Raw genomic sequence first — 72,089 nt, forward strand, 5'->3', positions numbered from 1 at the left:
GTTTATATAGGATCCTGCAGTTTGGGCCATAGTTTCCACTGGCACCACCAGCAACGAACTAAACAGTCCCTGCAAAACTCGATTATTGATTTATAGGTTCATAGATTAGTACTAAGCTAACTGCCCTTGCGAGCCATTTTAAGCCTAGCCAATTATCCCTTGTGAGACTCAAACCCTGCACCTTGTGTTTGTAAGGCAAACACCATAACCATTAGGCCACCCTCATTCATTACACGGCTTACTACTCCAGTTCACAGATATATGGTATATATTAGGTTATACAAGTAAATATATTGATCATAACAGTATTTGACATGGAAATAGAATATACTGCAGTGGGACTCAAACTGGGATTGACTGCTCGTGAGGTGAATGCTCTGCCCACTACAATATTGCTGTACTGCTTCATTTGTACATATCCTGATTTTTATCGTCCTTTTGCTATTTCATTACATTAACAGCAGCTAAGCGATGGGCACACCCGGACACCTCCGGTTAGCTTTAATCGATGCTTTAAAAGATATAGATTTTTTTTTTCCTTTACGTTATATGTCTTGTTGCTGTTGTACACGTGGGGGTCTGTTGGTGGGGATATGAGGACACCTGTGAGCGATCTCACTCATTTCTTAACAGCTTCTGCTGTTCGACATTGCAGGGGCGTGTTTATTCTGAGAGCTCTGCTCTCAGACATGCCCCCTGCACTCATACACACTCCGTGTATGCTTAGGAGAGTCAATTATGGTGCCCAGTTTGCAGTCATCTGCGAACTTGGTCAGCCACAGTCCTTCTGTGTTGGTCTGTACCTCCGAGAAATATATACCGAACAAGAGAGGTCCCAGGACTGAGCCTTGTGGGACGCCACTTGTAATTGGTTTGGAGTCTGACATGGCTCCAGCAATTCTAACCATGTAGGTTCTGTCCTTGAGTCAGTTTGCAACCCATCTAGTGACATAGGGGTTTATATTTAAGCTGGTGAGCTTATCTATAATGCCCGAGTGGGGTATTGTATCGAAGGTTTTTGCGAGGTCCAGGTAGGCTGTGTGGACCACCTTCCCTTCGTTAATGGCCTTGGTGACTGTTTCAAAGAAGTCGGCCAGGTTTAAGAGGCAGGATCTGCCCTTAACAAAGCCAAACTGGGTAGGATCCAGTGTCTGTAGGTCCCCAATATCTTTATTTATGAGGTCCATGATGATCCTTTCCATAGCTTTGCAGACCAAGCTAGTCAGGCTTATGGGGCGATAGTTTCCAGGGTCCGTTGAGGCACCACCTTTGTGGAGAGGGACCACTGTTGCTGTACGCCACTCTTTAGGTACATATCCTGCAGTAAGGCTGAGATTGAAAAGTAGTTTTATGTTTGGGTTTAGCTCTTCTTGGAGTTCATGTAGGACGCAGCCTGGGACACCGTCTGGTCCCATTTATGCTGTGTTTTTTGCTTTGGAGAGGGCGGCTCTTACCTGAGCATCTGAGATGTCAGGGGGGCAGCACTCTGCTGGGATAGATATTTGCCCTTTTGGTGTGGGGAGAAGTTTGCGCTGAACCTGTCAGCTAGGATGTTGGCAATGTCTGTGGGTTCGGTGTATTTTCTGTCATTTTGGACTAATTCTGAGCATATCTGGGAATTCCCACCCAGGTTCCTAACATAACTAAAGAAAGCCTTGTGATTATCCTTAGTGTCCTTTGCAAATTTTCTCTCGAAGCTGGCCTTAGATGATTTTATGAGTGCCCTTAGTTTTTTGCTAATACTGATCATAGATGCCTTCCCTTTTTGGGATTTTGCTCTATCATGTAGTAGCTTCCTCCTTCTATTGTATAGTTTGTTTATAGCTGGGGTCCACCGGACAGGACGTCTGCCTTTGGAGGATTGGGTCTTGGTTTTATTTGGGATTGCATGATCCATGCATTCCTGAAGGTGTTCACAGAATGCATTTATAAAGGATTCTGCGGTCTGGGCCGTATTTTCCACAGGCCCGGGGGCTTTGAAGGATTCCACCTCGGTTTTGAGGAGTGTGAAATTTGCTTTAGAGAAGTTTTTCACTGTGGTTTTCTGGGCAGGGGGTGGGGTCAGGATGTGAATATCCAGTGAGATCAGTTTATGGTCTGATCTTACCAGTGAGGGATACACTTCTGGTCTGGCGCATAGAGTCCCCATGTTGGTGATGATCAGGTCCAGTATGTTTTCCCCTCTTGTGGGAGTGGTAACAAGTTATTCCATAGCATTTGAGCTTATGAATTCTAGAGTTTATGAAAACTTGAGCTTCTCCATGCTCAAATTACCATAAGCAAAATCTAATACCACTTCCTTGCAAGCTATAGATTCCCCTCTATGATCCAGGAAACGTATTACCATGTATTTAAACTTATTGGAAATATTCACCATCCAAACCAATACTATATTCATAGGCAAATTTAATTATCCCACTATTTACTGGGAATCACATACAACACCAAACATGCAGGTACAGAGATTCCTGGATTTTGTAAACATAAACTCCTTGAACCAGATTGTCAATACACTAACCAGGGGTGAAACCATACTGGATCTGGTCCTCAAACAAATGGGCGAGTGCTGCACATTATCTAGTGTAATGCCTTCTCTGGCTAGGTCAGACTACAAAATCATCTCCTTTACAGTAAAATGAAACCTGGAGCCCCAGCTAACCTTGGAATACTAAGGAACTATTCTAAGGATAACTTCCTACTATTAAGTAATAGCTTGGCAAAATTTCAAGCCCCCATAAACCTGCCTATGCAGAACTGTTCTCATAAACCTTACACAAGCATGTTAATAGCTGCATAGAGGCAACTGTACCCACCAGGAAGAAGTACAGAACTAACTCAAAAAACAAGTCACCCTAGTGGAATCACAATATCAACAGGCTGTAAAAATCATGGCAAAAATTAGGAGTCGCAGCACCCAGCAGGATAAAAGTGCTCTCATCAAATTAAACAACTCGGAGGAAAGATAAAGTTTACCAAAGGCAAATTTGAGGTAAAATTGGCCTCCCAGGCCAAGGACAACCATAAGGCATTCTTTAGTTATGTCCGCAACCTAAAAAGCAATACACAATTGTGTGCAGAGCTTATTGTTAATGGAGCCACCTGTACTGAGACAGAAGATATAGCAAACCTAATGGTTGACAAATTAAGCTCCAATTTTACCTGTCTCCCCCCTCTCAACCTTCCATCAGGAAATGCCATCAACTATAACTCCCCCTGCTATCCCTAGGGAACAGGTCCTTAATGGTCTCTCTCAGGCCAAGAACTCTGCATCAATGGGCCCAGAAGATATCCCAGGATGCCTTCTGATGAACATGAAACAAGACCTATTTGGCCATCTGGGATTGCTATTTAACTCTAGCCTCCAAACAGGCTTCAGCCTCACGAATGGAGAACAGCAACAGTCATCTCTCTGCACAAAGTAGGCCATCTACAGACCCTGGAAACTACAGATGCATAAGTCTCAGTAGTCTTATGTGCAAAGCCATGGAAAGAATTATCATGGAAATGATCAATAATAACTTTGGAAACCTCCAGACACTGGACCTAATCCAATCTGGTTTCATCAAAGGCAGGTCATGCCTACGCAACCTGGTGGACTTCTTTGAGAAGGTCACCAAAGCAATGGATGAGGACAAAATGGTTCATACTGCCTACAGTGACCTGGCAAATGCATTTGACACAATACTCCACTCAGGCAATGCTGACAAACTTAAGAGGTTATGTACAAACCCTTATTTTACCCGGAGGATAACCAGCTGGCTCACAAACAGGGCCCAGCAAGATAGAATCAGGGAGTCCACCTCTACAAATAGGCAAGTCACAAACCTGGGACTGTTCTTTTTGGAATTTACTTCTCTTAAGTCAAAGCCAATATCAATGGCCTCTGACTGACTAAATTTGCAGATGATTGCAAATTATGATCTGTCATTAAACACCCACTGACACAAATGTTTTCCAGGAAGACAAACAACTGCTGTCAGAGCCATGGATTAAAACTAAATGCCAAGAAATGCATAAGAGTATCCTTTGGGAAGTCATCCACCTTTGGTAACTATCATATTGACAACATATCCCTAAGAGCTGACCCAGTAGTCAGAGACTTCAGGACACACATAGACAGTAATCTTGCCTTTGATCATCATGTGTCTACAGTAGAGAGGAAATCATTCTATGCTGTACAACTTATAAAGAAAGGTATGACATCTAGGTCCAAGGAACTCATTATTACACTGTATTCAGCATGCCCCCTTTGGTATGTACCTAACCAGGCATATCCAACAATTGGACCATCCACAGAGGTTTGTCACTAAAAGAATACAGAGCATAAGTATTATGTTATATGCAGACTGCCTCAAGGTCCTATCCCTGTATTCTGTCTCTTATAGGCTGTTGAAGAGAGAGCTATGCCTGTCATACAAGTCTTTGTCAGACCCCACCCTGATGGACCTCCTGAATATCCATAAAACAAACAACATCATAATTACCCATTCTAAACACTTAAACCTTTCCTATGATATAAATAGGACCTACTTGAGAGACTGGATGTATACCAGAGACTACCGCTTCTCTGGAATAGCCTCCCCATCCATGTGAAGCAGTGTTCCTCCCTAACCCAATTCAAGTATAACTTGGACAATTGGGTGGGGACCAGGAAATTCATCCCTGGTTTTCAACCTATGTTTCTATTGGGCACAGGATGCTGTAAATGGTTCATCTCCCAGCCCCCTACTTGTAAATATTTCACTTCCAAAGTCCCTGCTTACAATTATACAAGGGTACCAGAACCTGTCAGAGGTTTTGGATGCATGGCTAGGCTTAAAAAGGCCTTGATGTTAGCCTGGTAAATACCTATGAACTACTCTCTATCCTCAGCTAGATCTTCTAGCACCAGTAGCACAATCTTAACTGAAGCGTAATAGGTCCTAATCAAGGCTCCATCCCTCTATGACATGCATCCAGCTAGAGAGCTATTTGCACTTTGCTTTCTCTTCTTTGCATCAGCACTCCTTTGTCTCTCTAGTATTATATCAGTTCTTTGAACAGCGTTCCAGTTGCTTTTTCTCAACTGCTAAGGAAACTCACTTATCACCATCTTATTTTCTTAAGTCAGTTTATGCAGTGGCTTGTTTATAAAAAGAAAAACACTGCAGCTATTGTGCTCACATAATCATTAACTGTGTAGTAAATAAATAAATGTTAATGACTGCATAAATAATCAATAGCTGAAATGTTCTCTCTACGACTATAGACTTTCTCTGGTGAGTTTTCATGGAAACATGGAAACCATAGGAATTATTGCTATAAAGTTGACATTCAAAAAGATAGTGATCAATGTACCTCACATTGACACCCAATAACTACAGTGACACCCAAAGCTGGAACCAGCACTAGGCAACTAAGGCAGTTGCCTAGGGCTCATTGGTTGGGAGGGATCCACCGCTGGCTATGAGGAGGCCTGCTTTCCGAAGGACTATCACATTTTTTTAATTAAAAAAAAAAAGAATCATCGTTATCATCTTCTTTCGGCTGTTCCCATTAGGGGTCGCCACAGCGGATCATTCGTTTCCATTTCTTCCTGTCCTCTGCATCATGCTCTTTCACACCAACCGCCTGCATGTCCTCTCTCACCACATCCATAAACCTCATCTTAGGCCTTCCTCTTTTCCTCTTACCTGGCAGCTCCATCCTTAGCATCCTTTTCCCAATATACCCAGCATCCCTCCTCAGCACATGTCCAAACCAACGCAATCTCGCCTCTCTTGCTTTGTCTCCAAACTGTCCAACCTGAGCTGACCCTCTAATATACTGATTCCTAATCCTGTCCATCCTAGTCACACCCAGTGCAAATCTTAACATCTTTAACTCTGCCACATCCAGCTCTGACTCCTGCCTTTTCGACAATGCTACTGTCTCCAACCCATATGACATAGCTGGTCTCACTACCCTCTTGTAGACCTTCCCTTTCACTCTTATTGGTACCTGTCTGTCACAAATCACTCCTGACACTCTTCTCCACCCATTCCACCCTGCCTGTACTCTCTTCTTCACCTCTCTTCCACACTCACCATTACTCTGAACTGTTGATCCCAAGTACTTAAACTCATCCACCTTTACCAGCTCTACTCTCTGCATCCTCACCATTCCTCTACCCTCCCTCTCATTTACACACATATATTCTGTTTTAGCCCTGCTGACCTTCATTCCTCTCCTCTCTAAAGCATATCTCCACCTCTCCAGGGTCTCCTCAACCTAGTCCCTACTCTCACTACATATCACAATGTCATCTGAAAACATCATAGTCCACAAGGCCTCCTGTCTAATCTCATCTGTCAACCTGTCCATCACCACTGCAAATAAGAAAGGGCTCAGAGCTGATCCTTGATGTAATCCCACCTCCAAATTAAACATATCTGTCACTCCCATCACAGTCCTCACCAATGTCACACTACCCCTGTACATATCCTGTACCACTCTTACATACTTCTCTGCCACTCCTGACTTCCTCATACTATACCACAACTCTTCTCTAGGCACCCTGTCATATGCTTTCTCTAAGTCCACAAAGACACAATGCAACTCCTTCTGACCTTCTCTGTATTTCTCCAACAATACTCTCAGGGCAAATATTGCATCTGTAGTGCTCTTTCCTGGCATGAAACCATGCTGCTGATCACTAATCATCACCTCCCTTCTTAACATAGCTTCCACTACTCTTTCCCATAACTTCAAGCTGTGACTGATCAATTTTATCCCTCTGTAGTTACTGCAGCTCTGCACATCACCCTTATTCTTAAAGATAGGTACCAAAACACTTTTTCTCCACTCCTCAGGCATCCTCTGACTTTCCAGAATTTCATTAAACAACCTGGTTAAAAATTCCACTGCCATTTCTCCTAAGTACCTCCATGCTTCCACTGGTATGTCATCTGGGCCAACAGCCTTCCCATTCTTCATCCTCTTCATAGCTGTCCTTACTTCCTCCTTGCTAATCTGCTTCACTTCTTGATTCACTATCCCCACATCATCCAGCCTTCTCTCTCTCTCATTCTCTTCATTCATCAGCCCTTCAAAGTACTTTTTTCATCTACTCAACACACTCTCCTCACTTGTGAGTACGGTTCCCTCACTGTCCTTTATCACCCTTACCTGCTGCACATCTTTCCCAGCTCTATCCCTCTGTCTAGCCAATCAGTACAGGTCCTTTTCTCCCTCTTTAGTGTCCAATCTCTCATACAACTCTCTATATGCCTTATCCTTAGCCTTCCCCACCTCTCTCTTTGCCATGCGCCTCATCTCCTTATACTCATGTCTACTTTCTTCATCTCTTTGACAATCCCACTTCTTCTTCACCAGCCTCTTCCTCTGTATACTCTCCTGTACTTCCTCATTCCACCACCATGTCTCCTTGTCCTCCTTCCTCTGTCCAGATGTCACACCAAGAACCTTCCTAGCAGTCTCCCTTACTAGCTCTGCTGTAGTTACCCAGCTATTCAGTAACTCTTCATTGCCTCCCAGTGCCTGTCTTAACTCTTCCCTGAACTCCACCTCACAATCACCCTTTTTTAACTTCCATCATTTAATCCTTGGCACTGCTTTCACACTCCTCCTCTGCTTCTTGATCACCAACATCATCCTGCAGACCACCATTCTATGCTGCTTAACTACACTTTCCCCAGTCACCACTTTACAGTCTCCAATCTCCTTCAGACTGGCCCTCCTACATAGGATATAATCCTACGTCACCCTATGCTCCTCCCTCATCTTAAAATACGTATTCACCACAGCAATGTCCATCATTTTCGTGAAATCCACAATCATCTGACCTTCTGCATTCCTCTCCTTAACACCATACCTACCCATCACTTCCTCATCCCCTCTGTTCACTTCACTAACATGTGCATTGAAGTCCGCTCCAATCACTAGTCTCTCACCCTTGGATACACTCACCACCACTTCATCCAACTCACTCCAAAATTTTTCTTTCTCATCCATTGCACACCCAACTTGTGGAGCATATGCACTAACAACATTCATCATTACACCATCAATTTCAAGCTTCATAAACATCACTCTATCAGACACTCTCTTCACCTCCAAAACGCTATTGGCATACTGTTCCATTATGATAACCCCTACCCCATTTCTTCTGCCATCCACACCATGATAGAACAATTTGAATCCACCTCCTATACACTTGGCCTTACTTCCCTTCCATCTAGTCTCTTGCACGCACAATATATCAACCTTCCTTCTCTCCATCATATCAGCTAGCTCTCTCCCTATACCAGTCATACTGCCAACATTCAAAGTTCCTACCCTCAGTACTACACTCCTAACCTTCCTCCTCTCTTCCTGCCTTCGGGCATGTCTTCCCCCTCCTCTTCTTCTTCTGGCATGCCTTCCCCCTCCTCTTCTTCTTCGGTCAACAGTAGCCCAATTTCTGCCAGCACCCTGTTGGCTAACAGCACTGGTGGCGGTTGTTGTTAACCCATTGTTAAAAAAATAAATAAATATGTGGCTTTTTATACAGGGTGTTGTTTTTTAAGAATGCCCTGTGTGTCTGTGCATGCATCATTACACAGACCTCCTGCTCTTCCTTTCCACATTCCATGTGTGCAGAATTTAAATAAAACAAGATGTTCCATTCCTGTGCATGCTTCTGCAGAATGTTGACTCACACTCCCTGGATGGATTCTTCTACATCATGGACAGACAAGTAATGGCAAAATGGACTAAGAGCAAGATGTTTTATGGTGGTAGAATGTCTTCAATTATTCCTTTCTGTTCATACAGTCTTGATTTTACATAAATCTTATGATCTTATAATATGGCTATGAATATATTTTATATATATATATATATATATATATATATATATATATATATATATTAATTGTGGTATGTCTCAGTCCGTCTACAGTGGAGTAATTATATCCACACATGAACCTCTTGCTTGTGATGTTCTTTTGCTCATATGGGATCCCAATTTCTGTAATTTTATTAGTTGAAGTTTTTGTCTACTGTGTGTGTGTGTGTGTGTGTGTGTGTGTGTGTGTGTGTGTGTGTGTGTGTGTGTGTGTGTGTGTGTGTGTGTAAGTAAAATGGCCCTGTTAGGGATTGCAGGTGGTTACTTAATTTGCTTAGACTCAAACCCTGTACCTTAGTTATAGGAAACAACAGTCTGAATCCTCTACCTCAACTACCAAACTGTTAAAAAAATTGAGTTTCAAGTTAATTTTCAAGAAAGTAAGTTTTCAGGTGCATGTTTCAAGGAACTGAGTGTCACGTGCTTATTTCAAGGAATTGTGAGCTTCAAAGGGAAGAGAAGTTTAATGCTGCTCATGCTAGGTCCATTTACAATGTGCAACTGTTGTGTTTAGCAAATGGTATCACTATCGTGTTAGAGAATTAAAAAGCATTGTTAGTACTACATGAGGTAACATATTTATTTATTTGTTTGTTTGTTTATTTGTTTATTTATTTGCATTTGTTTACCGGGATAGTGCAGCTGGACCAGAAGTGCCCATTCTCAGTGGTGTCACAGAGAGAAAAGCTCCACATATAAGACATTTCACATACAATACAGAATTGACATTAATAAAGACATTTAGTACATATTATTGGCAGCTTATACAATTGGTGAAAAAAAACAGTACATAAGTAATCATTCTTAAATCAATGATATGAAACAAGCAATACAGAGTATATACATGAAAACATTACATACGAGTAGTTTTCAGCTAGCAAAATTTATATAGGACACTTCATGCTGTGGGTGGAAAGCGGATATAGGAATTATTCAGAGACTAGGTACTTAAACTTTTCACATGTTTAGGAGGTGTAATAGCTGAGTGATAGGCTGTATGAGTCCTTTTGCAGAAATCAGCAAAGTCGGTGGATATTGTTGCAGATATAAGTGGTGGTATGATGCTAAGGTAGGCTGCGAGAGTACCTGAATGTCTCGCCTGGTTCAATGGTAGGTCTATAAGGGTTAGGAAGAGAAGGAAGTAGATAGGAGGGATCAATGGTAGGACAATGAGGATGAGTAGAGGTGAATGTGAAAGGAGGATGCCCAAGTAGTAGAGTGGGGTGAGAATAGCTGTGATGGTTGAAGTTAGGTTATATGAGATGTGGTGTTAGGACATGCGCACAGCCAAGAGGAGGAGAGGTATTGTTTCAGAGATGTCTTGAAGAGGGTTACTGAGCGGGTGGATCTAAGTGTTGGGGGGAGGGAGTTTCAAAGTTTTACGATGGTGAAGGAGTAAAGCATCTGGCCAGCTGAAAGGCTAGGTTTTTCTGCATTTATGAGCAATTAGTTGTTGGATCAGAGTGGTCTGTTAGGATGGTATAAAGTAAGTATAGAAGATAGAGCAAGGCACATGGGTGGATTATAAATGAGTTTGTGAGCTGCAGTTAGTTGGATAAAGGTGAGATAGTTAGGGAGTTCAAGCCATTTTTGGTTGTGTAATGATAAGCAGTGGTGGGATGAGTAGGAGGCATTAGTTACAAACTTAGCAATTTTGTTGCAGCATGAGTCTAGCTTGGACATTAGAGAGGACGGAATATTGGTGAGGAGGGGGGGCAACATATAAAAGAGAGGGTAATAGAAAAGAAGAGGAAAGAGAAAGTTGTGCTGATGTACTGAGAAGATGTTTGTGTCAGTAGAGAGTGCCAAACTTTTGATGTCTTGTTGACACTGGACTGGATATGCAGGTCTAATGTGAGTTTTTCAACTATGATGACACTTAGGAGTTTTGTGCTAGGTACAATGTTGATGGTGGTACCATTTAGGGATTGAATGGTGGAGTTCTCTTTTTGTAGGGGTGTGGACTTTTTGGTGACAAAGATTACTAGTTTGATTTTGTTGGGGTTCAGGGCAAGATGATTATTGGACATCCAAATTTTGGTGGAGGTGAGGGCATTTTGGGTGAGTTGGTGTAGTTCTGAGGAGTTGTTTGCAGTGCAGATGATAGTGGAGTCATCTGCATACTGGATGACTGAGCCTTGAGAGAGTGCAGTGTGGAAGTTATTGATAAATATGCTAAACAGAAGTAGGCCTAAAATGGAGCCTTGAGAAACACCAGTGGTGGTGTTTAGGAAAGGGGGAGTAAGAGTTCTGACATTTAGTTGATTGTTGCCTGTTAGTGAGGTAATTAGTGAATCAGTTTAGAGTTTGAGGTGAGGTACCTATGTTAGAGAGTTTTGTTAGAAGGAGAGAGTGGAATATAGTATTGAAAACTTTAGAAAGATCAAGAAATAGTGAAGATACAATTTTACCAGTGTCACGGGCTCGGTTGACAGTGTCCATGCAGGATATCAGGACAGTGGTGGTACTATGTCCTGGCCTAAATCCATGCTGGGTGGGGGAAAGGATGTAGTTGTGAGTCAGATGGTGAAGAAGTTGAGAATGAATACATTTTTCCATAATTTTAGAGATGGATGATAGTATAGCAATGGGGTGGAAGTTGGTGGTGTCTATGTTTGGGCCCCCTTGTGTAGAGGGAGGATATAAGCTTTTTTTCAGATGATGGGCATATAGGAATCTTGAATAGATCTGTTGAGAAGTATGCTGATAGTGTAAGCAACTGAGTGGGCTAAGATTTGCAGGTATTTGGCAGGTATATTGTCAGGGGCATTTGTGCATGGTTTGAGTTTTAGAAGCAATTTTTTAATAGTCAAGGTAGGTATAGGTGACAGAATAAAGTTAGGAATAGGGGGTGTACTGGTGTTAGCTGTGGAGAGGTCTGAGGTGGACAAGTTGGTCTTGGGAAAAGTAGCGGTTAGATTGGCTATAGTATCTATGAAACAGGAGTTGAAGGTTGCAGCAATTTCAATGGGTGTTTTATTTGGGTCTGAGCAAGGATTATTATTGGAGCCTGGGTTTAATAAAGAGTTGAGAGAGCTCCAGAATTTCTTTAGGTTTTGCTTCTGTTAATTTTGTAATGTAAGGTAGTGTTCTTTTTTTGTTTTGTAGTACTACGCACTTAAACTGGTTTCAGAGCTGTTTTTATTGGGCGAGGTCAGATGGGTTTTTGATTTTTTTGCCAGATTTTCCATGATTTGTCCCTGAATTTCATGAGATCCTTAGTGGATCTTGTTAGCCAACTGGCATAGTTGGTCTTTACTCTCTTCTGTCTAAGGGGAGTGAGATTGTTTAGTATGCTGAGAAAGAATGAGTTGAAGAACTCAACTGCCTCATCAAGGGGAAGTGATTTTACTGCATTCCAGTTGATGTTAAGCAACCTTTGGTTGAAGGTAGATGGACAGAACTGGGATTCATCTCTGATAATCCTGTACTGATGTTTATTAATTGTTGTGGTACATTCACATTGCATAAAGGCCAGTAAGTGGTCACTTATACTATTGGAGAGTGTACCAGCGGACGTGATCTTATTTGGGTTGGACATTAAAATCCAGTCTAGGATTGAGCCATTAGTATTAATTTTATTAGGCCTGGTTATGGTGTTAACTAGTTGAGTGAACTTATATAGACTGATATTGCAGTTAGAGTGGTGTGGGGCTATGTCTAGCCAGTTGATATTTACATCTCCGAATATGAAAGTCTCAAATTTTATGTTAGTAGATGCCCAGGCAAGGATTTCCTCAAACATTGAGATGTTATTACCTGGGGGAATGTAAATGACTATCACACAGAGGTTTTTGCAATTATTCATTTTAAGGAAAGAAACTAGAAGTTCAGCTGTGGAGAACTGTGGGATGGGTTTTGTATATGGGACAATAGTGAAGGACATGGGGTATATTAGAGAGATGTCTCCACCTTTTTTCGGGGTCTGTCGGCCCTAAGACAGGCAAAATCTGGGGGAAGGAATTCTGTGTCCTTAATATTGAGTTTTAGCCGTGTTTCAGTTGTGCAATAATATCAGGTTTGTTGCGGGTTATCCATGCATGGAAGTCAGGTATTTTATTTCTGATGCTTTGTAGGTTAATTGTAGTGAAGTTTATTAATTTATGGGAGTTGGGAGGTAGCAGAGAAGAGGAAATGGGACCCAGATTGGGATGTATGTTCCCGCATAGTGATAGGTTTGTTAGAAGACATGGGAGAGTAGTGTATTCTAGTTTCCATTTTACCCTGATCAGATAATTTAGAGAGAAAATATTATTGCTGTGGTGATGGTGGGGGAGGATTTTTACTTTGGTACATAATAGTATTCTTGTGTTGTAAAGGCTGGCTGAAATGTTTAAGAAGGAAGTGGCATGTTCAGACTGTATGGGGAGAGAGCATAATGGGCAACGGGAAGAAGAGGTAGAAGAATGATGTAGAGAGGTTAGATGTAGTAGGATATTTAAAGAGAGTGATAAGGTAAGTAGAATAATGATAGTAGAGATGGACATTGTAGTATGGGATGTGGGTGACTAAATTGAGAATTAGTGTGCAATAATGAGATGTGGTGGTGGAGAAGAGGTTGTACTGATGGGGTAATGAGATGAGTTAAGATGGTGGGTATGTGTGGGTTTGGTTGGAGGTGTGGCTAGTGGTGCAATGTGAGGAGAAGTGAAGAGGTGTGGCTAGTGGTGTAATGAGAGGGAAACTGGACTGGGATAATTGGGTGATGGGGTAGGGGGAGGAGTTAGAGTAAGTATAAATGTAATTGATGTGGGGGTGGGTGAGAATTGGGGTAGGGTAGGGGACCGGAGTGAGCACGGGTGCAGTGAGGATGAACAGAGTGGGTTGAAACCAACTGTGGAGTTGCTATCTGAAAAGAAACCTATCAGTAAGGTTGGAAATCTGGAGGGGGATCAGATGGTCTATGTATTTAAAGATGGTGCTGCAGCTCAGGGGAGGAATATGTAAACTCTCAAGAGGAAGAGGGAGGGAATAGACAGGATTGACAGGGCTGGGAAGCTTACAATAAGATTATGTTAGGAGACTGAGGGGGGGCTAAGAACCAAGGCTTGGAGAAAGCTGTGAGAAAACATATTTGACAGGGCTAGGAAACTTGCAATAGAATTATGTTAGAAGAACAAAAAAGGGGGGCTATGAACCAGGGCTTGAAGAAAGCTGTGAGAAGAGATAAACAATCAACCAGCTAGCCCAAGTCAGTACCTAAAGGCATCTGTTTATCTATGTGAACTCAAAAGCAGATTTAGTAGAGCATCAGGAAAGTAGAATATAAAATAAATGCAAAGCTTTGAGAAACTGTATATATTTGTTACAATAAATGGGAGAATAAAATATAAGAATAAAAAATAAATGTAATATATAAGATAAATAAAATATAAGAATATAAAATAAATGCAAAGCTTTGGAAAAATGTATATATTTGTTACAATAAATGGGAGGAAAAGTGGGGGGTCTAGTAATGTGCACAGCAGTAGGAGTATCACAGAGAGAAACTTATAATAGACCTACACTTCTCACAGTGCATGCACACACTTGCTTGTTCTACTTCCTGCAGCATATAGATAGACTGCCTATAGAGTGTTGTACTTTAATGGGGAGTGAGGTGCTGCATTCCTGAATATGTCCTCATTTGGATGAAGTGCCTATTAACTACAAACATGTCAGTTTGCCATCCTTTCCCTATTGCAATATTACAAATTTACCTTTTTTAATGTAACATAGGCAATTTATTGTTTAAGGACAGCAGGCACTGACGTTATAGATGAAACTGAAATATAAAGTTGCTTGCTAGCAGCAACCTCTTCATTAGCAAAAGAACTCTTTAATCTGAAATGATTTAGATGACTTTTACTTCTGTAGAGATTGTGCATAATGGTTGATATTGGTGGACTGTAATGACAGACGTTTGATTTCTATGGTTAAAAAGTTCTGAATTGGACAGTTTTGTCATTATTGGTTCATACATTTTGTTTCATTGCTTGATGGGAAAAATGTTCAAAACTACAAATTTAAAACGCTTATATATGCACATGCTATAGAGATTAATGATTAAAAGCAAATAAAGAGATAACAATATATGCATTTGACATTACTGTATATGTAAAGACCTATCTTTTTAATATGCTATTGTGGTTGTAATATGTACCATGAAAAATAAGATAATGTGCAGTATGTGAGTTTGTTGTAATTTTATTCAACATTTGTACCATGTTACTGTATTTCTGTGCTCATTTATAAGCTTGGATCATGATTCATAAGTGGTCAAAGGAACATCCCACAGAGATGGTTAATAAATAAATTAAATGGATATGTACCCAAGGAATGGCATACAGCAACAGTGGTCCTGCTCCACAAAGGTGGCGCCGCAACGGACCCAGGAAACTATCGCCTTATAAGCCTGACTAGTCTGGTCTGCAAAGCTATGGAGTGTATCATCATGGAACTCATAAACAAGGACATTGGTAACCTCCAGACACTGGATCCCACCCAATTCGGCTTTGTTAAGGGCAGATCTTGCCTCTTGAACCTGGTCGACTTCTTGAAACAGTTACCAAGGCCATAGATGAAGGGAAGGTAGTCCATACATCCTACCTGGACCTCGCAAAAGCCTTTGACACAATACCCCACTCAGGCATCATAAATAAGCTCACCAGCTTAAATATCAACCCCTATGTCACAAGATGGGTTACAAACTGGCTCAGGGATAGAACCCACATGGTCAGTATTGCAGGTGCCATGTCAGACTCCAAACCAGTTACAAGCGGCGTCCCACAAGGCTCAGTCCTGGGACCTCTCTTGTTCGGTATATACTTCTCTGAGGTACAGGCTAATACGGGAGGACTATGGCTGACCAAGTTCGCAGATGACTGCAAGCTGGACACCATAATCGACTCTCCAGTTGACACAAGCATCCTCCAAAAGGGTCTCACAGAGATGTGTAACTGGTGCCAGAGCCATGGCCTTAAGCCAAATGCCAAAAAGTGCATAGTCATCCCATTCGGGAAAAACAAAGTGCCCACAAATTACCACATAGGTGGTAATCCATTAAGTACAGAAGACGTAATTAGGAATTTGGGGACCCAAGTAGATAGAAACCTCTCTTTTGACAATCACGTTGCCAGAGTGGTTAGAAAGACCTTCTATATAGCCCACCTTATCACAAAAGGGTTCACATCTAGAACAAGAGAGGTCATTGTGCCCCTCTACTCATCACTCATCAGGCCCATAATTGAATACAATGCCCCATTTGGGATGTACCATACCCGACATCTGCAGCAACTGGAGAGGCCCCAAAAGTACCTCACCAAGAGGATCAAGGGACTCAAACAGATGCCCTATGCAGTTCGGCTAAAGAAACTCCAGCTCTACTCAGTTGCTTACTGCCTACTCAGAGGTGATCTATGCCTGACGTATAAAGCTATGTCCAACCCAGAATTAATGGACATGCTCCACCTCAGGAAATCCAAATCCCTTAGAGCTACATGCTCCAGAGACTTAAACCTCAGCACAGAAATAAATAGGACATTCTGGAGGGACAGATTCATATCCCAGAGGCTGCCCTCACTCTGGAACAGAATCCCAGTCCATGTTAGGCAGAGCTCCTCACTGACCCTCTTCAAGAGAAATCTTGATGAGTGGATGGGAGATTGTAAGTTCACCCCTGGAATCTCTTCTGTGTCCCTGCTAGACAGGGGCACAGTAAACTAACCTTAAAAGGGCTATCTTCTCTGACCTACTCTACAGAGGCACAGTAAACCGATCTAAAAGGGTGGCGAAAGCCAAACACACTCTGGCTAGGCTTGTAAATGCCCCAGGGCAGATAGCCTAGTATAAACCTATGAGCCTATGAACCTATAAATAAACCCCTGGATTCATTAAACTCTGTGCAAGAATGGTGCTATTCCTACATGGAGCGGATCGTGCCAGTGCAGCACAGCAGTGCGCCTTGCATATTCATGAAGGCATGCTGCTGTCTAACCTGCAGAGGCATGATCTGTGAACAAGTGCAGGGGGCGTGTTTGAGCATTGCTCGCACAGGAAACACACCCCCTGCACTCAAACAAAAACAGTGTCTGCGGACACTGTCAGCATACCCCAACTGAACAGATATCTGCAAAATGTCCAGATTTGTGTCCTGGCAAAGAGCTGAGATGCAAAGTAATTAAAGAATGGCAAACACTTGAGTGTAAGAATCCACATCATATTATTCATCAACTTCCTAAGCTTGTAAGAGCAATATTTAAAATCTGTCCTCTTTGCCCCCCCCCCCCCATTATGTTAGGCTTCATCCAGATTGTATGCTGTAAGAGGTGGAGAGGTATGACTGTTAGTTATGTGCACATCCGTAAATTAATAAAAATAAAACAAATATTTTTTTCCCATACCCACTAAAGTTTAAGTGTAGCTGAGCGGGTATGCATGTCACGCAGCTGTGTATATCTTAGCGCAAACATCCGAAGGAGCTAAATAGAAATATACAGCCTAACTTGTCAAAGTGAAATAGTGTAGTGGTTAGAACTTTTGCTTAGCATGCTGTTATTCACGGTTCGATCATTTTTATATGTGAGAACAGCACGAAAAGTATCTTTTTTTTATAAATAGGTAGTGAATAATATATATTTGCTAACCAGGGTAGCGTAGTAGGTCCAAATGTGAGGTGTAGTACAAATGTTAAACCCCCATATAAACACTAGTGTCCCATAAAGTATAGCCACAAAAGAATCTAATGTAATGAAAGCACATAGGGGGATGTTATGGAAGGAAGCATACATATCATAAGATGTCATTAAGAAGGAATACACACCACAATCCTGATAGTCCATAAAATGAATGCTGAACAACACTAAATTGTGCTCAGCTATGCTTAACCAGTGTAAGCATTGCTTAAATTTGAATGCTTAGCAATAATTAGCATAGCTAATTGGATTTGTGCACTGGTAAACAGTGCTTAACATCTACCCTTTTAAGCAATGCTTATCTGTGTTAAGCATGTTTGCCTGCCACTTAGCCTAGCTCAGCATATTCAAAATCGACCAATCATGACAAAGGGTGGGAATCCAGCCCTATTTAAACACCACAGGTGGGAATACAATCATAACCAGTTGTAGCTGATCACTGCAGGCACTATGGCAGGTGTTGGGGAGGGTGTGCACTTTGGAGCACAGCAATGGGGCATTTAAGAGTCCAGGGTCATGGTTGAACTCCTCATTAAACACCATGAAGGTAGACTGCTGCAGGACCAGTACCAGGGCTCCCAATACAAAATGGAGGCCTGGGACCATCTCACAAGTGACCTCAACATTGCTACTGGTATCCCTCGGACTGGTGAGCAGGTCAGGCACCATTATGCTGACCTGAAGTATAGAAAGAGGGCTCTCTTGGACCAGTGGATCCAAGACACTCGGGCACAGAATGTCCCAGCAGTGTGTAAATATCAGTATCTATTATTGTGTAACAAAGTCCAGTATAGGTATGAGATGGATAGGTATGCATAAATGTTTATCTATCTCCTGTACAGCTGCAGATGAGAGGGCTGCGAATGTGGATGCCCATGCCAGCAGGTTGCTAAGGCTGTTTCGCAATGCTGGTGAGTACAAATCTAGCTTGCAGTAGTCAGGGCAAGTAAATAGAAAGGCTGCCAGTAGTTAGAAATGTGTATTGTTTGTACTGAATAAACGAGACATTAGCAGAGTAATACTGACGTACAGGATATATATCAATAAAAGTGTCAGTACTTGTCAATAAAATTCAAAACACAAGAATGTTGTGTTTACTTTGCTATGTGGTAGTATGACTCTAAATGTGTACAGGTTCTGCACAGAAACTATGGCTCCGACAGCATTAATTAATTGAGGCTCATCTGACAAGATTGTGGAGTTGTAAAACATATTAACTGTAAGAAATGTTCCCTGCACCAATATCTGATCCCTGAATAGTTATATTGTGCTAACCATTGTTTTCCATACTGTAATATGTGAAGGTATGAATACACAGTATAAGAACTATCTGACATGCATTAATGTCAGAATTACAAAGCAGACAGTCCAAACAAGACAGTATTATGCAGAAAACAATCAAGAATGAAACAGCAGTTCCCCACTACCTCATTGTGTTGAAACACAACCTTGTTGTACCTTTCTGCACAAACAGGCATGGCTCGAATCCCAGGGCTGGTATTAAGCTGTATGCATAATCTCACCCAAGAATATTTGAATATGTGTAGAAATAGTCAGGCATTGTTAACAGAAATTTCCTCCACAGATCCACCAGGTAAGAAAAGGTATAATTGAGCTGTAAGAAGGCTGTAATTATACACTGTGTAGAACACCCACTGTCCAACCCCAAGGCTGCAAATAACAGCAAGATAAGTACATACACCAGGCAGGGACGTTGGGAGGCATATGCACTGTACTGATTTCAGTACAACTTTTTAGAAGGGGGGTAGCTTTTATAATTAAAAAAATTTAAACAGCATTGGCTCCTTTAAGTTACATTTCATGGCTACATACCAGCCAGTTGAAATTGAGCTCACATCATCACGTCATGTCCGGCTGGCTGGCTGCGAGCGAGAAATGTGCATAGCTTGAATGATGGTGGAGGCATCCACATAATCATTGTTGGCAAGGCAATCGCGAATGGATGGTGATCTTGAAGGTAATCAGGTGAACGGATTATCAGGTAAGGGTGTGTGTGTGTGTCCGGATGAACGGATCATCAGGTAAGGGTGTGTGTGTTCGGGTGAATGGATTATCAGGTAAGGGTGTATGTGTTCGGGTGAATGGATTATCAGGTAAGGGGTGTGTGTGTGTGTGTGTGTGTGTGTGTGTGTGTGTGTGTGTGTGTGTGTGTGTGTGTGTGTGTGTGTGTATGTGTGTGTGTGTGTGTGTGTGTGTGTGTGTGTGTGTGTGTGTGTGTGTGTGTGTGTGTGTGTGTGTGTGTGTGTAATGGAATTATACACATATACTTTTAAAGCTTGTGTTAAATAAGAGGTGTAATATTCATTGCTCCTGCACTATGCTTAATAAAGACAAAATGCAAACTGTCTAAAGAAAATATTTTCTTTTAATAGCTTAAAATGCTTAAATCTGAAAACATGATCCAGTTTCAGATATATAAGAAATGATACTAAAATATTCATTTTAAGATGGCTACTGGAAGAGATGTATCCACTGTGAACAAAATAATAAATATGCAATTCTACAAAAGAATGCTCTTGTACTGAAAAGTATATACAAATAACAGTAGTTGATGTAAACGTTGTTTATAAAGAACTAAAAGAACTATTGCATTTATCAATAGTTAGAGATACTGATCCAAGATTGCAAGGTTAAGGTTAACTGAACACAAGTCCTTTAAATCTGGGAGAAATAAAGTGCGTGCATTTTGAAACTGAAGCTCCAGAAAGAAAACTGTTTATTAATTTTGAAACTGCATTTAAATAACAAAAGGCTTTTGTCTCCCCCCCCAATAAATGTTGGCTTTTTCCAGATTTCTTATGCTGCAAAGGTCAGAGATACAGCTGAGTGTCGAGTACATTTTACAAGGAGCTGAGAGCTGCAGAGGAACTAAAGTTTAGTGCTGCTTATGCTGAGTCTGCTTGTACTGTTAATAGCACAACAGGTAGTGTATTTGCTTTTGATGCAGAAGGCTGTGGGTTCTTCTCCTACAGTAGGGTAGATGTATTGCTGATACTGTCCTGTGTTGTAAAGGGGGGGTGGATGCTGTAGTCCTTTTTGGTGAAGATATCTAGTAGTAACTATGAACCTGTTATCAGTTTGCCATCCATTCCCTATTGCAATATTACTAGCGTATCATTTTTTTAATGCAACATAGGCAATTTATTCCTCAAGGGCAAAATACACTTTATTTGTAGATGAAACCATGAAATATAAAGTTGTTTGCTAGCAGCAGCCTCTTCATTAGTTACAGATTTCTTTAATGTGGAATTATGTAGATGGCTTTTACTAGTTCAGAGATTGTGCATATTTACTGATACTGGTGGACTGTAGAAGTTTGAGTAGACTTTTATGATGGAAATGTTCTGAACTGGGCTGTTTTGTCATTATTGGTGCATGCATTTTAATTAATTGTTTACTGGAAAAATGTTCAAAACGGTAAATTTAAAACGGTCTCTAACAACTATACTGTATTGTACAAGGAATGTAATTTAATAAAGTCAGGAAGGTGTATCAAAGAGCATGTGTATGTTTCATGTGCAAGGGGCCTATGATTTGAAAACAGCCAAAAGTTAATCTTTATCTGCCACTGGCAAAATGTATTTTCTTTGAATGTGGGTTTCAATGCTGTTTCAATGAATGTGAGTTTCAAGGGCAGAGAAGTTTTAATGCTAAGTCTAGTTTCATTATGAGACTGCATTGCTTTGTTTAGCAGATATTTATTAGTGTTCATGATGTAAAATGCAAAATAAAACTTTTCTGGCAAATCATTTCAGAATGAAGTCACTAAATAATGACCGACATTAAGTTTCAGACGTCATAATCTTCAGAAAAAAGCAAGACCTGTTATTCTATCAACTGTCTTAAGTTTATACAAGATAAATGTTTAGTACTGTTTGTATTTTCCCCCAATATATTTGGCCTTGTCCAGATTTCCTGCATTAAGAGGTTGAGAGGTATGTGCAAATAAATCGCTTTACAGAATTAGGAATATCCAAACCTCTCAACTGTCCCCAATTTTGGCTCAAATGTTGCTCTCCCCCTAATAATCCCTCCGCAAAATAGCAATTTTGGAAGAAAACATGGCAGGTTTACAATTATAAATAACTGCAATGATCAGAGTTATACATTACTTTTATTTCAGAAATGCATGTAGATTCTCTAATTTTGTCAACTGCTCAAGTTAACAGTGCTCATATTAAAATGGTGTCCCTTCTTTGACAGGTTCCCAGCTGTATTGTCTGGTAATTTTATATTTTTGCATCACATTTTTGGTCCATTTTTCATAAAATTGCGGTTTTCTGGCAAATTAGTGGCAAATCATTAACGACTGAAGTTAGAAAATAATGGCAGACATTTGAGTTTCAGATTTCATACCTTTCAGAAAATTCGTACTAATGCAAGACCTACTGCTATTCTACTATCTTTCTAAGTTTATAAGAGCAATATTTAAAAAAAATCCTTATTTTTGGGCCTTTGCCTCAGTTTTATTTATGGGTTTGTTGATCTAAGAGGTTGAGAGTTATCTGTGTGTGTGTGTGTGTGTGTGTGTGTGTGTGTGTGTGTGTGTGTGTGTGTGTGTGTGTGTGTGTGTGTGAGAGGTAGGTAGGTAGCATACCTCTCAACTGTCCAAATTTTGCAAAATCTCCAGATTTTTGCCCCATATTTTTTGTCTGTTTCTCATAAATTTTGTGATTTTCTAGAAAATCATTGAAGGCTGAAGTTGCTAAATAATGACAGACATTTGAGTTTCAGGCTTCATGTCCTTTAGAAAAATTCATACTAGCACAAATCCTGTTATTATAGCAACTTTCTCATACTAGCACAAATCCTGCTATTCTAGCAACTTTCTAAGTTCACGAGAGCATTATTTAATATCTGTCCCTGTTTATTTTAGGCTTTGTCCATATTTCTTGCACTAAGAGGTAGCTAGGGGTGTGTGTGTGAATGAAACACCCTAGTTAGCGGTAGCAGGTGGTTAGTAATTTACTCAAGCTCAAAACCTGTACCTTAGTTACAGAAAACAAAAGCATGAATCCTCTACCCCAACTACCATGCTGCATTTTTCAAAGAACTGACATTCAGGTTCATTTTCAATTCAAGGAACCGAGTTTGAGTGAATCTATATTATATTACTGAAGAGGCATTACAGCGAATGCCTCTTCATCGACACTAAAAGAGCGAACCGTGAATTATGAGAATGGCCGTAGCTTGGCTGGGGAGGGGTGGGTAGCAGTTTGAGAGCTGTGAGTACAAATTTGAAAATCCTAGCTACACCCCTGACACCAAGTAGTCTCCTCCAAGAAATGTCCTTCAAGTGTCACGCTGTCACAGCTAGTGGTCACTGCTGCCAACACCCAGGGTTACTGATAGAAATCAAGGTAGAGCATAGCAGTAGCACACACACACACACACACACACACACACACACACACACACACACACACACACACACACACACACACACACACACACACACACACACACACACACATACACACACACACAGTATGAGTGCGCATATGTAACCTTGACTATGTGAATATGGGTAGAAGCAGTCAGGTAATTTTATCAGTAATTTCCTCCACAGCTCTGCCAGGTAAGAAAAGGTATAAATGAGCTGTAAGAAGGCTGTAATTATACACTGTGTACAACACCCACTGTCCAACCCCAAGGCTGCAAATGACAGTAAGATAAGTACATACACCAAGTAGTTTCCTCAAAGAAATATTCCTCAAGTGTCACACTATCACAGCTAGTGGTCACTGCCAACAACACCCAGGGTGACCGATAGAAATCAAGGCGGAGAATGGCAGTAGCACACACACACACACACACACACACACACACACACACACACACACACACACACACACACACACACACACACACACAGTATGAGTGCACATATGTAACCTTGACTATGTGAATATGGATAGAAACAGTCAAGTAGTGTTAACAATAATTTCCTCCGCGGGTCTGCCAGGTAAGAAAAGGTATAAATGAGCTTTAAGAAGGCTGTAATTATACACTGTGTACAAACATACCACTTTCCAACCCAAGGCCATAGGTCAATGTAAAGCGAGGTAATACCTGAAGAGTAATGATTAGAGCAATGATCATTAAAGTTGTGAGCAATTGAAGCCTATACAGTTGTTAATTGACATCTCACTCTCTCCCCCACCCTATCAGCACCAATAATCTAAACACATAAATCAACAGGTATGTTTATCACCAAACCTACTGTTGGAACATGTGTCCTATTGTTCTACAAATATTTAAATGTTTGATTATTAATGTTCCCAGTTCAAATACTATCATTGGTGGCCAGTTGCTATCAATGTAACCTGCATGCCGTTATAATGACCACTATGGTTCCATATATGCACGTGTTCTATTTGCTATGCAACTGTTTCAAATCTGTTGTTTTGGGTTAATGGGAACTCCCACGCATACTGTTATAACTAATCCTGGAATGTGTTGTTCATGACTAACCAACATATATTGTAAAACCTCAACACCATAGCACGTCTGGGAAGGCCGATCCCAGGGGATCCACCTGTCCCGCCTCAACTGGCCATGCCACTGGGCCACAGCATGTCTTGGACCTTACCTGGGAACTCCTTGTCCGCTGGTCCTATACCACCTTCGGATGGTATTGCCTCAGGGGATGGGGCCCGTCCCCCCTTGGAAATGAGAATAGATATTGCACAGTCACCCATAGTCAGGTCTGGAGATTGCTGTGTAGAGAGCTTCAAAAGGAGTTTGGAGATCAGCTATGCCAGCTTGAGGGCATGTGGTGCATCTTGAAGGTCATCCTGCCCCTCCTGCTCAACCCCCAACACAGCCACCTTTGGGACTGTGAAGCTGCAGTGGTGACTGCCCATGGGTGGGGACCTCAGTCCCACTGTATCTATTTCAGGGCTCATGGGCATCAGATTCCCTACCACACTCCCCATTCAAGGTGTTTATCTCCCACATGTGTCATATACTGCCCCTGTTGTCTTGTCTGTCTTGTCTTTCTTCTTACCCAACTTACCTCCCCAAATATACTTACTATCCTTCCCCAAAATCCCACTCTCACCTTATTAAACAAAAAAAATGTTCGCACATGTGTCCACTGGACACATTTAATCTGTTCAAATTGGCTTAACAACACATTACTGTTCTCCTCACCCCTCTCTCAGGGGTTTGAGAGTCCAAATTCACCTCCAAATTCTGTACACATGCACAGCTGTTGTTGTATCAGAAATTGATAGCTATGGACTTTCCCTACACCCATCCTGCACATCCCTAGCTATCTTTCATATTGTTTTTCCCTCAGTGTGCCCCCTTTTTTACTACTTTCCTATCACCCCTTTTTTATTTTCTTTTAAAGAAATTAGCATGGGGGTAAGTGGGAGTAAGTTGCAGTAAGCAGCAGTAAGTGAGTTTGTGCGATGCTAAGCGATGCCTACACAGATTAGGCAGTTTCCCATTTAACCGTGTATTGGCATCACGTACCATCGCACAAACCCATGCAAACCTGCTTACAACTGCTTAAAACTTCCTTAATCACCCTGTCTCCATCAGCCACTGTTCTGCCCAGCAACAAAATAATCAGCGCTGCTAAGTCTTGAATCCAGGACCCTCTATGCCATAGTCAGAGCAATATACTACCACACCATCTAATATAAAAAGTGTGTGCTGCTTTTCAAATATATCATGCAGTACAGGTATAAAATAGTAGGGAGAAAACACTGTGGAATCAGTCATGTTTAGTATATATAAATATACGCATATAGATGTGTATGGTGATAGATAAATATTAAAAAGTATAAATTAGATATATGGAGCTATACATATAAAACAAATATGTATAGAATATATACATATATATTGTTATACAAATATATATATATATATATATATATATATATATATATATATATATATATATATATATATATATATGCTCATAGCATGTAGAGTCAATTCCAGCACCATATCTCTCCACCTCTTAGTGCAAGAATTATGGACAAAAGCTGTCAAAACGGGGGAACAATGGTCCAATATCAGGGATATAATGTACGCACTGCAATTATAAATATAGAACAGGGTTTGTGTCAGCATACATGTTCATAAGGATGTGAGTTCTGAAACTGAAATGCATGTCATCATTTACAGACAGAACTCTCCACATCATCACAGTGATTTACCACAGAAATGAAAATAATGATTCTGTGGAACAGAACATACATATGAGCAATAATCCTGAGCAGTCTGAAACAATGTGGTCAGTCGAGAGGTTTGCTCAGAATCCCTTAGTGCAACAAATCTGGACCAAGCCTGACAAAGGAGGGGGGGTGCAAAGTCATGAAACTGGAAACATATCCCAAATACTGGAGTAGATAAGGTGACAAAGTTGATGCAGTAACACCCTCCTGTCTGTTGTAACGTATATTGACTGGAATAATCCAAGTCCAAAAACAAATTACTCACCACTACTCACTGACATAAATCTTCATATCATCCCACTGATGTGTCAGACATACACAACACATATGGGGGCCAGGCAACAGTACATCTGATAAATATCAGGATATAACATCACAGTAGGGGAAACTAAACTGAGCTGCTAGGCATGTAACCAAGTACTGTCTAAACTACAGACAGACTAACACAACACTAACCCAATTTTGTTATGGGGAAATACACATGTAATTGCAAATATATCAGGCACTACAGGGATGTAACAGCACTGACAAACAGACACCAGTGTAAAAGTGCATACCCAGAACCAACCTCACCACATTCAAAGTGACATACCGGTAAGCACAGGAACAGTAGAGTATATAGGCTCTGTGAACAAAATCATCAGCATGTTTGCCACTCACACACTACCCTATATATATACTGGCCCAATTCACAGTGTAGTCTGATGCCTGACTGTGGTATGGGACATGTCTCAGTCTGTGCCTACAAACATATACAGCTGATAGAGCACCAGTAGCTGGAGCAGCATGCAAAGTCAGATAGAAAAGGACCCTCAACACTTGCATCTAGTCCCCCCTACACAGGCTAAATAACACATTCACAATACACTGCTACACAATCCTGACAGTCTGTCACCAATTGGCAGAAATACACAGTCCTCTCAGCTGTATAGAGTTCCACAGAATGTCCAGGCTTTGTCCTCATATATACGGCCTTCTACACATAACATCTCTGGCAGTCTGATACATCACTGACAGTCTGATACATCACTTGGATGATATCTGGAATGAAGTCACTATATAATGATATACTATACCTATCCACCTCTTACAGCATGACATCTGGACAAAACCTGACATATTTGGCGGCAGAGGCCCAAACACAGGGGCATTATTGACATATTGCTGTCATAAACTGAGAAAGTTGCTGGTGTAACTGGGTTGTTGTAACATATCTGTTCTGAGGGATATGAAGTCAGAAACACACATAGATTTTACCATTTACTGACTGCAATCCTCAGACTATGCTACTGAATTTCCAAGCCCACAAAATGTGTGAGTAACACACCAAATATAATAGTCAAAACTCTGGACAGTTTGTGGATAGCCTGCAGACTTAAATTCATGCAGAGCAACCATATCCACACAAACCATGTCAAACTAGCATTACTTCAACTGTATAACAGCAATACTTATATTCTATCCCTATGTCTTGAACATTCTTCCCTAGTTTGTTGGGCTGTCTCCACAGTGTTTGTTGTAAGAAGCATTTTCAACTACCTTCTGTGATGGTGTCTGTCACACACTTCCATGAAGTACTCCTCACAGGAAAAGAAAAGGGGCAACCTCCACATGAAGTACTCAGTTATAGGAGCGTGCTCCCATGCTATTGGGTATGGGAATTATACCACAGCTGTTCTACATGCAATTAGCAAATGGGGGACCCCAACTGGTGCACAGGTCATCTGCTGCTCATGAGCATTACCTACTGAAGGCAAGCTGCTGCCTATACAAAAAAGATGTTTATCCTACTTCTGTCTCAGAGAATGAGAGAGAGAGAGAGAGAGAGAAAGAGAGAGAGAGACACGCATGCACACACACACGCGCACACACACACACACACACACACACACACACACACACACACACACACACACACACACACAAGAACAAACAGACAGACAGACTCACACTGAAACTGATGGATTATACCAACTGAACTGAAACAAAAAGCACAGCTATGTCAAACAATAAAGCCTGTAATGGAATGTAGTAGGGCATATATAAATGTGGAAAATAGGACGTTCAAACAATATTATGTCTCAACAACACATGCTGTACTGATATATTGCTGAGCAGAACCTATGGCCATAGCATCTGTGTCTGTCTGCACTGACATAGAACACAGCTCAGTGCCCTGAGTCACCCCAGGAAAGGATGGTTCACATATGACCACTACCAGAGTGTGTGTTGCACAATGCTGACTGTGACACTGCTAGGTCAGCTACTGGGATGTTGCAGATATCCATATGTTAATTGTCAATACAAATATGATATACACATTTGTCTCAGACATCTGATGGACCTATACAGGGTATTTGCATACTGAAATACTGTTGCAGCTGTGTGTGTTGAACTGCATGTGACATACCATTCAACTGTCCAATGTTATGCACACTGACCATATGTGTGCCTCATATTTGTAGTTATGTCATCAAGAGTTGTGTTATGTGTGGCAAATAATTGTAAACCTGTGAACACTGACATTACAGCATCACCTTCTCTTTCTTTTGGTTGTAACCATTAGTGGTCACCACAACAGATCATTTGTCTCCATGTCATCTAGTCCTCTACATCTTGCTCTGTCACACCAACCACCTGCATGTCTGCTATCACCACATATATACACCTTATCTCAGGCCTTCCTCTTTTCCTCCTACCTGGCAGCCTCATCCTTTCACAAATATACTCAGCATACCTCCTCATCACTTGTCAAAACCAACATAATCCTGCCACTCTCTGGCTTTGGCCCCAAGCTGTCCAACCTGGCCTGACCCCCTAACATACATATTACTAATCCTGCCCATCCTTGTCACACCCAGTACAAATCTTAACATCATTAACTCTGCTATGTCCAGCTCTGACTCATGCCTCTTTTTTCAGTGCCAATGTCTCCAACCCATATAACATAGCTGGTCTCACTACCCTTTGTAGACCTTCCCAATCACACTTAATGGTACTCGTCTGTCACAAATCACACCTGACACTCTTCTCCACCACGTACATCCTGCCTGTACTGTTGTCTTCACTTCTCCCCCACACTCGCCATTACTCTGAACTGTTGTTCCCAAGTATTTACACCTATCCACATTTGAAAACTGTACTCCCTGCATCCTCACCATTCCTCTATCTTCCCTCCCATTCACACACATATATTCCATCTTAGTCCTCCTGTCCATCATTTCTCCCCTCTCTAGACCATACCTCCACCTCTCCAGGGTCTCCTCAACCTGTTCCTTACTCTTACTACAGATCACAATGTCTTCTGCAAACAGCACAGTCTAGGGGGACTCCTGTCTGATCATGTCTGTCAACCTGCTACTGCAAATAAAAAATGTCTCATAGCTGATCCCTGACATACTCCCACCTCCACCTTAAATGCACCTGTCACTCCCAATGCAGAACTCACTGCTGTCACACTAGCCTCATACATATCCTGTAGCATTCTTACAGATTCCTCCGCCACTCCTAACCACGTCATACAATACCACAACTCATCTCTAGATATCCTGTCATATGCTGTCTCTAAGTCCACAAAGGCACAATGCAGCTACTTCCAACCTTCTCTATATATCCCCATCAACACTCTCAGAGCAAAACTCGCATCTGTACTGCTCTTTCCTGGCATGAAACCATGCTGCTGATCAGTAATCCGCACCTCCCTTCTTAACCTACCTTCCACCACCCTTTACCATTACCTCATGCTGTGACTGATCAATGTTATTCCTCTGTAGTTACTACAGCTCTGCACACCACCCTTATTCCCATAATCAGTACCCAAACACATTTTAACTACTCCTCATGCATCCCTTCACTTTCCAAGATTACAGTAAACAATCCAGTTAAAAAGACCACTGCCATTTGTCCTAAACACCTCCATGCTTCCACAGCTATGTCATCTGGACCAATAGCCTTTCCATTCTTAAACCTCTTCATAGCTATCCTTACTTCCCTTTGATAATCTGTTGCACATCCTGATTCACCATACCTACATCATAGAACCTTCTCTCTCTCTCTCATTCTCTTCATTCAACAGCCATCAAAGTACCATTTCCATCTGCTTGACACACTCTCCTCACTTCTGAGTGCACTTCCTTTATCAGCCTTATTTGCTGCACATCCTTCCTAGCTACATGCATCTGTCTAGCCAATTGGTACAGGTCCAGTCCTCTATCCCTGGTGTCCAACCTTACATACAACCCTTCAGATACCCCATCCTCAGCCTTTGCCACCACTCTCTTTGCCATCCACCCCATCTCCCTGTACACCTCTCTACTTTCTTCATCTGTCTGAAAATCCCACTTCCTTGCTAACCTCTTTCTCTGTATACTCTCCTGTACTTCCCCATGCCACCACCAGGTCTCCTTGTCCTCCTTTCTCTGTGCAGATGTCACACCAAGCCCCATGCTACTCATCTCCCTTACTAGCTCAGATATAGTTACCCAGATATTTGCTAGGTCTGCACTGCCACCCAATGCCTGCCTTAACTCTTCCCTGAACTCAACCTCACAATCACCCTTTCTCAGTATCCACCATTTGGTCCATGGTGCTGCCCTCACACTCCTCCCCCTCTTCTTGATCACCAATGTCATCCCACAGACCAACCTTCCATGCTGCCTAACTAAACTTTCCCGTCACCACTTTTTAGTTACCAATCCCCTTCAAACAGGCCCACTTGCAAAGGAGATAATCCACCTGTCTGCATCTTCCTCCACTCCTGTATGTCACCCTATGCCCCTTGGTCTTGTAAAGCTACATATTCACCACACCCATGTCCAACCTCTGCTGCAAACTCCATCACCATTTCACCTTCTGCATTCCTTTGCTTACACCATACCTACCCATCACTTCTGCATCCTCTCTGTCCCTTCACCAACATGCCCATTGAAATCTGCTCCAATCACCACTCTCTCACCCTTGGGTACACTCATCACCACATCATCCAACCACACCAAAATACATCTGTGTCATCATTCACACACGCAATTAGTGGAGCATATGCACTAACAACTGTCATCATTACACCATCAATTCCCAGGTTCCTAAACATCACTCTACCTGACACTCTTATCACCTGCACACTCTTGGCATAATGTTCCTTCAGGTTAACCCCTACACCAGTTCCCCTCCATACACACCATGATAGAACTCTTTGTACCTGACTCTGATGCACACAGCTGTACACTCCTTCCATCTGGTCTCTGGCACAAGCAATATATCCACTTTTCATCTGTCCAGCATATCAGCTAGCTCTATCCCCATACCAGTCATACTCACATTAACAGTTTCTACCCTCACTACCACACACCTAGCCTTTCTCTTTTCTGCCTGCCATATGAGCATCAGACATCCTCGAGGGTAGGGCTGTACATGCAAAGGCTGCTGCACTATCAAATGACATACATGTGTTACAGCAATATGAAGACAGTGTCACTAATAGTGGGCCACGGCCCACCATGTATATGCAGTGTCCTCCAGATGTCCTGCCCTAACAGGGTGACATGACTGACTGAGCAGCAAGGCTGTAATTACAGTGTGCCATACTGACATAGAACAGAAATGTATAGCAGGTATTACCTGTACATATGCATGTATGGGTAGGTGTACCTGGCTGCCTCATAGCAACTGACATGGGATGCAAAACATCATGTAAATAAGCTGTAAATGTTGTACATGTGTGTAACCTTAGTTTCTGCGCATCCAAAAGAGTTACACTTCCACAGCTACTGGTTGTGTCATTGCCCTGACACAGACATGGGTTGTATAATACGCATGAGTATCACATTGAAATTGTAGAGGCGGCCAACTGTGTTCTGACCCTGTGTCCATGCCTACTACAAACATATGACAACCCACATAGTTGAATGGCCTCAGCAATACCTTACTTGTAAAACCTGTCTCCACCAAAGTAGAGTAAACCCCTTTGCTGGACAGCAACAATGCACAGAGCACATAATATGATGCTATATTGGTTGTACAGGGCAAAGTAGGAGCAGGCACCAACTGAGCAGCATGTCAACCTTTGTCTGAATGAGCATAATAGGTCACAGGTGGATTACTGTAAGGCTAACTATGAGTACAAATTGGATACATCCACTAAGGGCAATCACAAGACCATCTACACATATGTCTGCAGTCTCAGAGGCAATAACCCAACCCACCCTGTAATGGTGGTCAATCACACCACATACACACACACCATAGCTAGAGCCAACCTGCTGCAGACAGGTTTAGGGCAAACATCACCCCCTCCCCGCATCACCATCAGTATAGATGGATATGCACAGCACACGCACCCCTACCCTCATCATCATGGATCAGGTGCAAACTGCCTAATCCAAGTTAATAAAAGCAAGTCCTCTTGGGTCTGATAACATTCCTGTCTGCATCCTACATGAACCCAGGAATATGCTTCCAGCTCCATTACACACTGTATGCAAGCAAAGTCTGAGTGCCATTGACATCCCATCTGCAAGGAACATGGTCACTGTCATCCCTCTACACAAACGTGAATGATGAATGGTGGTTTATGCAATGTACTTTCCCTCATTGGGGGGAACATGACAGAGTAGGACCAGGAGTACAATGCATGTTCATACAGTGCTCCCAGGTACAGGGGTATAATCTGTTCATAAGTGGTGGCTAATGATAGTCCATATTCGGCTTTTCCGCCCTAGGGTCACCACACCCATCTCTCTCTCTCATCTCTCTTCCTCCTATCCTTGCTGCTCTGCACCACCAACTGCCTGCATGTCTTCTTCTCTCACCCACGTCCATATTCCATTAGGCCTTCTTCCTCTCTTACCTGGCAGCTCTTACCTGCAGCTTTTTTCCTTAATAATATACCCATCCCCCCTCCTCAGCACATGTCCAAACCAATGCAATCTCCTCTTGCTTTGTCTCCAAACTGTCCAACATGAGCTGACCCTCTAATATACTGATTCCTAATCCTATCCATCCTAGTCACACCGATTGCAAATCTTAACATCTTTAACTCTGCCACATCCAGCTCTGACTCCTGCCATTGTGCTGGTGCTGTAAAGAACTCTGGGCAATATCTGAGGTCCTGTGATGTCTTTCCCTATTCATGTCTTCCAGGTGCCATGCAGTGGCAACCACCTTACACCAATGCACAGACAGCAGCCATCACAGAAGCTGTAATCTTAAAGTATGCCATCCTTTCTGGCAGTAGCTGGCAAAATCTGCAGGACCGGACTGCCCTGTGGGATGACATCATTCACAGAGTGAACGTCTTGGCCCACCATGGATGCACATACGATCAGGTCAGGCATAGAGTAACTGACCTGATATGTCATGCCTGGCAAAGGGCTGTTGCTGTAGAGAGGGACTGTACCACTACCAGTGGGGGGGCAGCCACACAGGCCCCATTTACAGCAACAGAGGAGCTCCTTGCCAATCTTGGGGTAGCCCTCACACAAACTCAAACACAAGAAACAGCAGTTGTGGAGGTGGGTGGCACCCAGGCAAAAGGTGAGGAGCATCCAGGTAAGGCCAAAGTGCACATCAATGTAATGAGGTAGCATTTGAACTGTCTTCTACAGAGTCTCTAGATGCATATGTCAGTGCAAAATGGATTAGTGCACATCTATGGTGAAGGAGAGCAGATTGTGTTATATCATAGTGTGTACTGTACCTGTGCAGAAATGTAGGGCTGATCTTGCACCAATGCCTAATTTGAATCTGCTGACAATGCCTCTCCCTCACAACTACATAGGTCCCTCTGGTCTGCACATGGGACAGCAGTCTGAACCCAGAAAGTATGGTGTTTTCCTGTTGTGGCTCACCAGTACCCCTGGCATGCTAAAGTTAATGCATGTGACCATGCACACAACTGTTACACTCAGCCATTTGGCAATATCTGCATGTTCACCTGTGGTGGTGTTTACTGCATTGCATCACAGTGGTCATCACAGGGGCCTATTTGCAGGGGATGTCACATATCTGTATTATACCTCACAACCTGTCATTGCAGGACATCTGGACAGAAACTGACACAATGGGGAGACAAAGGCCCAAAACTAGGGTCATATTGTCAAACTTAGTGGTATACAGTGCATATAAATGGTGTACACACATGTTAGAATGCCAGGTATTTGTGATATACAAAAATAAGAGCACACTAGTCAAGTTAAAAATGCTGGCAACCTTTCATGTGACCTATACCTGTACAATACAATTGTAAAGCAAACACATCTGTTAGGGGAACAAAATTGACACATAATAGTACAACAACCTAGATGCATATGTGTGCACAGGCTGAAGCTAGTACTGTGTTTAGGCAACTTTAGATATAACTATAGCAGTACATCTTATTGGGTACACAACAGCCATCAATTACAGAGACACTTTGATTAACAGCAAATAACAGTCAGCTGTCCTACCAGGATTATCCTAACATATACCCAGTTGCCTGCTACAGCATCAGCCATGGTTCACATAGAGCTGATGAAGCTGCTAAGGAACCACATGTTTGAGATGTATCAGCCTGGAGAAGGATACCAAAACATTTCCACAGCATTGCACATGCCATGGAACACAGTGCAGACAGTCATCAAAAGGTGGTGAAAACATGGCACTACAGTAACATTGAGAAAGAGTGGACATCCCACCAAAGTCAATGAAAATACAAGATCAAAACTGTCCAGGGAGGCTGCCAGGAGCCCTACAGCAACAGTGAAGAAATATCAGGAATCTCCAGCAAGTACTGGGTGTGTACTACATGTCACAACAATCTTCCATGGTCTTCATATGTCCTGCCTATAGGGTAGGGTTGGAAGATGGCAGAAGTCCCCCAAACTAAACAATAAGAGAGCATGGCCTAATGGTTAAGGTGTTTGCCTTACAAACACAAGGTGCAGGGTTTGAGTCTCACAAGGGATAATTGGCTGGGCTTACAATGGCTCGCAAGGGCAGTTAGTTTAGTACTAACCTATGAATCCAGGCCTGGTGAAAGCCTGAAAACAATACATTGGGTCTCCTAAAAGCAAGCGGGAAATGTGTTATGGTAATATAGGACCACAGTTGAACTCTTTGGCTACAATTCTGACAGGTGCATTTAAAGCAATAATACCACTGTACATCACCACAACAGCAGCACCCCCATAGTGAAGCATGGTGATGGCAGAGTCCTGCTTTGGGGTTGCTGTTCACAAGCTGGAACTGAGGCTGTAGCCAGGTTAGAGTGGATTATGAACAGTTCCAAACACTGGTCCCTTGTGGATCCAAAACATTCTGGTGTCTGCCATATAGCTGTGGATGGTGAGGAATTCCACCTTTCCACACAACAATGGCTAAAACCATACATCCATATCAACAAAAGGATGGCTTCACCAGAACTTATGCAGCATTCTTCACTGGCTGAATTAGAGCACACACCTACGTCCAATAGGATATATGTAGGGTGACCTGAGGAGGGCAGTGCACAGGGGATGCCCTTGTAATCTGACATAGTTGGAGGTGTTTTGTAAGGGAGAGTGTGCAAACATTGGCAAGTCAAAATGTGCCATGCTGATAGACACCTTCCCAAGAGGACTGCATGCTGTGATTAACTCAAAAGGAGCTTTAACAGAGTATTACTTTAAGGGTGTGAAGACTCATGCAACTAGCCTATTGTACCTATTTCAGTTACCAGATGTCACCTGTAACTGATGTGTATGTCCAGTGGGGTACATGGCAAATGGGCCATGGTACACATTGATTGGCCTACTGAGGGGAATGTACAAGGAAACATTGCCCATTTACTTCCCAGATTCAACACCCTTAGTCCGGAGAAGTGACACATGGAAGGACTTTCAGAAGACAGTGGCACTGTGGTGGGCACCGTGGAGCTCACTGGCAGCCTGTATTCCCAGGTCCATTATACCAACATCAGTGTTCAGTGGACTACCATCAGTGTATTACTTTATGTGAACCATGTCATACCCAAAGGGGATGGCGGCACTTCATCTGGCATTGAGCTTATGTCCGGGGTTCTGACAGCAGTCATAGGTCTCAGAGAGGCCTTTGTGAAGGATGTCAACCTCACATGGGGGGTAATTAATAACACCCACCTTGTAGTCATCTGCAAACATTTTCAGCCAGGGAGCCTTTGTATTGGGCTGATCCTCAGAGGTGTGGATCCCAAACATGAGGGGATCCAGGTCCATAACCTGTGACACTCATGACTGTTCAGCAGTCTGACATGAAGTTTGCTGCTTTCATGCTGTGGGTTCTATCTGTGAGCTGGTTTGCAGGCCACCTACTGATGTAGGGATTGCTGCCTACCTGAGTGTGTTTGTGTATGATTCCTGAGTGGGGAGTAATATCCAAGGATTAGATGGACAGCCTATCTTGTTATCTATTTCATACTGTCACACAGTTATTGCACATGACACAATGCTTATAGGGCTGCAGAGTGTCTACAGGTCCCTCTACAGTGGGTGGGAACTGTGGCCTTGTGATGTGGTCACTGGGATATGTACTGATTGAGCAACAGCAAAAAATAGAAAAACCAGCCCCCAATGCATATAGCTCATACACACACACACACACACACACACACACACACACACACACACACACACACACACACACACACACACACACACACACACACACACACACATGCACACATGCACACATGCACACACGCACACATGCACACACACACACACACACACACACACACACACACACACACACACACACACACTTGCCAGGACTGAGATTAGAGCCCCTGTCTATCTACTTATTGCTACGATAGTGCTACACATTTATCGTACATGCCACAGAGCGTATAGAGTTCCAAAGGTACTTCTAAGATGAGGAACACCACCAGCCCTTGTAAAGTATGGCAATGGGAGATGCACTAGGTGAGAGAGGCCACAAAATACATTAAACTACACATATACACACTTGCACATTTGCCAGAACTGGGATTAGAACTCATACCTGACTAGTTATTTGTAAAATACTGTTACACAGTTATTGCACACACCACAGAGCTTATGGGGCTGAGGTCTCACAAAAGGGACTTCTAAGGTGACTGATATCTGTAGGACTGCTAAAGCAGGGAAAGGGGAAATGTACTGGGTTTGACTGGACCCAAAAGTTTTAATTCATAAACATACACACACACACACACACACACACACACACACACACACACACACACACACACACACACACACACACACACACACACACACACACACACACACACACACACACACACACACACACACACACACACACACACACACACAGCTTTACATTTGCCAAGACTGAGATTAGAACTCCTACCTAGCTAGTTATTTGTATTATAGTGCTACCCAGTTACCACACATGCCACAGAGCTTCTGGGGCTGAGGTCTGATGAAAGGGACTTCTAAGGTGACTGATATCTGCAGGACTGCTAAAGTAGGGAAAGGGGAAGTGTACTGGGTTTGAATGGACCCAAAAGCTTTAACTTGTAAACACAAACATGTCTACATTTGCCAGGACTGAAATTAGAGCTCCTACCTAACTAGTTAGTTGTATTATAGTGTTAAAAAGTTATTGCATGCACCACAGAGTTTATGGGGCTGAGACCTGATGAAAGGGACTTCTAAGGTGAGTGATATCTGCAGGACTGCTAAAGAAGGGAAAGGGGAAGTGTACTGGGTTTGAATGGTCCCAAAAGCTTTAACTTACAAGCACACACACACACACACACACACACACACACACACACACACACACACACACACACACACACACACACACACATGCTTTTACATTTGGCAGGACTGGGATTAGAACTCCTACCTAACTAGTTCTTTGTACTACAGTCTTACACAGTTATTGGACGTGCCATAGAGCTTATAGGGCTGAGGCCTGATGAAAGGTACTTCTATGGTGACAAGCATCTTCAGGACTGCTAAAGTAGGGCAATAGGAAGTCCACTGGGTGGGAAAGGCCTGTTAATTCCTAGATCCTATTGACAATTCTCTAAGTGTATTGGCATGCCCAGTCTGACCTTCTATAGTAACTGTGGGACTCCATTCCAAGGATTGTTGTACTCCAGTCCAGTTTGTTTGCTACAGCCATACCTCTCCACTTGTTGATGCAAGATATCTGGAGATAGCCTATCAAAATGGGGAGACAATGGGCCATATGGTGATTGTGACTATTTCTCTGGGTAATGTATGGGTTGCTAGGGTTACAGGGCTTGTTTTATCAGACATCTGACTTATATTATGTTTGACACTGTCATGTATCGTTTCAGTACCTCGTGACATACCTCCTCAGATCATTAGAGTGATTTACCAGAGGAATACAGGATGGATGATGCACATACTAATATTAAGGGCCAAATGCTACATATTCTGCACAATTCAGCCTGTTGAGATGTGTGCCTAAAAGCAATTGACTGCTGGTGCTGTGGAAATGGTCCGGCACCTTGGTGATATATTACAATGGTGGAATCTCTGTGCATTCCTGTTCTGGCATGGTCTGATTTCCAGTCCACAGTTGGGTAATATAAGTCAGGCAGGATCAGGATGACAGGCAGACTCCAGATAGATTTGTAGGGGATAAGATATGTGGGGGGTGTCCTGGGTCAGATATGTTGGGCTATAGCTACCAGTACTTTGCACAGTGATCTTTTCAAAGGTTGACTGCACTTGGAGAGTCTTGTGTGCGTCAGACTGTTTGACCAGCCTGAAGATGCATATGTGTCCGTATGGCCCACCTCATTTTGCTTGGATGGCCACAATTTTGGTGTCGGGATGTTGCACATGATGAGTGACCAGGGAAGGGTATGTTACTCCCCATGGCTGTGGGCCAGGGTTTTGTGGGTGCAGACATGTCACCATCTTCTAGGATTAGGACTGCCTGCAATGAGTGCATTCCCATGTTTAGACTCTTAGCCCTGCCTGTCAACTGTACAGAGTATTACAGAATGTCCAGATTCACGACAAATATGTCTGGTTGATTACCCAAACTAGTGTGGATTTCAAGGAAAAGTGTTTTGCAAGTCACTCAGGGTTGAAGTCAAATGTTACTGACAGTTGACATTGCAGTTTCAGACTTCATACCCTTCAGACATTCCATGCTAATACAATCATTCCATCATCTTTCTAACATTATTAGGGCAGTATTTCAAAAGTGTCCTTCTCTTTTGACCTTTTTTACCTCATTATTCATGGCTTTGTTCAGATTTCTGGCTCTCTAACACTGGCATGTTTTCTCCTAGCAGTTAGCAGCATGGCCTTTCTTTGCATTTTGTAGACTGTGTTATGTTGGTGTTATGGATCCCATGACACTCCCTGACAGGGCACTGTGGGTGAGGTATGGGCATTTGTCAGAAGCCTGTAGGCCAGGTGTGACAGATGCAGGCCATCTGTAGCAAGGCTGTGCATTCTGATGATCATATGTTCCCAGGCCACCAGCAGTGGACACCGCTGGGATGGCACCAGTAAGTTGACTATGGGTGTTACTGATAACTGCTTTCTGTTTGTGTTAAGCCATCACTCTAGTTGATGGCTGGATGCTGCTTAAGGCTAGGGACATGTTACTGCATTTCAATGGGACTACTGGGGGGTGACACATCTGTACACAATATACATTTCCAGAGACTGTGCTGATATTTGCTTAGCATTTTGGTCCTGTTTAGCATAGTGGTGTGCCCTATCTTTGAGACTACAGGCAAAATGGTATTAACCACAGGTCAGATTATTCTGGCATAAACATTTGTAGTTTTAGACTTCTTACCTTTCAGAGCCATAATGCCATGGCCAGATCTGCTGTGATATCACTGCATAAGTCTGTAGGTGAGGAGTTCATGGATGTCACCATGTGGGGCCCTCTGCCAGACATTTCTGAATGGTTTCTACAGCTGACCTGCTGGGTGAGGATGGGGTTGGGTATGGCACCCACACTTTGACAGCCATGCATGTGACCTATGCCCCCCAGTTATTTGGCTCATCACATATATTGTAGTGGTATTTGTCAACTAGGGTGGTACTGCATAGTGTGGGTAAGCCAATACTGGGAAAACACTTCCTGCTGTCCCATAGAGCTGTCAGTTGTCTGCTGCTATCCCGGTAAGCCACCCCATTTCCTTGCATGCTTGAATCAATACCATAGAAATGCTATCAGAACATTCTACACCATTCATTTATTGTTAAGGTGACTAACTTACCTTGTACCTGAGGCAGTTGTGAGGATGGTGCTTGAGGGGTGACTATGCCAGATGCATGCAGTACACTGCCTAACATGGTAAGATATAGTTGGTGTGATGTTTGGCATCCATTTTACTGTGTGTGTGTCAGAGAGAGAGATCAGTCCCTTGGGCCCTACAGTGTCAGTGTATGTGCTATGTGTTGCCTGTTTGCCAAGGACCGGGTATACTGGGCACACCTCTGTCTGCTTACAGGGGCAGGCTCAGGATACTCCTACTCCGAGTACCTTTGTGTCTGTGGAGACCTTGTCAATGGTGGGTGGCTGTGTGGTCCTTCCCTGTTTTGTTCATGCTGCAGCTGTTTCTGCAGCATCATATTGTGTAGCATGCCACATACTATGAACATGTGTGCACTTGTGGGTGGATAGTACTGCAGGGCTCCACCAGATATGTCAAGGCAGCGGAACAGTGACTTGAGTATCGCAAACACATGCTCTATAATGATCCTGGTTTGTGCGTGTGCCTCATTATGGCATTATTGTGTGGGTGTGTGTGCATTTCTGATGGGTGCCATCAACCACAGCTCCAGTGCATAGCCAGCATCCTCCACCAGATGGCCATATGAGATGTCCCCACTGGCAAACCTCTGGTACAGCTGTGATGAATGCCAGATGTGGGAGTTGTGATAACTTCCAGGGCTGCCAGCACACACATTCATGATAATGCCCTGGGCATTGCACATGACATGGCAGTTGATGGAGTGGAACCCCTTGTGGGTTATGTAGACCCTACCCTGGTCACAAGGTGGTGCTTTGATGTGGATGTGCATGCAGTCTGTGGCACCCAGTACTTCTGGGTAATCTGCTACATGGTGGAAGAGATGCATATTGCTGGTCCTCTACTCACGGGTGCTGGGGAAGTAAATGTGCTCAGCAGCATGTGGGCGCATGGCATCCAGGAACTGGTGGAGTATCCTGGATGCAGATGCCTATGAGATCCCCATGATATCCTCAGCTGGTCTTTGGAAAGTACCTCTAGCTAGTATTCTTAAGGCTACACATATCTTGGTATCCACTGGAATGGGTTCACCTCTGTTAGTTCTGGGTCTGAGGCAAGGCTGGCACAGCTCAACAAGTTGCTGAAGTATGTCCCTGTCCACCCTGTAGTACTCTACTATCTCCAGATCATGTAGTCCCTGGTAGGTTACCCTGGGTCTGAACACTCTTCTCCTCCTCCTCGGTCTGAGTTGGTTGTCAGCATTATCCTCTTCACCACCCTCAGTCTCTAGCACATACTGATAGATCAGAGCAACAGCAGCCCCTAACATATTTTGTTAGTTTTGTCAGTTTAAAATTCCCCTGAATGTGTACACCAGTAATGTAGTGTTTGTGGGAAAAAACAGACTGAAAGGTATTTGCATAGTTTATAGTAGTGTGCTGGGCTACTGCCTGTGTAATTGGCTGATTCTGATATATTCCACCTGCCAGCTATGGTAGTTCTCCTTAATTGCCTTCCTTCTGCTTTTTCCCCTTCCCATTTCCTCCCCGTTTAAGCCCTGATGCGTGCCGCGCATACCTGATGCTCAAATGTAAACAGTTCTATTTCCTGTTTTTTTAATTTTTGTTTTGTTTTGTTTTGGGCCTGGTGCATGCCACACACACCTGTTTAGTTAAAGTAAACACTTTTAAGCAGAACTGACCCTCCCCTGGATGTGAACACGCTCTTCATTTCATGGAATAAGTCAATACAGCCTCAGGCACACCCCCTTCCTTAGCTGTGCTTAGCTAAGGTCAAACACAGGCCACCGAGCTCCAATGTGCTTACAGCAAGCACAACACACTCCCCTTTCATGTCATCTAGCTCTCCTGCATACAGAGTCATGTTTGTGCATCTACACGGTTAGGTGCAGTCTGACACATAAAAGAAATTTGTGATTCAGTATAAATCCCCTCATTTGCATACACCACTGCCTTAATCCATAGTTATCACACTTACACTGGGCCTTTCTCCTTAGCAACCACTATTCCCTGGTATTGTTTTTATTCTGCATGCCATTAACTATAATGGCAAAATGCAGATTTCCCTGGAAATTGCTTTTTCATATTTTTTTTTTTTCGGCATGATCCAAATTGCGTGTCGCTGCCCTATGCTTAAAAATCCAAGATCGGACAAAAAAAGTTTTATTTTATAAAATGTAAACTATTTATCATGCCAATGGCCATCTATTTGGCCATTGGCATGCCTAACAGTTGTAATACATGCTTTATTTTGAGCTGTCATGCCGCCATTTTGTAATTTGCAGAAATATGTTCAGCTAGTAGCTGAACACATTTCTAGTTCTTACATTATTCCTGCACGGACACCTGCCTGCTTGCTGAATTGCTAATTCACTTCATTTGGATGGTTTTCACCAGCAAATAAGGTAATTAGCATTATTCTGTAGTGTCTGTGCAGGAATAGGTTCATAGGTTCATAGGTAGGTACTAGGCTATCGGCCCTAGGGCCCATACAAGCCTAGCCAAAAAATGTTCCCTGGCTTTCGCCACCCAAGAAAATTATTTTCCTGTGCCCCTGTCGAGCAGAGCCACAGAAGTGATCCCCGGGATGAATCTCCCATTTCCCATCCAATCATCAAGATTTTTCTTGAAGAGTGCTAATGAGGAGTTCTGTTTGACATAGATAGGTAGTCTGTTCCAGAGTATGGGAAGTCTCTGGGACAGGAATCTATCCCTCCAGCATGTTCTGTTTATTGTGGTGACAAGGTTTAGGTCCCTAGAGCGTGTAGCTCAGAGGGATTGGGATTTCGTTAAGTGGAGCATGTCCAACAGCTCTGGGTTTGACATAGCTTTGTATGTTAGGCAGAGATCACCCCTGAGTAGGCGATATGCGATGGAGTAAAGCTCTAGTTTTTTGAGACGGTCTGCAAAGGGCATCTGTTTGAGGCCAGTAATCCTCTTTGTGAGGTATTTCTGTGGTCTTTCCAGTTGTTGTAGATGTCTTGTGAGGTACATACCAAAAGGAGCATTGTACTCTATAATGGGTCTAATGAGTGATGGTTAGAGGGGAACAATGACCTCTTTTTTTCTGGATGAGAATCCTTTTGTGATGAGATGAGCCATGTAGAAGGATTTCCTGACCACTGTGGCGATGTGATTATCAAAGGAGAGACTACTGTCCACCTGTGTCCCAAGGTCTCTTATCACATTTTCGGCATTAAGTAGACTAACAGCTATGTGGTAGTTCATGGGTACAGAGTTTTTACCAAAGGGGATGACAATACACTTTTTGGCATTGAGCTTCAGGCCATGGCTTTAACACCAGGTATCTATCTCAGTGAGGCCCTTTTGTAGTTTGTCCACATCATTAGGAGTTTCGATTATGGCTCCTAGTTTGCAGTCATCTGCAAACTTTGTTAGCCAAAGACCTCCTGTGCTGGCCTGCACTTCAGAGAAGTAGATATCAAACATGAGAGGACCCAGGACTGAACCCTGTGGTACTCCACTTGTCACTGGTCTGATGTCGGATTTGGAATCCGCTACTTTCACAGTGTGGGTTCTGTCCGTGAGCCAGCTGGCAACCCATCTTGTGACATAGGGATTTATACCTAGTTTAGTGAGCTTATCTATAATTCCAGAGTGGGGGATGGTGTCGAAAGCCTTGGCGAGATCTAGATAAGCTGTGTGAACCATTGTACCCTTATCTATGGCTTTGGTGACTGCTTCAAAGAAGTCAATCAGGTTTAGGAGACATGATCTGCCTTTTACAAATCCAAACTGGGTAGGGTCCAAAGTTTGGAGATTACCAATGTTTTTGTTTATGAGTTCCACAATGACACTTTCCATGGCCTTGCAGACCAGGCTCGTCAGGCTAATGGGGCGGTAGTTCCTGGGGTCCGTCGTGGCTCCCCCTTTGTGGAGTGGGATAACCATTGTGGTGCACCATTCAGTGGGTACAAAGCCTGAGGTGAGGCTATGATTGAACATGGTACTTAGGTAGGGTGCCAGTTCATTCTGTAGTTCATGTAGAATGCAGCCTGGAATATTGTCAGGTCCCATGGATGCTGTGTTCTTGGCTTTGGAGAGTGTTTTTCTTACCTGTGCAGCCGTGATTATAGGAACTTTGCATTCTTCCGGTATAGAGATGGGCCCTCTAGGGGGTGAGAGGGGGGTAAAGTTAGCACTGTACCTATCTGCTATGATGTTGGCAATATCAGTTGGTTCTGTATATTTAGTGCCATTGTGCTGTAACTCAGAGCAGATCTGAGTGTTCCCATTTAGATTCTTGACATAGCTATAGAATGCTTTGTGGTTGTCTTTAGAGTCAGTGGCAATTTTGTTTTTGTAACTAGCTTTGGAGGATTTTATGAGGGATCTCAGCTTCTTACTGAGGTTGACCAGGGAGTTCCTCCAGTCATGGGATTTTACTCTTTTTTGCAACAGTTTCTTTCTTCTGTTGTAGAGTTTGTTTATGGCAGAGGACCACCAGATTGGCTTCCTTTTTTGGAGGATAACATCTTGGTTCTATTAGGGATAGCATGATCCATGCACTTGTGTAAGTGCTTATAAAGTGCATTTGTGTAGGATTCAGCAGTCATACCTCTATTGTCCGTCTGCATGGGTGTCATGAAGTTTGCCACTTCTGTCTTAAGAAGTGTGAAGTTGGCTTTGGAGAAGTTTTTTACGATGGTTTCCCTAATTCGGGGTGTCTAGGCTGATTAGCTTGTGGTCGGATCTGACCAATGAGGAATTGACCTCTGGTGTGGAACACTGGTTTTCCATGTTGGTAATGTCCAGGTCTAGGATTTTGCTGCCCCTGGTGGGGGTGTGAATAAGTTGATCCAAGCCATTGGAATTTATGAATTCTAGAAAACGTTGAGCAAAAGAGTTGGTACATGAGTAGTTTTTCCAGTTAATGGTGGGGTAGTTGAAATCGCCCATTATTAGGATGTTGGGTTGTACCCTAATACTTTCCAGTGTATCAAGAAATGAGGAGTGTGAATCCTGGGGCATGGTGGGGGGTCTGTAGCAAGCTACAATTTGGATTGCGGTCTTGCCCAGAGTTAGTTGCACTTGGATAATCTCGGATGCATTATGCTGTGCAACTAGCCTGGAGGTGTGGATATCCTTAATGAATATGGACACACCTCTGCCTTTAGTGCTTCATTCTGGGTTAGGTGGCCGAAAGGTGTGGTATGAATTGTAGCCTGGTAATGCAGGGGTGCTCTCTGGAGCTTTGAACCAGGTCTCTGTCACTGCACAGATGTCAATGTTCTCCATTTTAAGGAGTGCTTCAAGTGAGTGCATTTTGAGGTTTAGACTTCAAGCATTGAGTAGCATTACCCTCAGATTTTGCTTGCTTGTACCTGTTACGGTGGTGAATTTGTCATTTGAACCTTGCCTAAAAAAGGCACTATAGGGGTGGCAAGAGCCTTAGCCAGTATCCGGAATCCTAAGGGCGACAGGTGCAGGCCATCTGTGGCAAAGCATCGTGGTCTGTCGATCATGTCGTCCCAGGCAGACAAATACTGGATCCCCTTAGAATGACACCAGAACTTAGCCAGTTGTTGAAGTCAATCATTCTGTCCTTGTACTGTGGTATCATTCTGCATGATGGCAGGATGCTACTCAGGGTTAGGGTCATACCTGCCTGGGATACAAGATCGGAGAGCTCCTCCATGTCTCTTTTCATGTAGTCCAGGGAGGTACGTCTCAGGTCATTCACACCAACTTGGACAATGACAGTGTCATATTTGTACTTATTGTGGAGTGACCTGAGTGCATGCGTTATGTGGCGGATCCTGGCACCTGACAGGCAGCTGACAGTAACTTTCTCCTTGTTTAGTCTAGTGAGTGGAACATCAGTGTGCCTGACTATAGAGTCACCTATGACCAGAGTGTTGGGTACGTTGTTATGCCTTATGGGCTGTGGTTGAGTGGCACACTGAGTTTGTGGGCTATGTGTCATTTGGGTTGTGTTGGGGGGTGGAGTTTGCTTGCGTTTATGCTTTGGATGTCCCTGATGCTTGGGCAGGTTTTTATTGACAGCCTCCGTGAATGTAGGTGTGTGTTTTGTGTTTCTATGCATGTGTTTTGGTGGTGTAAGTTTTGAGGGACTATGTGATGAGTGTGGTGTGGTGCAAGTGTTTACCTTCTCCTCTTGACTGCCTAGTCCAGTCTTGGGTGAAGAGAGCTTTGCTTCCAGTTTGGCTATATAAGTGCATCTCTCACAGGTTGTAGTGTTGGGTGGTAAGAGGAGTGGGTTGCCTGTGTACATGAGGCAATTGCTGCATTGCCCCAAGATGCCCAGATTCATCAGGTAGACAGGAGAAATCACTGGGAGCTGACCCTTAGACATGCCTGGATAAGTGCTTATTTATTAAGTACTAAAAACTGCTTTCCACTAGACAAGTGAGGAAAAGTGAGTGCTGTAGTAATTTGCAAACTTATGTAGTGCTTATAATGAGTTCTGAACAAGTCCTGAGTTCAAAGAAACAGATTTGAGTGCTGAAACTAGAAAACTGGCTAGTTATAAGAAACAAAACTAAGCTAGAAGGCTTCCCTCCAACACAGAAGGGCTTGGGGGCTCAGAAGCCTACAAACAGTCTAGACCACTTAACAGGAAAGGCAGGAAACGAGCTTAAAATATTTTTTTGTTCTCTTTCCCAGATGCTCTCTTTGTTCACAGTAGGAGTGCCTGAAATCAGAATATGATCTCACTGCACTCAGTTGAGTGAGCAAATGAGATGGGCCCAGAAGGAGTATCCAAACATAAATTTACAAGAGGGGTGGGCAGTGTCAAAGCCACTAAGATTAACACCAAAAGAGAAACAGGGAGAGTGGGTGGGAAAACTAACTGAAGAACAGAGTCAAAACTTCCAGTTCAGTTAATATTCATGCAACACAATTAAATCAATTTAAATACTGTATTATTTGAAAAAAAGTGCAGATAAAGGTATTTAAATTCTCTTATAAGTCCAGTTGAATACAGCTAGATCTGCTGCTAAGCTCGTGCACATCAGGTCAGCTGTTTGCTGAATCTCCCGGTGGCCATATTCCGTGCAAGAGCGACTACACTGTTCCTGCATGGAATAAAAAGCTTAATGAATCCTGGGGAAAGAGTAATTCCAGAATATTATAACAGTGTTCAGCTCCCACCTCACATATGCAGTGTTTAGGATAAACCATTTTTTCATCTTACCTTTAAGCATCCGTGTGACTAGCACTTGCTTTAAAATCTGCTGGAAAGAACTAGGAAGTCTTAAGCTGATACAAGCACTCAACTCTCCTTGTTAATAAGGAAAAATTAATCGTAGGCACTAAACAGCCTATAATTGCAAAGTACCTTGCTAAGGTAAGGGAAAACAGCTCTTGTACTTTACAAAAAAAAGCACCAAACCAGGCATGTCCAAGGGTCAGCTTCTGGTGATTTCTCCTGTCCACCTGGTGAAACTGGGCATACTGAGGCAATGCAGCAATTGCCTCATGTACACAGACAACCCTCTCCTCCTACCACCCAACACTACAACATGCGAGAGATGCACTTACATAGTCAAACTTGAAGTAAAGCTTTCTCCACCCAAGATTGTGCTAGACAGTCAAGAGGAGAAGGTTAACACCCACACTACACCTCAAGCAACACATAGCCATTCTAAACCACACCACCAACACCCACACATAGCAACACTAAATCCACATATGTGGAGGCCCTTAACAGTAACCTGCCAAGCAACAAGGACCTCCGAAGCTGAAAAGCAAACAAACACCAGTCACAACCAAAGTGTGCCACCCAACATCAACCCCTAAGGCAAGACAACATGCCCAACACTTTAGTCATAGGTGACTCTATAGTCAGGCACACTGATGTCCCACTCATCAGTCTGAACAAGGAGAAAATTACAGTCAGCTTCCTGTCAGGTGCCAGGATCCGCCACATAATGCATGCACTCAAATCACTCCACAACAAGTGCAAATATTACTGTCATTGTCCATGTTGGAGTGAATGACCTGAGATGTACCTCCCTGGACTACATGAAAAGAGACATGGAAGAGCTCTCGGATCATGTGGCCCACGCAGGTATGACCCTAGTTCTGAGTAGCATCTTGCCTTCGCCCAGAATGATACCACAGTATAAGGACAAAATGATTGACTTTAACAATTGGCCAAGCTTCTGGTGTCAAAGGGGATCCAGTATCTGTCTGCCTAGTACGACATGATCGACAGATCATGATGCTTTGCCAGAGATGGTCTGCACCTGTCGCCCCTGGGATTCAGGTTACTGGCTAAGGCTCTTGCCACCCCATAGTGCCTTTTTTAGGCAAACTTCAAAGGACAAAACCACCACCGTAACAGGTACAAGCATGCAAAATCTGAAGGTAATGCTACTCAGTGCTAGAAGTCTAAACCTCAAAATGCACTCTCTCAAGGCACTCCTAAAAATGGAGAACATCGATATTTGTTCAGTAACTGAGACCTGGCTCAAGGCTCCAGAGAGCACACCTGCAATAACAGGCTACAACTCTTACCACACTTTTCCGCCACCAAACTAGGACCAAAACAGTAAAGGTGGAGGAGTGTCCATATTCACCAAGGATATTCACAACACCAGGCCCAACACAATGCATCTGAAATTCTCCAGGTGCAACTAACACTAGCTAAGACTGAAATCCAAATTGTAGCATACTACAGATCCCCCACCATGCTCCAAGATTCTCATTATAACTTTCTAAACATACTGGAAAATATTAAGATACAACCAAACACCCTAATACTGAGTGATTTCAACTACTCTGCCATTAACTGGGAAGACTACTCGTGTACCAACACCTTTGTCCAATGGTTCTTGGAATTCATAAATTCCAATGCCCTGGATCAACTAATCCTTAGTCCCACCAGGGGCTCCAATATCCTAGACCTGGTCATTACCAACATGGGAAATCGATGCAACACACCTATGGTCACCCCCTCGTTGGTCAGGTCTGACCATAAGTACATCACCCTCAACATCCACATCCCATCCCCACCCCCCAGTAAGGAAACCTCCATAAAAAACCTCTCCAAAGCCAACTTCATGCTACTGAAATCAGAAGTGACAAACTTCATGACACCAATGCAGACGAGAACTGAAAGTTCAACTGCTGAATCCTACACTAAGGCACTGTAAGAGCACATCAACTCGTGCATGAATCGTGCCTAGGGTTGCCACCTTTTCAAATGCTCAAAGTGGGACATTTTTGGTACAAACATCAGATTTTGCAGGCTGAAACATACCTCTGGCTAGTATGAAGAACAGAACTTCACTTTTTTGCCTATATAAAAGCTTATTCTTGTAATGCTTTAGTTGCTTATTCTGTTTCTTATAACATTTAGGTGGTTTAGATACAGAATAACTGTTTTATGCAACTATTACATAAAATATAGGAAATAATTTTGTCCTAAAATCTCAGGACATTTGCCATTTTTATAATTTTTTTGCAGGACACAGCTGCCCAAAGAGGGACTGTCCTTCGCAAAGTGGGACAGGTGGTAACCCTAATTGTGCCATCCTCAATAGAAACAAGATGTTCTCCTCCAAAAAAGAAAACCAATCTCTAAACTGCTAACTGGTTTGTAATGCACAGAGTGCTATTTATAATGCATCCATTCACCATTCAGACAGCTCACTTGATTCAAAAATTTGACAAATGTCATACAAATGGTTCCTATGAGGGTATTTCTCACAAGGGCATTTGCTTGGTAGGTGTACATACACAAGCTATATATATATATATATATATATATATAGAGAGAGAGAGAGAGAGGTAACATGCAAAGAGGGAGCAGCACACACATGCTATGATAGTGTCAGTGACCCAACAGATAGCACACTCCTCTTTGGTGCAGAAGACTGGGGGTTCTATTGCCACACCAGGTGAACAGATTGCTGACATACTGCAATTCAGCAAAAGAGGGTGCTGAAGGGATGACATGTTAAACGGAGGTCTAATCTGCTTGGGTTCATGGTAGCTCAGATCCCATGGCACCTATTAAAAAAAGTACAGGAAGTTTCCTGATGCCCTGCCCAAATTTCACCTAGCAGTATAAATACTACTTTGGCTCTTCCCTGAAAAGAGGCCACCATCCTAGTGGGACTTCCCAGTGAGCAAAGGATAAATAAATAAAATAATTTACATTTTTGTTGTGTGTTGCAGATTAAGCCATATGTGCTCTAGAGTCCTGTTTGATTACCCCCTTACATAGCCCAGTATCATGCAAGAAATGACCTAATGACACAGCCTATGCCAAAACATAAATTATAATGTTGCATGTGCATTTGAACTGCTGAAGGGAAGCTTCCAATGTTTAGATACCTCAGAAAGTGGCAATACAACACTATCCAGACGTCAGCATTAAGATATTGCTATTGTGTGATGTGTCATGACATGGCATTGTGGAAGTAAATGGAGCAGTGTGTGATCATCATAGCAGATGTTCAATGCTGGTCATGTCGAAGCAGCATCACAGACAAGGCAAAGATAAGTGCAATATTTTGCAGTACTGACAAAGAGGTATCATCTGGTCCAGAACTAGGAGCATTGACACAGACAACACAGAATAAAATAATGCATGCAATTTCACAACCAGGCCATACAAGGCATTGCATGGAATAGCCATGTTGTCCATTAGACATGAGCATATCCCCTCATATTATGGGGTGGGCAGGGCACAGTCATCATCACTTGCACATGTGGGGGGAAAAAGTGACAGGTGACTGCAACACTATAGTATATGTGGTAAGGTGATGGAAGGTGAATATTGTAGCTGCATCTTGTAGGAAAATGCAGATTCAGTGATTGCATCCTCCAGAAGTTGGGTCAAGCTGTCACAACTTGATCACTGATAATGCCCACTTTGTTGGAAATGTGATGCTGGGACTTTATGTGGTCCATGCCAGGAAAGGGGTAGAACACCAGGACCATAAGCATGCATTCTGAAAGGTCAAACAATGTTTTGTATCTGATGAGTAAGATTACCTATAGTGTGAATGACACCTACAGCTAAGGGTGGCAGTCCTTTTATTTACAGGTGGAATGGAAGGAATGGGTAAAACTATGGGACCATATGTGTACCTGGGGAGGTTCCCAGGTATTGAGCTGATGGAGCAATATCCCTCATGGCCTGCAGGACACCCATGGTGACGGGTGGCAGACCACATGTTTACAGGTACTACTAATACAATCTCACCAATGGTCTGTACATTCTAGTTGAGACACCCTGTGATCAATCACCTTATATCTGGACCCTCCCACAGCCATGAACTGCATAGCCTATGGAGCTAGACCAGATGGCAGTTGCTATGTGTCTCATGAAGGCAGCTATGGAGGAAATATTTGCTACTAATGACCACAGCAGCATTGTATGCTTTCAGTTCCTATGACCCATATCATTATGCAGTTATTGCACAACCTTCTGCAAGCCACAGAGCACACTCGCCATGTCCACAATGCAGGTAGCAGTCATCTGTGCCTGGATCCCTAACCTACATATCAGCTGGATAATGCTGAGTTCTGCAACCATATCAGGCTCAGGGATGGAGTCATGGTCATGGTGCCTCATCCCTTATACACATCTCTCCCAGTGATGGGTATGTGCACCTCAGAATCGATGTGCATTTTGGAACACGCATTGTAGAGGCTGGCTTCAACCAGCAACTCAACCAGCATTGCTAGGTAGTGCAACCAGAATAACATCATGGTACTGTGTTTCCAGAATATATTTTGAATCTGAAGCATTTATCAACAGCTGATGAGTGTGCTAATATTTATACAGCCACTCATAATGGTTAGCACATATTTCTCAAAACCAGTTCTTAAGAAAGGACATCAAGTGAACAGAACAGAGAAGCAACATTAAACGTCGAGGTCAGTTACATGACAGTATGCTGAATTTCATTTTCAATTGACAGCAGAAAATTATTTGCTAATTTTGGTCACCAGGACAATATAGACCAGTATTTGGAAAGAGCTACTGCCAGGGGCAAGCCCTAACATGAGTTGAAAACTACTATCAGGAGTTCTTTCTGATTTAAAGATAGGCCCACTGCAATGATTTTACATGGTCTGTAGAATCACCATGGTGGGTCATTTCTATGGCCGTGCTAAATGCTAATGTGGTATTTTGGTATTTTGGGAGGGCAGTCTATGCTAATTAGCTATGTGTTCTCCCACAAAAATGCCTACAGCAAGGGATTTACATACTGTAAATTAACATGGCCTAAATGTCATGACACCTCTTGATTCCAGTGGAAGAGACTGCATTACAAGTAAGTATCTGCAAGTTTAGCAGGGAGGTAGTGGTGGTGGTGGGGGTGTGTGAGTATGGGGTCTATATTATAACATCGAAATCTACAAAGATCGAATGTTATAATATCAAACCCTAAACACCAAACAGTCAGAATAGCGATTTTTTTTCCCAGGGAAAAAAAAACACTATTCCGAGGAACATACACACAACACAAACGCACACAAAAAACAGCAATCCACACACATACACTTAAAATCCTACACCTAAACCTAAACTAAACTTTATATACACTACTAGCTATCCACTTACCTTAACCCAACCCTAACCGTGAGGTCCGTCACTATCGCACACTCACCTCATCCACACCCTAACCCTAACTCACCTAACTCGCCCCCTAACCCTAACCTACACACAACCGCACACTTACCTGAACCCGACCTGTAACGTTCCAACATATCGAATGCTGAAAACAGCAAAGCCACAGCAACGGCCCACCAAATTCTTTTTCTGGGAAAGAATTCGGTGTCCTGCACCTTCACTGTTTTCAGCGTTCGACAAAACTGGTTCGATATTATAACATTCAAACTTTATAAAATTCAATGTTATAATATAGACCCGTGAGTATGTATATGTGTATGTGTATATGTGTGTGTGTGTGTGTGTGTGTGTGTGTGTGTGTGTGAGTGTGTGTGTGTGTGTGTGTGTGTGTGTGTGTGTGTGTGTGTGTGTGTGTGTGTGTGATAGCATGTGTGCATGTTTGCAGTGGTAGAACTGATCTAGCGTGTGTGTGTCTGTGTGTGTGTGTGTGTGTGTGTGTGTGTGTGTGTGTGTGTGTGTGTGTGTGTGTGTGTGTGCATGTTTGCAGTGGTAGAACTGATCTAGCGTGTGTGTGTGTGTGTGTGTGTGTGTGTGTGTGTGTGTGTGTGTGTGTGTGTGTGTGTGTGTGTGTGTGTGTGTGTGTGTGCATGTGTGTGTGTGTATATGGATGAATGGGTGAGTGTGTCCATGAGAACGATCAAGTGTAGGGGGTGACATTAAGTGAATGAGTATGTATGTGACTGTTTGTGATTCTTGTGGGGGCTAACACACCTCAGTTGTAGTCAAGACATGGAGCCAAAGTCAGGATGGCATGATGACACCATGTGGACTTTTTAAATATTACTCTAAGCCACTTAAAAGGCTAATGCCTGTAGGCTCATGCCATAGCATTGTCATGTTTTAATACTGATGTACAATGCCACAGCTACATCCTAGCACAACAGTGCAATACTCCATTGCATGGCACGTGCACATTTTGCATCAAGAGGCATTTTCTGCAGAAAAAGAAGAAGAATGAAATGCTAATATCTGCAATTATTGACTGACTGTAATCATCCATGATTTAAGAGGGACAGGGCAAAAATAAAAGGCAACATTAGGGACGTTGTCTATGCTCAGCAACAATTCAGAGGTAACAGCATATGTACATGTGTGTGTGTGTGTGTGTGTGTGTGTGTGTGTGTGTGTGTGTGTGTGTGTGCGTGTGCGCATGTGTGCATGTGTTTAAAAGTGTGCAAATGTGTTTAAAGATGTGTATGTTTGTAAGAGAGTGAATGAGGGTGATGCTTGTGCTGATGAGATGCATGGGCTGACAGTGCTGATAGCTACAGGAAAATGCTGATTTGGACTAGTAGTAATACCTCATGATTCATGAGGTATTGGCGGCACAGTGGTGCAGTGGTTAACGTTGTCACCCCTGTCACCAGAAGGTTCTCGGTTCACCTCGGGCTGGGGTCTCTTCTGTGTGGAGTTTGCATTGTTCTCCTCTGTTGTCTGTGGTTTTCTCTCTGTTTGGGTCGTTTCCTCCCCACATTCCAAGACATGCATCTTTCTCCATCTCCTCCCCCTCAAACTCTGAAAAAAAACCCTAGTTGGACATTCCCGTCATCAACAATATTCAGAGACATGCAAATTACCTGATAATGAGGTTTTCCTTGTTTTGGCTAATCATGACTCTGAATCTTATTTCCCACATTCCCATAAGCTGGCACTTTTGGCCACAACAGTTTATATAAGAGCATGAAAGTTTTTTTTTTTTAATCCCTGCCATAATGTTTGGCCATTGCAAAGTTCTTTTTATGGAGTAGCTGCCAAAGTTTACATGTAAGTGACAGCAGATTCCAACAAGGAACTGCTAAGAACCTGTGTCCAGCATAATATGATTCCCTCTGCCCTTTCTTACAGATAATGTGCCACTGAGAAAGCCTCATAACCAGGTTGTGTGTCCAGTTAATCATTCATTTTCTTTTCTTTTAATTTACTTTCATTTGTTAATGGGGGTAAAGTACTGATCCCATTGGCCCATGTTCAGGTTCCGCTCGAGATCATAGACATAGGGCCACATTACTAAAGAAAGTTGCAGACAGGGCATCGTGCCGAAGGATGATGTCAACACTTCAGCAGTGGATGTGATTTTATAACGTGCACTAAAACAAGACAAATTAGCTATTATTCAGTGTAGAATAATTAAGGACTCTGTGCATGTCCAACCAAACTCTAAAACATGATGGGCAGGCCCAACACAATGTAAATGTGATGAAGTACTTCTCTGACAACTTTCTGAAAATGTTTAGTGGAGGCCATATGCACTTTATTGTAACACCACTATATTCCATATATTCCTAGGAATTCTGCAGAATCTTCAAACCTTACTGAAAAAAAGCAACCAGCATTTAATGTACTACAGGTGGCTGAGACACTGCAAGTCACACTAGAGGATGATCTGCAAATGTGTCCCAGAAGGCAGACAGCTAAGCAGTGAGACAGTCTACAGTTAAACCAGCTGTCTGACCAGGGAATAATAGCTACAGATTAGGCGGAGTGCTTGTACAGACTGTGTGGGACATGTGCACCCACATTTAAGCTTGCAGTTGTGGGGTAATCCAGTACCAATAGAAAAAAAAAACTGTCCCTGAGTCTAGAAATACTGGCCTCTGCAACATTTCAGTGGCACATAGGAAATGGTGTAGGAGTGTCCCAGACAGCTGACAATCACATCCTCTCACAATTCTAGGTAGCAGCGTTCACCAAGGTGGATTAATATAAACACTTCCCAACAACACCCATGGAGTGCAGAGTTGCCATACATCAGTTGCATGGCATAACCAAATCCCCCCATGTCCTGGGTGCAATAAACTCCACCAGCATCACAGTTATAACCCCAGCTGTACCTGATGGTGAATGGCATATTAACAGAAAGGGTGGCCATCATTCGCCAGGTGGTGTGCAAAGCAGCAGACAACCTCCTTACTAATATTATGGCAACACCCTGCAGTAGGGTACATTATGTTGCAATATAGAGGGAAAGCAGTCTGAGGGCCACTTTCCAACATGGTTACATTGCTGAGGAAATACTGCTCAGTAAATATAAGACACAGCTATGATGTAATCAAAATCCAGACCATTCAACAGTATGCATGTGGATTAAATATGTATTTTCTCCTTCCTATAAATAGGTGACTGCGGTTATTCACTGGAGCCTTGGCTAATGATGTCATACAGAGCCCCATCAATCCCTGCAAATGATGCCTACAACAGAGCTTGCAGTTTGTCTTGCATTTGGCTTAGAAGATTAAGGAGCTGTTAACGAATTGCTTCTGTGATCCAGTGGTGCACACTTCAATTCCCCTAAGCCTCTATTGCCTAACTTTGTGATTCTGAGCAAGTCACTTAACTAGGCATTTCTCTCAGGCTGATTTGGAAAAAGGTCCAAGGAGATCATTGCTCTACTTGTATAAAACAAATGCAAATAAAATAAAATAAATAAATAGAGCACAGACCATGACCCAAAGCACCACTAAACATGTGTTTGGCATTCTGAAAGCAAGATTCAGATGCGTGGATACATCCAAGAGTGAACAACAATACAAACCAGAAAATGCATCTCAGACATTTGCCATGTGTGCCATGCTACACAACATGATAGTAGCAAAACATGGTGGCTTGCCAGCTGCAGGTGACGGTGACCTACTTCAAGAACCCCAGGTATCTGATGATGAAATTTCAAAGCTGTCACATGATGATCAGGAGGACACAGTGGTGAGAAGAAATGGGCATGGGCAAATGAGGATCAGACAACATGACAGCATCTGACACACACCTTTGAGTCATGACAAGCCACACTACAAATGTATACAGACTAAACAGTGATGTTCATGTGTTGCCCCACAACATAATTACAGAGAATGACTAATGGAAAGAGACCATTAGTTCTCCACATTGAACCTCATAAACAACAGAAGCATAAGGTTTGCCAGTAAGAACATATTTACAATGTTCAGCAAGGAGCACATCTGGATGTATACATAGGAAGCATCACCACATGAAGTCTCAAGGTACATCTCCAAAGAGGACCACACAGGCAAATGTGTGGGATGCAGGATGTGTGCACAACAGAAGGTGCCATTGGATGGCTAGGAGATCATCATAAGGATAACTAGCATGAGAAGGCATCCATAAAATAGCCAGTCCCACAAGAAATCTATGCCCATGCAGTGTATGGGAATGTATCAACATAAGCATAACTGAAAAGCAGTGGCTGTACACCAACACAGATGCATCAAACATAGTATTTTGTGATGTGCAGTAGTGTGGTACAACACAGTATACAGCGTGCAGCAGCATGAGCAATTGCAAACATTCCAAGGACTGACCAGAAAGAAAGTAAGCACAAACAGGCTGCCCAACCCATGCCTGACATGGTATGTCACACAAAACGCAACACTTCAATGTACAGGTTATTGCTGCAACATGACTCATCTATCTTGTCTAGCCATCTTTAGGGCTGAGGGAAATTTTGAATAGGGATTTTGGCTAGGCTTGAAATGGTCTGCAGATGAATTGACTAGTACTTACCTATGAACCTAAAATACCATAAGTAACACAGGCATGTATATAGAGGCATAGTTGTGTATGCAGGAATGGAAGACAATAAGGAAATGTGTAATGTAGCAATCAATGCTGGATGACAAAGATAACATGCTGTTAATCTTGTAAATATGTGCTGTGTGTCATCTGGTAAGGAATGCATACATAGAAGCATCTGTACTGACATATACCAGTGACAAGTACTACATTTCACAACCTGAAGCTAGTCACCTATGTCAGAGAAATGATCAGAAAATTCCTGTGGCATCAGACATTTCTAAAATGACATACAGATAAATTAGCCAGTGTTCAACATAGTGGTCATCATTACCATAGGGTCAGAATGACACAACAGGATGCACATTGGATTAACTGTCAGTGTTACTCTGATGCCCTCTAAAGGCACCAGCTTGACAGCACAATCTGTGGTCTTGGTTGCCCCTGCCACAGCTGGAAACACTTGTCCCAGAGTGCTGTACCAGTGTTGGATGTGGTGACACTAGCATTTTGGAACTAGTGTGGGTAGGAGCAGTACTGCCATGTGACAGTCTGGATATGACTGCAGGATACACAGTTGAGTGACAAACAACAGACATGCACACATGTTACAGCACAGACATTGATGTCCAAGCATCTTATGTGGGTCTAATGAGAGGAAGTCTGCCTTTCCTCACTGGAGGTAATCTATTTAGTACTGTCAGGGCATGGATCACTTGGTTCATACTATGGCATTGCTGTAGCACTGCCATAAGAATGCTTTCAACAGAACATGCAACAGATAACACATAACACACTGTTATGTTGTGCGGCCAATGCTGCCATGACCTCTCCACATCTATGACCCTTACCTTTATCTAACAGATGCAGCTGGTGTGCAACACAATCAATGACACAGGCAAGTGCAGACAGGTCAGAGCCATGACATTGCTGTGAATGTTCATGTGCCTGTAATAGTAAGCGGACACCCGATGACACGAATCCAAGCACATGAACAACACTACTATTTTTAGTCCTAAAGGCAGTATTGGTTTGTTATGGGGAAGAATCACCATCATTACAAGACTCTGCATGAAGCAGTGGGTCATGGTCAATATCATGTCCATCATCTGATGTCCACATATCATCTGAATGGATGTACCCATTATCCTCCCTATCACTGGCTACACCATGAACCATGTGGCTGTCCCCTTCTGGGTCAGACAATGAATCCAATGCAGTGGCCTGTGTGCCAGAGCTATACTATCACAGTGAGGTACATCACATTCCACCTCAGGATCAGCAGATGGGCTACTGGAGGAGGTAGGTACTGGATGTGCTAGAAAAAGGGACAGATGACGTCACATATGTTCACAGAAATCAAATGATACAGAATAGTTCTGAAATCTGAGACAATGATATAACTACAGTGCTAACGATGATATGGATTTGCCAGGTCATCATGGCTGTTCATGGTTCGGGGATCCTATAAAACAGAGATATGCCATATAATTTACATAGCAAACAAATATAACAGATGATGTCAGTACAACTATTAAAACCTACCTGACATATTCTCCTCTACTCCAGCGCCAGTGATGAGGGTTAAAATACTACTGTCATGTGAAAAATAGACACACAAAGTATTAAGCACATACAAGGCATCATGTAGCATTCCACCTGAGGTATAAGGCACAGCAAATAAGATAGATGCATACCAAATGCAATGATGATGTGCAGATTACAGGTGTTTTACACAGGTGAACAAGATCATAGTAGTCATGAAGGGCACAGATGTAATTATCAATACTGAAATACAGCAACCATATAGACTACCTTACTAGGTATGTCCTCCCTAGTTGTGTAGTGTATCATCCACTGTAATGCGGATCCTGTATTCTAAAATGGCATGCAAACAAAAAAATATGAGTACACTCCACAGTCATAACAAGAGGCAGAGGCACTCAAAACTATGGATTTCACTAACAGGTTATGAATACACTTAGGTGACAAACAGTGCACATGTCAGTCAAATGTACCTGTGTAGGGAACAAGGCAGAATTAATATCCTAGATCACAAGTGTGCTAAACAGTACTACACAATAGCAACCAGATGAACAACCTTACCAGCATGACTCTGAACTGTACAGATTTTCACAGAATGTCCAGATTTTTGTCTCATGTTTTTGGTCCATTTTTCATAAAATTGTGGTTTTCTGGCAAATTAGTGGCAAATCATTCATGGTTGAAGGTAGAAAATAATGACAGACATTTGAGTTTCAGACGTCATACCCTTCAAAAAATTCATGCTAATGCAAAACCTGCTATTCTATCAACTTTCTGAGTTTGTAAGACCAACATTTAAAAAATGTCCCTATTTTTGGAACATTTTTGTCCCACTTTTATTTATGGCTTTGCCCAGATTTCTTGCTTAAGAGGTTGAGAGGTATGCTTACCACATCTGTCTGTACAGACATCCTTCTGGCCAATGTCTTACAATGATGAATATGTAAATTAGAATGAAACACAACATGCGAGCATATGCCACAGTCATAACCAGAGACAATGGCACACAACAACTATGGATCACACTAACTGGATATGGAGACTTTTATTTGATATGGGTTGCTGCTGTTCAGATGTTGATGGGCCTATGTAATTGAAACACATATCACACATGTTGCTGAGAGTGTTATGTATGTACTGTGTTGGTATGATAGCCTATAACACTTACATTGTGCATCCACATCAGGTGTGCTTTCACGTTCACAGTTTAGTTCTGCTGCTGTGACACAAATATAGCATAACAGAAGGTAGTGTGAATAAATGCCTTTCAATGAGAACTGTGTATGCTGTAGTGTTTGTGAACATTTCACATACCTGTACGTTCTGGAAAACCTGCATCAATGCCTTCCCTGGGTATCTGATCATCCTGGCAATTGGTATGATGTGAGGCCAGGAACATCATTATCTCAAATGGGGAGGCAATGGTGGCTGACCTGCAGTGGCATTCCTCTCACTCTCATAGGGTGGAGTCTGTTGGCTACTTGAATGATAATATCAGAGCAATGTCACCATCAGGTCTTCCTGTATCTATTGTAACCACCCACAGCACTGAGCATGTGTGTTAGATCCGGCCACATTTGATTCCTCCACACAGTATTGCCCATCTGCCCAAGAAGGTTGTGGCCATGCTGGTGCAGAGCCTCTATTTCTATTTCATTTTCTCTGTACAAAAAAGTGTCTCTCCTATTTCTGTTTAGCATCTGGAAGACAGGGCAATATGCATATCTTAGTGTTTATATAAGGGATGACTTATTGACATGGCAATGTTAAAAGCCTACATCAAATGAATGGCTCACCTCTCACTTACAGTTTATAGTTATGCAAAATAATGTGTGTCAAGTGTACCACTGTTTTGTACAGATAATCTGAACGATCATGGAAACCTGTCTGAATTTGTCATCTATATAGCCTAACAACATCAGCATATATGTGCACATCTATCAAACAAGTTTGTACAGGTCCTATATACAGAGATAGGATGTGAACCTATGTCAGTAGATATTTTGACAATAAAGGGCAAACATAACCAATGTACCACAACTCCGGTGCTATAGCAATGTTATTGCCACAGTTACATGCACATGTGAACACAAGAAACAATTATACCTCAAGATTGTAGCATGCATCTTAAATATTATTGCAGTCAGTGACAGACGTCATAACAAATGTGACTGTCATGATATGGTACGCAACACACCTACTGAAATTTATACAGAAACAATGCAGTAAAATATCAGCATATGAAAATAACCTGTTATGCAGTCATGCCTATTTATCATCACAAGAAACAAACTAAAGCCATCCTGAAATTGCCTATATCCCACTGAATATACTCACAACTATTACTATATGACTAAGCATCAGAAAGTATTTGTAAATCAGTCACTGAACATACAACTTGCAGAAATCCTCATAAGTCATCTGTCTCTGTAAACATATGGCAGACATCACAGCTCATTCAGCAATAACTGTTTCATACCTCTCAACTGTACAGATTTTCACAGAATACCCAGATTTTGACCTCATATTTTGGTCCATTTTTCATAAAATTTTGGTTTTCTGGCAAATTAGTGGTAATTCATTAATGGCTGAAGTTAGAAAATAATGATAGACATTTGAGTTTCAGACGTCATCGATAGTTTTATGTTTAACAATTGTTTAATTCTTCTCAGTGTGCCAATCCCAACTTGTCAAGAAGAATGATTATTCTCTTTTTTGGAGACAGATGAGATCAGACAAGAGGCCCCGTGGACTATGATGTTTGCAGATGACATTGTGATATGTAGTGAGAGTAGGGACCAGGTTGAGGAGACCCTAGAGAGGTGGAGATATGTTTTAGAGAGGAGAGGAATGAAGGTCAGCAGGGCTAAAACAGAATATATTTGTGTAAATGAGAGGGAGGGTAGAGGAATGGTGAGGATGCAGGGAGTATAGCTGGTAAAGGTGGATGAGTTTAAGCACTTGGGATGAACAGTTCAGAGTAATGGTGAGTGTGGAAGAGAGGTGAAGAAGAGAGTACAGGCAGGGTGGAATGGGTGGAAAAGAGTGTTAGGAGTGATTTGTGACAGACGGGTACCAGTAAGAGTGAAAGGGAAGGTCTACAAGAGGGTAGTGAGACCAGCTATGTTATATGGGTTGGAGACAGTAGCATTGACGAAAAGGCAGGAGTTAGAGCTGGATGTGGCAGAGTTAAAGATGTTAAGATTTGCACTGGGTGTGACTAGGATGGACAGAATTAGGAATCAGTATATTAGAGGGTCAGCTCAGGTTGGACAGTTTGGAGACAAAGCAAGAGAGGCGAGATTGCGTTGGTTTGGACATGTGCTGAGGAGGGATGCTGGGTATATTGGGAAAAGGATGCTAAGGATGGAGCTGCCAGGTAAGAGGAAAAGAGGAAGGCCTAAGATAAGGTTTATGGATGTGGTGAGAGAGGACATGCAGGCAGTTGGTGTGAAAGAGCATGATGCAGAGGACAGGAAGAAATGGAAACAGATGATCCGCTGTGGCGACCCCTAATGGGAACAGCCGAAAGAAGATGATGATGATGATGGAGTCTTCTAACTTTTACGAGGAAGGTAGTTACAAAAAATTGGAAGAATGTCTCAACCCCATCAATGAAAGAATTTCTTAATATTGTAACCGAAGCTTGTCAACTGGAGATACTATCAATTAAATTAAGAACTTGTAAAGCAATGCCAGCACTTAATTCATGGACTAAACTCAAGAATCTGCTAAACAAACAATCAACAAACAATCATTAAAAGGCTCATAATTTGAAAAGCAATCATTATAATGAATATAACAGATATCTTTCCTACTCATGTAGACACCTTGTAAATAGTTAATGTAATTGTTTTTGTTGTTAATGAAATATTTGTTTTTACTATTTAATGTAAATATATTTATGATCAACATTTCCTTGTTGTCTAACACTTTTTTCTTAATATAACATGTTTTGAGGAAAGAAATTCATACTAATGCAAAACCTGTTATTCTAACAACTTTCTAAATTTGTAAGAACAATATTTAAAAATTGTCCCTATTTTTGGGCCTTTGTCCTAATTTTATTTATGGCTTTGTCTAGTTTTCTTGCTTTAAGAGGTTGAGAGGTATGCTGTTGATATATGTAATTCCATCTATATCTGTAGTTCACTGGGGCTGTTTTTTATCCATACAACTGCAAATGGGGGAAAAACTCCTGTTAACTGATTGACATATATCCTTATGTATGCATATTGTTTAATTCTACTCTCCTACTTTATGTAACAGACAGACAGATTGTAATGCAGAAAATGTCAAGGAACATTTTCATAAAACATGTTTCCGTTGTTTTATACAGCATAATGATAACATAAGTATGTGATCATAGCACAGTATTTCACCACAGCAAAGCCAACAGGTGACAGCATACCTTTGGAAGCTAGCTGTAAGTCACCTATACCCCAGAGTGAGGTTAGCTAAGTACACACAGCTTTTAAGTACAGTTTGCACAATGCATAATTAATGAGGTTCATTAGCAGTCTGTCAAAGGAAAAATCAAAGATCAATGCAGCCAAGGTTCAGTTAAGGTTCCTTTATTCTTGTACAAGGAGACAAAAATGCAGTTCAGAAATTTGTCTGACATTATACAGGAAATACTTCATTATTATACTGTTCTGTAAGCCATTGCCCTCTAAGCTGATGTAGTCAAATATAACTCTAAGCATTGTTCTAAAACAGGTGTTTACTAAGTTTTTCTGCTGATAACAATTATAAATGTTCACATGAGAAAGTTTTCTCAAAAACAACATGGCCTTGCTGACCACCGGTCTGTAATGATTTGGTGTTACAATTCGTGATTCTTTCTTACTTCGAACACAAAGCATATACTGATTACAGCCTTTAGTTTTATCTAGTTCCTCTACAGCTGCAGTGTTCACTCAACATGAACAAGGTTATTTGCTTAAGTCTAATAACATTTTAGAATACTGTATTGTTCTATTTTCCTAACGCTATCAAAATCATCTGTTTCTCAGTGTATGAACAAGGTCATTCACTGAGCTGACCAGAAGCAAAATCAGAAAGTACATGCGATTATTTTCAAGCCTGTAGCAAAATAAATGTGTTAACCCATTTAGGCTTCTAATGCAGCAAGCATAATGCTAAAACATATATGAATACATATTTTACTATATATGTGAATACATATTTTTCTTACATTTCCCCCTATTAACACTTTTATTCTCTTCAAAAGCATAAACAGTTAATTTCTTCTCCCAACCTCTTACACGTGGGATTTGCGGTTAGGTGAGTTATTTAGTTTAAACTTCTGAAAGCATTTCATTTTCCAGCAATTTATCAACTTCAGTGTTTTGATACAAGGTTTCAGATACTGACATGTCTATCAATTCTTTAATCAGTTTTTTCATGCAGGGTATGCCACAACACGCACACACTCCCAACAGGAGTATCCCCACACAGACAGCTATTAATATGTTCATTATGAAGGTACCCCACCCCCCAAACAGATTCTGGAAAAAGTCCGTCAGTGGGTTGGGGCCTGGTTTGGTCATGGCCGACACTTGCTGTATCACCTGAAGGTGGTCGTTTATCTCATGTTGATAATCAGGTATATACGCACAACACTCTTCTTTGATTAAAGCGCACATACCACCTCTCGCCGCTAGGGTGAAGTCGAGAGCCATACGGTTCTGGAGCACTACAGTTCTCATAGCATTCAGTTCATCAGTTATCAATTCAAGAGCAGAAAAAGTTGCATTACTCATTACTTTGAGAAGTTTAGACAGTTTTCGCAGTTCCCAAATCGATTTTGCCACTCCATATGCTGGTAATATGCCTGCCCACGATATGACAGCATCACTCAAGTCCATGTGTGTTAGCTTGGTATCCACGGTATGATGGTCTTTCCATCCCGCCTCGATCCGTCCCACTGGATTCTCAGGCTTTCTGACAGTTTTCTTGGCTACATCTCGGGTATTTCGAATATTTCCCTGAGGCAAAACTGCAGTGTGTCATATGGCCGGAACCAGGTACCCCAAAAAACAACTGCCAGACCAATTCTCAGGTAACCATTTATATGCTTTCTTACCACACACAAAATAACAATCCTCTACTTTAGTAGTTACTTTACTATGAAATGGCTGCCCTGCATGAAACATTTTCCTATCTATTACAGACAGCTGCTTAAAAAGTACAGGATTACATTGCACTTCATCAATAGTCTTATGCATGGACTCAAGAAATGAGTCATAATTTGAATTACAAACTGTATCCATTCTGTTTGCTTTGGTTTAACATTTGTAATGTACATTCACATTGCACCTACTCCAACCCACTTGCATTGTGTCATTCTTATAAAAACATACAATTCCCTTTTGTGTCACAGGCAAATACAGTGCTACCTTATCATGTGCTTTGATAGCTACAGTTTCATAAACCACATTTTCCCAGGTCTCATTGACCCCTAGGGGGACTGCAGTCATTAATAACCCCCCGTATGCTGTTGGTATGGCTGTGCAAATCCAGCAATTCGAAACATTAAAAGTCTCAGCATATACACGTGTAATTGCCTGATAAGTGTTAAAGTTCGGGTGCCAGTCTATAGTCGGCTCATCACGTTTATTCAGTTCAGCTGGTGTGGCCAAAAAAAGGGTGGGCCACAGCAAAAAGATTATTGCTGTCAGTACAATTAACAGGATAACCATGCAATACTTCTGGGGTTGTTCTGCATTCTTGTTTGCTCTAGATTCTGTCATGTTCAGTCTTTCTGTGAAACAGCAAGATTTTTATCTAGCTCAATGTTTTTGCAAAGTTTACAGTGTGTCAAATGGATCCAAGAGGATTTCTCACCGATCTTGATTACTGTGGGTGTCGACAAGAGGACGTGGTAGGGTCCCTCCCACTTTGGTGAGGTCCAATTCTTCCGCTTGATAATCTTCACCCAGACCCAGTCACCTGGGGCTACTGTCGCTTCCAATGGTTGATTTGGCTCTTTACCTGAAACAGAAGACTGCAAAAGATGTTTAGAGTTCAGCATACGCCCCATATATCTTGCTAGTGTACAGTCTGCTTCCTGGTCCGTGGGCATGAGAGATTTCCACTGAGGGGTATAGTATGCCCTCCCAAATATTATCTCAAAAGGGGTCAATCCTTTTGCATTCGGAGCAGTTCTCATGCTCAACAGTGCCAGGGGCAGGCAGTACACCCAATTCTTTTGTGTATCTGACATCAACTTCCTAAGCTTGTTCTTTAAAATCTCATTGTGCCTCTCCCCCAACCCTGCAGATTGAGGATGATATGCACAATGGTTTTTCAAAGAAATTCCAAAATATCTACTGAGTTGCTGTATAGTTTGATTTACGAAATGTGTGCCATTGTCACTGTAGATCCTTTCCGGTATACCAAATCTAGGAATAATCTCTTTAACCAGAGCCTTTGCAACCATAGCTGCATCTGGCTTTTTAGTCGGAAAGGCTTCCACCCATTTGGAAAACATATCTACAATGACAAGGCAGTAACGGTTATTTTCACATTTACTCAATTCTATGAAATCCATACAAATAGTGTGAAACAGATACGGTGGTGTAGGGAAACTCCCTTGCTTGGGCTTTAACGCCCCCTGTGCATGATGTTTGTTACAAGTGTGGAATGATAAACAAAATTTTTTTGTATAGTTTGTAAATCCGTATGTAGTAAATACCTGGTTGACTAACTGTACCATCCCCCCTGTTGAGACATGGCATTGCCCATGGCTCAACAAAGCTGCATATCTAAACAAATTAGATGGCAATATTGGTTTTCCTTCTTTGGAGATGTACAGTCCTTCCTTGAGGAGTGCTCCTCGCCTTACCCACTTTTGTTTTTCTGCCTGTGTAGTAAGTGTTTGCATTGTTTTCAACATTTCTAAGTCTAAAATCTCAGAAGGTTGTAATTCGTCGTTCAAAAGAAATGCTTCTGAGGCTGCTTGCTTTGCAGCTGTGTCATCTCTCGCATTGCCTTTTGAAATCCTATCTTGTTGCTTGGTATGAGCTATGCATTTACAAATAGCTACTTTCTGAGGTAACTGAATTGATTCTAACAAATCTAAAATAAACTGTGCATGATTAATCGGTTTGCCAGTAGATGTCACCATTCCTCGATTTTTCCACTGTTGCGCAAAAACATGTACAGTAGAAAAAGCATACTGGCTGTCTGTAAAAATGTTCACACATTTACCCTTTGCTAAGGTACATGCTTGTGTCAAGGCAATAAATTCTGCTGCTTGTGCAGATAAGCTATGTGGTAAAGGTTTTGCTTCTATAATTTCAGTATCAGAAACTACTGCATATCCTGTTAGGTTCCGTCCTGTAGGACCCTTTCTGCATGAGCCGTCCACGTAATATGTCACCTCGGCATCATCCAAGGGAACATCCTTGAGATCTTTTCTGGGCAGTGTCTTTTGCTCAATTACCTGCAGGCAGCTGTGCGGTGTGCCATCTGCAGGAGTTGGAAGCAAGGTAGATGGATTCAAAGTTGTACAGCATTCAATTGTCATGTGAGGTTGGCTCAACAAGATAGTCATACAGGATAGATGCCTAGCAGGGGAAAGATATGCTACCTTCTCTTGCAGTAAAATAATTGCGACTGCATGAGGCACTCTCAATGTGAGAGGGTGGAATAATACTACTGAGGCTGAAGCCTGCACTGCCATTGCAGCTGCAACTACTGCTTGTACACAGTGGGGCAAAGACCGCACCACTGGGTCCAGTTGTGATGAATAGTAAGCAATAGGGTGTTGCTTGTCTCCATGTTGTTGTGTCAATACTGATGTCATATAAACTTGCTTACAATCTACGGTTTGGAAGAAACGTTTATGATAGTTTGGTAATCCTAAAACTAATGAGGATGCTATCAACTGTTTCAGTTTACAAAAAGCTAATTCTGCTTCTGGTGTCCATTGTATTAAATCTTGCGCTGCCATAGGTTTCTTAAAAATCAGGTTGGTTAACGGTGCAGATTCCAAAGCATAGTTTGGGATCCAGCTCCGACAAAAATTAGTCGTGCCAAGAAAAGACATCATTTCCTTCTTGGTTGTGGGTTTTGGTGCTTGTAAGATTGCTATTTTTCTGTCTTCATCTAATGTCCTACCCTCTTTGGATATTACATATCCAAGGTACTTAACTTGTTTTCTCCAAAGCTGCAATTTATTTTTGCTTACTTTGTGTCCTTCAGCGGCTAAGAATTTCAATAATGCTATGGTGTCTTCCTTACAATCTTGCTGGGTGGGGGCTGCCAGCAGGATGTCATCAACATAAAGTAAAATCTGACTATCTTTCGGTGGGGTAAACCCCGCCAAGTTACTTGCCATCTCTTGTGAGAATATCGTTGGACTTTCACAATATCCCTGTGGTAGTCGCGTATACTTCCCCTGAAATGTAAATGCAAACCAATACTGGCTGTCAGGGTGTATCGGTATTGAAAAGAACGCATTGCTAATATCTACCACAGAAAAATATTTTTATTGAGGCTTTAGATCATTTAATAGGGTGTGTGGATCTGGCACCGTAGGTGCCCTTGATATTACTGTGTCATTTACAGCTTGCAAATCTTGGACCATACGCCATTCTCCATTTGCTTTCTTAACCGGGAATAAGGGTGTGTTACATAGTGAATAAAGAGATTCCACCAGTATTCCTTCCTTAAGTAAAGCCACTATGATAGGTTTAATACCTGCTTCTGCATCTTTTCTTAAGGGGTACTGCCTTTTTTGTGGTGTAAATGCTGACTTTGGCATGATGGTAACTGGTCCTGCTGTATGAATAAGTCCTACATCTGATTTCCCTGTTGACCAGAGAGTCTCTGGTATGTCTAATAAAGCTTTTTCTTCCTCTTCTAATAAGAGTGCTTCTCAGCTGTCCCCGCCTGACTGCAAGTGTACAGCTGGGTGTGTCTGTGTTATCCAATTAAATTTCTGTCTTTGTACTCCTTGTTCTGATAGTTCTGACTCTGTCTCCTTTTCCCATTTTGTGACTTTTTCTCCTAGATCTACCCATTTCATACTCTTGTCCTTAGTTAAACTAACATGTGGTAATCGATTTGATTTATACAGTGCAAAGAACTCCTGGGGCAATGAACAGCTAACTACACTGTTCCCTTTCATGTCCCAATACAGATTACGCAATACTAATCTGTTTGCATGGTTTTTAAACAATTCTTGCTCATATTCTTTGTCAGGTCCTGGTGTATTACAATAATACAGAGTACAGTGCAACAGATGTTGTATGTCAATGCAAAGGGAGGGGAACTTACTGATAGTTACATTCATTAACTCTCCAGTTATTGCCCCAGGACTGGTCTTAACCAAGTCCTGGCTGTACCAATAAAATGTTTCACCCTCCGATTGCACTGCAAAAGTATTAATTTGTCACTGTGCTTCCATACCCTGCATGGTTGGGACTACTGCTATGCCAAATAGTTGCATAAGGTCTCTGCCCAAAAGGTTCAGTGGGCATTTCGCAGAAACAACAATTTTACTTTTCTGGGTTAATCCTGAAACAGGATCTGTTATTGCAATATTATGGGAGAGAGGCTCCCGATACAGCTGTCTATTAGCTGCTTTCACTAATATGTAATCATGTGACTCTGAATACTCCGGTAGTTTGGAGGGGTGTACCAGTGTTCGTGATGCCCCTGAGTCACACAGAAATTTGACTTCCCTTCCCTCTACCAGGAGTGTAACTTCTGGTTTCGTGTCAGCCAAATAGAGCTCCAAGCTCAATAAGGCTAGGTCTAATATTTCATTGTCTTCACTATCGGTAGCTTCCTGCACTTCCTCTATTTCTCCTAACACATTCTCTGCTCTGTCTACCACATTCTCATTTGTCCTTTCTTCGTTATTCCTATCCAGTGATTTTGACTATCATATAGTCAGTCCTCACCCTCTTCATTTTTATCCTCCATAGCTGCCTTCTTATTTTTCTTGCAATCCTTTGCCATATGTCCCTTTTTACTGCATTTGAAACATTCCCCCCTTTTCTTTTGCCCTTCAAAGTCCTCTGATCGCTGATCAGATTGTTTGTTTCCCTGGGCATTCTTCTTGCCCTTCTTTCCGGACTGTACTATTTATTTATTTTATTTTACATTTGTTGACCGGGCTAGTCCAACTGGATACATGTCCTTTTTCAGTGGAGGCCCGAGGAGAAAAGCTCCAAGTACACAAAACATTTAATATCACAAGTTTGTTAGATTTACAGTACAATAATGTATCACAATACATTATGAAAAATAAGATTGGTACATAGCACAATGGGAATTAATTATATTCAAATGATAAGAAGGAAAATACTAGAGAGGAGGTAGGGAAATTAAGGATAGAAGAGACATCATTCAGGATAAGACTAGACTTGTAAGGATAGTTGGGTAGGTGGGTTAGGTTGTGAAGCTATAGAGTATAGAGGACAGTGAGTAAAGCAGTTCTAAGAAATAGGTTTTAAATTAAAAGTATGAAGGAAAACAGGGTAGTACATAGGAAAAGCAAGAGAGGAGAGATTAGTCAGGGTTATTACAAGAACATAACCAGTGGTTGGAGAGGAAATGTTTAAGGTTAGATTTGAATAGAGGGAGAGATGTAATAGCTGTAAGGTCAGTAGGTAAGTGGTTCCATATTTTCCCAACAAAGTTAGAAAAGAGAGAGTCTCCTGCAGAGTTATAAGAGAAAGATGTTTGCATCTGCATTTTATTAGTAGAGCGTAACTTTTTAGGTTGGAATATGGTGTTATGAGTGTGGAGAGAATTGGGGTGTTATTGGGTTGATGAAGGACTTTATGGGCAATAATAAGTTGGTTGAATTGTAAAGGTGAGGTAACTCTAGCCAACCTAGTTGTTTAAGGTTCTGACAGTGATGTGTCCTATATGGTGAGTTAGTGGCAAACCTGGCAATGTTATTATATGATTTGGCTAGTTTCTTAAGATTGTTTTGAGACAAGTTGGTGTAAATGGGGGAGGCATATAATAGGGTAGAGATTAAGTGAGTTGTTGCAATTATAGTTCTGGCTAGTGGAGTAAGAAATTGTTTGATTCTGTACAGGGATCCTAGTTTTTTGTTAGTAGATTGTATTGCAGTGTGTATGTGAGTGTTGAATTTTAATTGGTTATCTATTGTGATACCAAGAAGTTTGGTGGTAGTCTCAGGAGATATAATGGTACCATTATTAGATTTCAAGGTAAACTGAAGAGGGGGAGATGAGTGTGAGGGTGTAAAGAGTAATAATTTGGTTTTTGGGTTGAGGAGAAGACAATGGTTTAAGAACCATTTTTCTATAGCTGTGAATGATTTTTGCGTGAGAGAAAGAAGTTCAGTTTGGGAAGACGCTGAGCAAATGATTGTGGAGTCGTCAGCATATTGTATGCAGGTGGAGAAGGGAACAGAGAGATGTAGATCATTGATAAAAATGGAGAATAGTAGTGGACCTAAGATAGAGCCCTGTGGGACTCCTAGGGATGTAGGAAGAAGTTCAGAAAGATTATTCTGCCAGAGTACAGCTTGTTTTTGGTTATCCAGGTAGGATGTAAACCAGTTCAGGGCAGAATTATCGAGAGATAGCGACTTTAGAAGGTGAAGTAGAAGTTTATGGTTGACCATGTCGAAGGCCTTAGAAAGGTCTACAAAGAGTGCTGACGACAGGGAATTATTGTTGCGATTTTTGTTGATACAGTTGGTAAAGGAAAGAAGGGCAGTGGTAGTACTGTGGAAAGGGCGAAAGCCATGCTGACAGTTGGATAAGAGATTATGGTGGATAAGGTTGGAAATGAATTGTTTATGGATACATTTTTCCATAATTTTGGCCAGTGGAGATAGTAAAGCTATGGGACGGTAGTTTGAGTAATCAGCAGAATCACCTCCTTTGTGAATAGGAATAATATGTGAGATTTTCCAGATAGATGGAATAGTACTTTCTTTAATTGTTCTATTAATAAGTATAGAGATGGGGTAGGCAATAGCTGTGGCACCTAGTTGGAGGTATTCCCCTGGTAAATTGTCAGCTGAGGGGGTAGAAGGTTTAAGTTTTTGAAGTAAGGAAGAGATATAGGAGGTGGATATTGGTTCTAGGTGGAATGGAGGGGGTGTGGGGTTGGTAGCGGGCAAGTTGGCAGTATCTGGATTTTGTTGATTAGCTAAATTTTGTACAGCTGAAGTAAAGAAAGTATTAAAAGCATTTGCTGTTTGTGTAGGGTCATTAGTGTTGGAGCCAAGTGGATGTGGTGTGTCTAGTTTACCTGGGGATATGAGCCTGTTAATAGAAGTCCAGAACTTCTGAGGTTGTTGAAGGGAAGATTTTTGTAGTTGGATGTAGAAGTTCTTTATGTCCTGTAGGATAGCTTTTTTTGTTATGTTTCTTTGTTGCCTGAAATGTTGATGATCAGTTATGTGT

The sequence above is a fragment of the Protopterus annectens genome, chromosome 3.part1 (genome assembly GCF_019279795.1).
Source record: "Protopterus annectens isolate FY-2018-M chromosome 3.part1, PAN1.0, whole genome shotgun sequence".
In the NCBI taxonomy this organism is placed as follows: Eukaryota; Metazoa; Chordata; order Ceratodontiformes; family Protopteridae; genus Protopterus; species Protopterus annectens.